Source organism: Taudactylus pleione, unplaced genomic scaffold, assembly GCF_031769625.1.
Source record: "Taudactylus pleione unplaced genomic scaffold, aTauple2 ptg000041l, whole genome shotgun sequence".
NCBI lineage: Eukaryota > Metazoa > Chordata > Amphibia > Anura > Myobatrachidae > Taudactylus > Taudactylus pleione.
The window spans coordinates 80358815-80430903 of record NW_028284443.1 but is presented as its reverse complement, the minus strand read 5'-3'; the positions used below and the strand labels follow the sequence as shown (position 1 = coordinate 80430903).

At 45.1% G+C, this 72089-nt stretch overlaps 2 protein-coding genes across 2 annotated transcripts in view; one reads left to right on the top strand and one right to left on the bottom strand.

Annotated features, from left to right (window-relative positions):
• Positions 1–749, bottom strand: part of LOC148538288 (uncharacterized) — a 5480-nt gene extending 4731 nt beyond the window's left edge. Inside the window, 2 exon segments of the mRNA XM_088457594.1 lie at positions 194–325; positions 612–749. Coding sequence (XP_088313720.1) covers positions 194–325; positions 612–749 — 270 coding nt within the window.
• A 25819-nt stretch (positions 750–26568) lies between these two features.
• On the top strand, positions 26569–70217 carry KDELR1 (KDEL endoplasmic reticulum protein retention receptor 1). The gene is made up of 5 exons (XM_088459560.1): positions 26569–26897; positions 41944–42044; positions 47038–47196; positions 56930–57182; positions 69412–70217. Exons 1-5 carry the CDS (start codon positions 26807–26809, stop codon positions 69444–69446), a joined length of 639 nt encoding a protein of 212 aa, XP_088315686.1. The 5' UTR covers positions 26569–26806; the 3' UTR covers positions 69447–70217.
• Positions 70218–72089: the final 1872 nt, after the last annotated feature.

The window sequence follows — 72089 nt, the reverse complement described above, 5'->3', positions numbered from 1 at the left end:
CTGAAATTACCAATTCAGCAGCAGGAGTGGGGGGAAGGGGAGGGGGTTCAGAGTCCGCAGGGACTGGGGGGGGCTGGTGGTAAAATGGGCGCACTGCTGGTAGAGGTAGCGTGATGTGAGGGGGGGGCGTGTGCGGGTGAAAGGGAAGCAACGGGTGTGCTATTGGCCGGTGTGTAACCGGAAAACCACTGACCCGGTGGCGCGTGGCTTGCTTGCCAGGGGTACGTGAAATGGCCTTGGGGTTGTTGTATGGACGAGAAAGCTTGCTGCCAATAAGGTGTTTGTCCAAACATTGCGGCCTGCGGAGGGTTGACTTGCAATGGGGCTGAAAATGGTGTGAAATTGGGGCTGTGCATAAAATTCAGCTGGGAGCCTGACGACCAAGTTGACTGCACCGCAGCAGGGGAGGATACTACTGCAGGCAGGTATGAGGTGACTTGCGGGTATGTTGACAAGTGGAAATATTGCTGCCATGGAATGTTTGCCGGACAAACCTGGAAACCAGGAAAACCTGCCGGGAATGTGCTAGCGGCCATGGACCTATGCGTCCCTAAAGCTAACGGCTGGGCTTGTAAATTAACTGTTGCAAGTGAGCTATGTGAGCTCACTACCTGCATAAAACCTGTCTGGCAAGCAGGTGGCGCTGTTGCTCCATCTAAGATGGAGCCTGCAGCTTGAGCCCCAAGGCTCATTCCTAAAATGGTGGCAGCTGCATTAACCCCTGCAGCACTAGCACCAGGAGTTGCCATGTAAGCCCTACTGTGGGGGGTTAATGCGGCCTCCGCACGGAGGCCTGCAGGCTCTAAAGTAGCTAATCCCCTGGGGATGTATAATGACGGGACCAGGGATGCCCAGTCCCTGGCGCTCCCGTCTGCAAGCCCCTCCTGCCCCGCACTAATCACACTGGATGCGGGGAGGTCGGGCAGAGTCTGCTGAGAGGGGGAAGCGGACGGCGTGGGAGTGGAAGCCGCGCGCTGCGAGGGGGCACTGCAGTTAGGTTCCCCAGGGCCGGGGGAACTTTCCCCCGCACTGGGGGGGCGGGAAGCGGAGGACGCCGGCGAGCTGGCCGCGTCCTCGCGGCATTGTGCAGACGCCGCCGGCTGTAAGCACCCGCTCACACTGGCCGGGCGGTAGCCCGCGGATGCCAGCGGGCGGGCCGCGTCCGCAAGGCGCTGCGGTGGGGGAGCAGATCTTTTTGGACGGGGCATGCTGGCTGTAGTATGGAAGGGACCCAAGTAAGGTAAGCTTATCCTTGGGGTGGGGGGGGTGTTGGACGACCTGAGCAGCGCAAATGGCGGGGAAGCAACCAGGGGAGGGTGGGGGGGTTGTCGCTGGGCAGGTTAAACAGTGCTGTATAATACCAATGCTAAGCTAAATAAAAAGAAATAAAAATACAGTTAAACTTTTATAAAAGAAAACTTAAAATGAGAGAAAAGGGTATGAAAAAAGAAAAAAGGGGGGGGGGAAGAAGGTTTGAAATGAAACAATGAAAGAAATAAAAGATGATTAGGTATAGAGAGAGTGGGGATATTAAGAAATAAAACCAGATATTTAAGAAAGACAATACAGATTATTTAATACAAAGGAAAGATTCCTGAGGTAATGTATATCTAACACATATGGTACTCAGCCTGACTTCCAAACTGCAAAGAGGCTGGACCTTATTCAAATCCTTCCTTAAATAGATATTGACAGGTATACGCCCTAAAACCCATTCATAGGCTAAAGTCCAATGTCCGTCACCACCAAACACAAACAACTAATCTACCTAGCAACAGGTTCCCAATCTTTATATCCCATTACAAAAAATTAGGACACTTATATGCTTCGTGCCTATACAGCCCTCAGCTAATTGTAACAACAGAAGAACCAAGTGTCATGATGTGAATGAGCTTTGCTGGCTGGACGAATAGCTAAGTGACAGACAGGAAAATTGTTCAATAAGCAAAACATTAATGAAATGAGAAAAAGTTCTTAGGAGTAATCTATTCCTAAAAAGAAAAAAGTGATAGTAATTTTTGATTACACTGCATATACTGTATACTGGACAGCACGAATGGTGTAATAGTCAGCACTATTCCCTCTGAGGTCTTAGGTTTGACTCCCAGCACGCTCTTACCTGTGTGAAGTTTGTACACTCTCCCCGTGCTTGTGTAGGTTTCCTGCATGTGCTCCGGTTTCCTCCCACACTCCAAATATATACTGGTAGGTAAATTGGCTCCCAAAAAATTAACCCTAATGTGTATACGTGTACATGTGGTCAAGAAAAAAGAATGTAAGCTCCACTGGGACAGGGACTGATGTGAATTGCTAAATATTCTCTGTAAAGCGCTGAAGAATGTAAATGTTTATTAATAACTGGATAATAAATAACTATTATCAAGAGTGAAATTGAAGGTTATTAAATGTGAACATCGATATGGAGCAAAAATACGGGAATAGACTTTAGAATGTATACATGGTTGTTATGTTGAAACAGCATGTCGACATGTTCATAATGTAGACAATTAGCATGTCAACGTGCTCAGAATGTCGACACTCTGTTTATCATGTGTGTCTGCTCCTAACCATAAGCCTAATGCTTACCCTAACCATAATCCTAATGCTTACCCTAACCATAAGATTAGTTCTTACCCGAACCCAGTGGTTCCCAAACTTTTTTGAATCACGGCTCCCTAGACTACCAGCATTGTTTTCATTGTAACCCTAAGCCAAAAGTTTGTTATGAAAAAATGTAGTAAAGTGAAGTCATTTGTGCTTACCTGTCATCCTTAGGTTCAGTTATGTGGAGGTGGACAGGTTTGCACTTCTCTTTGTCCACATATTTACATTACATTGTCAATAAATAATTTGATTTAGTGCTGGAAAACCAACCTGAGCCACCCCTGCAAGATGCCATGGCACACAATTTGGAAACCACTGCCCTAACCATAAGCCAAATGCTAACCCTAACTATAAGCTTAGTGCTTACCCTAATGCTTACTCTAACCATAAGCCTAATGCTTACCCTAACCATAAGCCTAATGCTTACCCTAACCATAAGCCAAATGCTTACCCTAACTATAAGCCTAGTGCTTACCCTAATGCTTACTCTAACCATAAGCCTAATGCTTACCCTAACCATAAGCCTAATGCTTACCCTAACCATAAGCCTAATGCTTACCCTAACCATAAGCCTAGTGCTTACCCTAATGCTTACTCTAACCATAAGCCTAATGCTTACCCTAACCATAAGCCTAATGCTTACCCTAACCATAAGCCTAATGCTTACCCTAACCGTAAGCCTAGTGCTTACCCTAATGCTTACCCTAACCATTAGCCTAATGCTTACCCTAACTATAAGCCTAGTGCTTACCCTAATGCTTACTCTAACCATAAGCCTAATGCTTACCCTAACCATAAGCCTAATGCTTACCCTAACCATATGCCTAATGCTTACCCTAATGCTTACTGTAACCATAAGCCTAATGCTTACCTTAACCATAAGCCTAATGCTTACCCTAACCATAAGGCTAATGCTTACCCTGACCATAAGCCTAATTCTTGCCCTGACCGTAAGCCTAGTGCTTACCCTAACCATAAGCCTAATGCTTACCCTAACCATAAGCCTAGTGCTTACCCTAATGCTTACTCTAACCATAAGCCTAATGCTTACCCTAACCATAAGCCTAGTGCTTACCCTAATGCTTACTCTAACCATAAGCCTAATGCTTACCCTAACCATAAGCCTAATGCTTACCCTAACCATAAGCCTAATGCTTACCCTAACCATAAGCCTAGTGCTTACCCTAACCATAAGCCTAAAGCTTACCCTAACCATAAGCCTAGTGCTTACCCTAATGCTTGCTCTAACCATAAGCCTAATTCTTACCCTAACCATAAGCCTAGTGCTTACCCTAATGCTTACTCTAACCATAAGCCTAATGCTTACCCTAACCATAAGCCTAATGCTTACCCTAACCATATGCCTAATGTTTACCCTAATGCTTACTCTAACCATAAGCCTAATGCTTACCCTAACCATAAGCCTAATGCTTACCCTAACCATAAGGCTAATGCTTACCCTGACCATAAGCCTAATTCTTGCCCTGACCGTAAGCCTAGTGCTTACCCTAACCATAAGCCTAATGCTTACCCTAACCATAAGCCTAGTGCTTACCCTAATGCTTACTCTAACCATAAGCATAATGCTTACCCTAACCATAAGCCTAATGCTTACCCTAACCGTAAGCCTAGTGCTTACCCTAATGCTTACCCTAACCATAAGCCTAATGCTTACCCTAATGCTTACTCTAACCATAAGCCTAATGCTTACCCTAACCATAAGCCTAATGCTTACCCTAACCATATGCCTAATGCTTACCCTAATGCTTACTGTAACCATAAGCCTAATGCTTACCCTAACCATAAGCCTAATGCTTACCCTAACCATAAGGCTAATGCTTACCCTGACCATAAGCCTAATTCTTGCCAAGACCGTAAGCCTAGTGCTTACCCTAACCATAAGCCTAATGCTTACCCTAACCATAAGCCTAGTGCTTACCCTAATGCTTACTCTAACCATAAGCATAATGCTTACCCTAACCATAAGCCTAGTGCTTACCCTAATGCTTACTCTAACCATAAGCCTAATGCTTACCCTAACCATAAGCCTAATGCTTACCCTAACCATAAGCCTAATGCTTACCCTAACCATAAGCCTAGAGCTTACCCTAACCATAAGCCTAAAGCTTACCCTAACCATAAGCCTAGTGCTTACCCTAATGCTTACTCTAACCATAAGCCTAATGCTTACCCTAATCATAAGCCTAGTGCTTACCCTAATGCTTACTCTAACCATAAGCCTAATGCTTACCCTAACCATAAGCCTAATGCTTACCCTAACCATAAGCCTAATGCTTACCCTAACCATAAGCCTAGTGCTTACCCTAATGCTTACTCTAACCATAAGCCTAATGCTTACCCTAACCATAAGCCTAATGCTTACCCTAACCATAAGCCTAATGCTTACCCTAACCGTAATCCTAGTGCTTACCCTAATGCTTACCCTAACCATAAGCCTAATGCTTACCCTAACCATAAGCCTAGTGCTTACCCTAATGCTTACTCTAACCATAAGCCTAATGCTTACCCTAACCATAAGCCTAATGCTTACCCTAACCATAAGCCTAGTGCTTACCCTAATGCTTATTCTAACCATAAGCCTAATGCTTACCCTAACCATAAGCCTAGTGCTTACCCTAATGCTTACTCTAACCATAAGCCTAATGCTTACCCTAACCATAAGCCTAATGCTTACCCTAACCATAAGCCTAATGCTTACCCTAACCATAAGCCTAGTGCTTACCCTAATGCTTACTCTAACCATAAGCCTAAAGCTTACCCTAACCATAAGCCTAATGCTTACCCTAACCATAAGCCTAATGCTTACCCTAACCATAAGCCTAATGCTTACCCTAACCGTAGGCCTAGTGCTTACCCTAATGCTTACCCTAACCATAAGCCTAATGCTTACCCTAACCATAAGCCTAGTGCTTACCCTAATGCTTACTCTAACCATAAGCCTAATGCTTACCCTAACCATAAGCCAAATGCTTACCCTAACCATAAGCCTAGTGCTTACCCTAATGCTTACTATAACCATAAGCCTAATGCTTAACCTAACCATAAGCCTAATGCTTACCCTAACCATAAGGCTAATGCTTACCCTGACCATAAGCCTAATGCTTACCCGGACCATAAGCTTAATGCTTGCCCTGACCGTAAGCCTAGTGCTTACCCTAACCATAAGCCTAATGCTTACCCTAACCATAAGCCTAGTGCTTACCCTAATGCTTACTCTAACCATAAGCCTAATGCTTACCCTAACCATAAGCCTAATGCTTACCCTAACCAAAAGCCTAGTGCTTACCCTAATGCTTACTGTAACCATAAGCCTAATGCTTACCCTAACCATAAGCCTAATGCTTACCCTAACCATAAGTCTAGTGCTTACCCTGATGCTTACCCTAACCATAAGCCTAGTGCTTACCCTAATGCTTACCCTAACCATAAGCCTAATGCTTACCCTAACCATAAGCCTAATGCTTACCCTAACCATAAGCCTAGTGCTTACCCTAACCATAAGCCTAATGCTTACCCTAACCATAAGCCTAGTGCTTACCCTAACCATAAGCCTAGTGCTTACCCTACCATAAGCCTAATGCTTACCCTAACCATAAGCCTAATGCTTACCCTAACCATAAGCCTAGTGCTTACCCTAACCATAAGCCTAAAGCTTACCCTAACCATAAGCCTAGTGCTTACCCTAATGCTTACTCTAACCATAAGCCTAATGCTTACCCTAACCATAAGCCTAGTGCTTACCCTAATGCTTACTCTAACCATAAGCCTAATGCTTACCCTAACCATAAGCCTAATGCTTACCCTAACCATAAGCCTAATGCTTACCCTAACCATAAGCCTAGTGCTTACCCTAATGCTTACTCTAACCATAAGCCTAATGCTTACCCTAACCATAAGCCTAATGCTTACCCTAACCATAAGCCTAATGCTTACCCTAACCGTAAGCCTAGTGCTTACCCTAATGCTTACCCTAACCAGAAGCCTAATGCTTACCCTAACCATAAGCCTAGTGCTTACCCTAATGCTTACTCTAACCATAAGCCTAATGCTTACCCTAACCATAAGCCTAATGCTTACCCTAACCATATGCCTAATGCTTACCCTAATGCTTACTGTAACCATAAGCCTAATGCTTACCCTAACCATAAGCCTAATGCTTACCCTAACCATAAGGCTAATGCTTACCCTGACCATAAGCCTAATTCTTGCCCTGACCGTAAGCCTAGTGCTTACCCTAACCATTAGCCTAATGCTTACCCTAACCATAAGCCTAGTGCTTACCCTAATGCTTACTCTAACCATAAGCCTAATGCTTACCCTAACCATAAGCCTAATGCTTACCCTAATGCTTACTCTAACCATAAGCCTAATGCTTACCCTAACCATAAGCCTAATGCTTACCCTAACCATAAGCCTAATGCTTACCCTAACCATAAGCCTAGTGCTTACCCTAATGCTTACTCTAACCATAAGCCTAATGCTTACCCTAACCATAAGCCTAATGCTTACCCTAACCATAAGCCTAATGCTTACCCTAACCGTAAGCCTAGTGCTTACCCTAATGCTTACCCTAACCATAAGCCTAATGCTTACCCTAACCATAAGCCTAGTGCTTACCCTAATGCTTACTCTAACCATAAGCCTAATGCTTACCCTAACCATAAGCCTAATGCTTACCCTAACCATAAGCCTAGTGCTTACCCTAATGCTTACTCTAACCATAAGCCTAATGCTTACCCTAACCATAAGCCTAGTGCTTAACCTAATGCTTACTCTAACCATAAGCCTAATGCTTACCCTAACCATAAGCCTAATGCTTACCCTAACCATAAGCCTAATGCTTACCCTAACCATAAGCCTAGTGCTTACCCTAATGCTTACTCTAACCATAAGCCTAATGCTTACCCTAACCATAAGCCTAATGCTTACCCTAACCATAAGCCTAATGCTTACCCTAACCATAAGCCTAATGCTTACCCTAACCGTAAGCCTAGTGCTTACCCTAATGCTTACCCTAACCATAAGCCTAATGCTTACCCTAACCGTAAGCCTAGTGCTTACCCTAATGCTTACTCTAACCATAAGCCTAATGCTTACCCTAACCATAAGCCAAATGCTTACCCTAACCATAAGCCTAGTGCTTACCCTAATGCTTACTCTAACCATAAGCCTAATGCTTAACCTAACCATAAGCCTAATGCTTACCCTAACCATAAGGCTAATGCTTACCCTGACCATAAGCCTAATGCTTGCCCTGACCGTAAGCCTAGTGCTTACCCTAACCATAAGCCTAATGCTTACCCTAACCATAAGCCTAGTGCTTACCCTAATGCTTACTCTAACCATAAGCCTAATGCTTACCCTAACCATAAGCCTAATGCTTACCCTAACCAAAAGCCTAGTGCTTACCCTAATGCTTACTGTAACCATAAGCCTAATGCTTACCCTAACCATAAGGCTAATGCTTACCCTGACCATAAGCCTAATTCTTGCCCTGACCGTAAGCCTAGTGCTTACCCTAACCATTAGCCTAATGCTTACCCTAACCATAAGCCTAGTGCTTACCCTAATGCTTACTCTAACCATAAGCCTAATGCTTACCCTAACCATAAGCCTAATGCTTACCCTAATGCTTACTCTAACCATAAGCCTAATGCTTACCCTAACCATAAGCCTAATGCTTACCCTAACCATAAGCCTAATGCTTACCCTAACCATAAGCCTAGTGCTTACCCTAATGCTTACTCTAACCATAAGCCTAATGCTTACCCTAACCATAAGCCTAATGCTTACCCTAACCATAAGCCTAATGCTTACCCTAACCGTAAGCCTAGTGCTTACCCTAATGCTTACCCTAACCATAAGCCTAATGCTTACCCTAACCATAAGCCTAGTGCTTACCCTAATGCTTACTCTAACCATAAGCCTAATGCTTACCCTAACCATAAGCCTAATGCTTACCCTAACCATAAGCCTAGTGCTTACCCTAATGCTTACTCTAACCATAAGCCTAATGCTTACCCTAACCATAAGCCTAGTGCTTAACCTAATGCTTACTCTAACCATAAGCCTAATGCTTACCCTAACCATAAGCCTAATGCTTACCCTAACCATAAGCCTAATGCTTACCCTAACCATAAGCCTAGTGCTTACCCTAATGCTTACTCTAACCATAAGCCTAATGCTTACCCTAACCATAAGCCTAATGCTTACCCTAACCATAAGCCTAATGCTTACCCTAACCATAAGCCTAATGCTTACCCTAACCGTAAGCCTAGTGCTTACCCTAATGCTTACCCTAACCATAAGCCTAATGCTTACCCTAACCGTAAGCCTAGTGCTTACCCTAATGCTTACTCTAACCATAAGCCTAATGCTTACCCTAACCATAAGCCAAATGCTTACCCTAACCATAAGCCTAGTGCTTACCCTAATGCTTACTCTAACCATAAGCCTAATGCTTAACCTAACCATAAGCCTAATGCTTACCCTAACCATAAGGCTAATGCTTACCCTGACCATAAGCCTAATGCTTGCCCTGACCGTAAGCCTAGTGCTTACCCTAACCATAAGCCTAATGCTTACCCTAACCATAAGCCTAGTGCTTACCCTAATGCTTACTCTAACCATAAGCCTAATGCTTACCCTAACCATAAGCCTAATGCTTACCCTAACCAAAAGCCTAGTGCTTACCCTAATGCTTACTGTAACCATAAGCCTAATGCTTACCCTAACCATAAGCCTAATGCTTACCCTAACCATAAGCCTAGTGCTTACCCTGATGCTTACCCTAACCATAAGCCTAGTGCTTACCCTAATGCTTACCCTAACCATAAGCCTAATGCTTACCCTAACCATAAGCCTAATGCTTACCCTAACCATAAGCCTAGTGCTTACCCTAACCATAAGCCTAATGCTTACCCTAACCATAAGCCTAGTGCTTACCCTAACCATAAGCCTAATACTTACCCTAACCATAATCCTAATGCTTACCCTAACCATAAGCCTAATGCTTACCCTAACCATAAGCCTAATGCTTACCCTAATGCTTACCCTAACCATAAGCCTAATGCTTACCCTAACCATAAGCCTAATGCTTACCCTAACCATAAGCCTAGTGCTTACCCTAATGCTTACCCTAACCATAAGCCTAATGCTTATTCTAACTATAAACCTAATGCTTACCCTAACCATAAGCCTAATGCTTACCATAACCATAAGACTAATGCTTACCCTAACCATAAGCCTAGTGCTTACCCTAATGCTTACCCTAACCATAAGCCTAATGCTTACCCTAACCATAAGCCTAATGCTTACCCTAACCATAAGCCTAATGCTTACCCTAACCATAAGCCTAATGCTTAACCTAACCATAAGCCTAATGCTTAACCTAACCATAAGCCTAATGCTTACCCTAACCATAAACCTAATGCTTACCCTAACCATAAGCCTAATGCTTACCCTAATGCTTACCCTAACCATAAGCCTAATGCTTACCCTAATGCTTACCCTAACCATAAGCCTAATGCTTACCCTAACCATAAGCCTAATGCTTACCCTAACCATAAGCCTAATGCTTACCCTAACCATAAGCCTAATGCTTAACCTAACCATAAGCCTAATGCTTAACCTAACCATAAGCCTAATGCTTACCCTAACCATAAACCTAATGCTTACCCTAACCATAAGCCTAATGCTTACCCTAACCATAAGCCTAATGCTTACCCTAACCATAAGCCTAGTGCTTACCCTAACCATAAGCCTAATGCTTACCCTAACTATAAACCTAATGCTTACCCTAACCATAAGCCTAATGCTTACCCTAATGCAGTTTTGGCTAACCTTGACACTCCAGCTGTTGTGGAACTATATATCCCAGCATGCCCTGCCACAGTTTTAGCATGCCCTAATAGCAAAACTGTAGCAGTGCATGCTGGGTTATGTAGTTCCATAACAGCTGGAGTGTCAAGGTTAGCCAACACTGCCCTAATGCTTACCCTAACCACAAGCCTAATGCTTACTCTAACTATAAACCTAATGCTTACCCTAACCATAAGCCTAATACTTACCCTAACCATAATCCTAATGCTTACCCTAACCATAAGCCTAATGCTTACTCTAACTATAAACCTAATGCTTACCCTAACCATAAGCCTAATGCTTACCCTAACCGTAAGCCTAGTGCTTACCCTAATGCTTACTCTAACCATAAGCCTAATGCTTACCCTAACCATAAGGCTAATGCTTACCCTAACCACAAGCCTAGTTCTTACTCTAATGCTTACACTAACCATAAGCCTAGTGCTTACCCTAATGCTTACCCTAACCATAAGCCTAATGCTTACCCTAACTATAAACCTAATGCTTACCCTAACCATAAGCCTAATGCTTACCCTAACCATAAGCCTAATGCTTACTCTAACTATAAGCCTAATGCTTACCCTAACCATAAGCCTAATGCTTACCCTAACTATAAACCTAATGCTTACCCTAACCATAAGCCTAATGCTTACCCTAACTATAAACCTAATGCTTACCCTAACCATAAGCCTAATGCTTACCCTAACCATAAGCCTAATACTTACCCTAACTATAAAGCTAATGCTTACTCTAACCATAAGCCTAATGCTTACCCTAACTATAAACCTAATGCTTACCCTAACCATAAGCCTAATGCTTACCCTAACCATAAGCCTAATGCTTACCCTAACTATAAACGTAATGCACCCTAACCATAAGCCTAATGCTTACTCTAACCATAAGCCTAATGCTTACCCTAACTATAAACCTAATGCTTACCCTAATGCTTACTCTAACTATAAACCTAATGCTTACCCTAACCATAAGCCTAATGCTTACCCTAACTATAAACCTAATTCTTACCCTAACTATAAACCTAATGCTTACCCTACCTATAAACCTAATGCTTACCCTAACCATAAGCCTAATGCTTACTCTAACCATAAGCCTAATGCTTACTCTAACCATAAGCCTAATGCTTACTCTAACCATAAGCCTAATGCTTACCCTAACCATGGGCCTGATTCAGACCCACTCGCGAGCGGCTGTCCGCTCGCAAGTGGGTCGATGTTATGGACTGAGCATGCGCACGACGGAGGGAGCTCCGTCGTGCGCATGCGCCAGACGCGACGAGCGAAGGAAAGTCCTTCGCTCGTTGTGTCTGATCAAAGGGGGCGTGCTGTCGATGTTGATTGACAGCACGCCCCCTTTGGTGGGTGTGCCGGGGGCGTGCCTCCCTGACGGGGGCGTTCCCACGGGAACGCCTCCCGTCAGAAGCCGGCCCACTGACATCACTAGTGATGTCAGTGGGAGTGATTTTGGCTCTGATAGAGCCAAAATCACTCCGGAGCTTGCGGTTGAAAACCTCAACCGCAGGCTCCGGCTCGCAATTTCGATGGTCGCGATGGTCACGACCATCGCGGCCATCACAATGCACGCTCGTATAGCCTGTGGGTGGTGACCCACAGCTATACGAGCGTCCAGGAGGACGCTCCATTTTCATGGAGCCCGGCCCTCATTCAGAGCGTGCGCTCTGCTCAGAGCGTACGGCTCTGAATGAGGGCCCATAAGCCTAGTGCTTACCCTAACCATAAGCCTAGTGCTTACCCTAACCATAAGCCTAGTGCTTACTCTAACTATATACCTAATGCTTACTCTAACTATAAGCCTAATGCTTACTCAAACTATAAACCTAATGCAAATGCCAACATTTTGACAATGTCAACATTTCAGATGTTGTCATTCGGTCCATGTTCACATTATCCAGGTGTCAACATTTATCATAATAACCATTTCGACATCATAACTGTCGGCTTCATGACTGCATCCCTTATTAAACAATACATGCGAATTAAGAAGTTGTTTATTCCATCACAATATTTAGATCACACTACTATGGAAAGACTCAGTCTAAACGATTATACAGTATATGACATTTTGAAAATCATAAAAACATACACCTCAAAGTTAATACAAATTATTTGTCTTTTCTTCTTAATCTTGAATCTTTTCATTTTATTATTTCCCCTTTTATGAGAGGAATTTACACTGTAGTTTATAATTTTCATGAAATTAATAAAATATGAATTCAAATGTGTAATTATTTCCTTAGTGATGTTATTGGGAATCTATGATTTGCAAACTTTAATTACAAAGTGCCATCTAGCAACAGCTTCCAGGATGAAGGCTACCATTAAATGGGCCTTATAAAGCACTTTCAAAGTCTCCAAATTGGGCAAATAGTATATTTCCAGGCCCACGTGTGCAGAGGCGGGCTGGGCCGCGGGGCAGGTGCCATGTGCCCCCCGGCCGCTGTATCGCACTACACATCCCAGCATGCCCTGCTACAATTTTTCTATCAGGTCATGCTGAAATGTGTTAGGCATGCTGGGATATGTAGTTCACCAGCAGCTAAAGGGTAGCTTATTATTGCCAAATGCCCACCCCTGGTAGGAGGACCCCACATGGGAGCCTTTGTCAACAGGCAACTCCCATATAGGCAGAGCCATGGAAAGTTCACCCCTGGCTGCACCCTGAATCAGAAAGGAAGTGGAGAGAAAAATAAGCAGGGGAAGAGCTGAAGGAAAGAAGGAGAAGAACCCAGTTAAAGGAAAAGAAAGTGGAGAGAGAGAAAAGCAGAGGAAAAAAAGACATCAAGGTAAGTGTATGTTTAGTACTGTATTTATACTCTTCTTTTTCTGTTGAAAACAAAATATGGTGGGAGGGAGTTCCTGTATGTAATCTCTCTCTCTCTCTCTTTCTTCACTGACATTTGGGGGATATGTACAAGGGGGTTGGGTATGTAATACCGCCGGACGGAAGCCCGGCGCTTGAAATCCCGACCCTGGAAGGCTGGCAGATGAAGATCCAGACAGGGGAGGTAAGTAGGCTATCCCTACCCCTCCCCCCCCCCCAACCCTCCCTTAGTGGTGCCGAACCCTAACCTCCCACCCTAGTGCCTATCCCTAGCCTCCCCCCAGGGATGCCTAAACCTAACCCCCCTCCACGCACTTTAAACCTATCCCTCCTGGGGGAGAGCCAAACCCTAACCTCCCCCTGGTGGGCCTAACCCTTCCAGGGGGGTGCCTAGCCCTAAGTCCCCCGAGAGTCCCTAAACCTAACCCTCTCCTCCCCGCGGCTAACAGCTCCTGACGCCCGTCTTACCTATGTTCGGTATGCCGGGCGTAGGGATTTCGGCATGGAGCTGATAGGCGTCAGGCTTTCAGTGTTGGCGGTCGTTTTTTCGACCGTCGGCTTCCTGACAACATCCCGTACAAGGTGCTAAGTGTCAAATGCACTTTAACCAGCGCTATTTTACACTTACATTGAACATCTGTATGTATGTTAGTAGATAACGTAGAGATAATCACTTTTCTCTGATATCTACAAACATCTAATGATTTTGTGTCACCGTACTATTGTATGGCGAAGGAAATCATACAGATGTTGCTAGAAACAATAAGCGCACTTTTGTGGCTTACTGTCTTTCATATATCAGCAGGCTTACCCGCTGGCATGTATACTGTGCAGTGGCAGTGTCTGTACCGGTACATCTGCGTAATGTTTGCGAGATCTCACGTATGGGCATTGGTGCTAGCCAGGAGGCAGGATGCAGTGTATCAGCCTAATAGTGATGTGCTACGGGACTTGCAGGGATCGCCACATGAGGAAGTTTTCTCTCCCCTACTCTGGCAGCCGGGTTGTTAATACATCTCAGAGATATTGCTTCCTGCTTTGCCTCAATATTAGGCGAAGCAGAAAGAGAAAGCGGACAATAAGTGCCGCAATGATACATCTCCCCCTCTGAGCTAAACTACGTTTTAGCCGGCACACTGCTAGCTAAAGGTCACCTACCTCTGTACTAAAATCAGTAATATACTAACATAAGGCCTGATTCAGAGAACTATGCAATGCCGATGTTCCACGGAACTGAGCAATTATCGGCAGGCGGCTCATGTGCTGCGTTCGCATTGCGCAGGCGTCAAGGTGCCAATGTAACACAAATGAGGATTCCTTTGCAAAGTGATTGTCAGGAAGTGACCATTTGGGGGTGTTAACATGGTGTTAGCGGGGAGTGGTTGTACAAATGCAGGCGTCTCAAGGTCATTCTCAGGGCGTGTATCTGACGTCAGCTGTGATCCATAATGTACAAAAACATGGCGCTGCGTGACTACTGAAGGGTCTGTGTAGGCATAGGTCTACTCTTCAGCCAGATGTTCCTTCTTCCTGTGTATAGGCTATGTATGTGTACGCAATTGCGAATGAGTTGTGGTAGCTCCGGTGGGTGTCACTTTTCATTTATGGGCGGCAGCTTCACTTGCTGATATCTGCAGTGTTGCGTAGAAAATCACACTTGCAGTAGCATTATCAATACTTCTCTGAACCAGGCCCATTGTGCTGTTAATGAATTGCTGCCTATATACAGTAATTCAACTATGCACGTACGTGCATACCTGTTTTGCTGATAAGATTACTTAAAATCTAAATTTCTTATGGTAGAGGTTTACACCATTGTGATACATTTTACAAAAAAAATTAAATAGTTTGCACCTGTACATAATCTTTAGCATTATGTGAATTTTTGTAAAAAAAAATCTTTATACATATTTTTATTATTTGAAATATAAAATTTATAAAAATAAAGTACCTTTGAAATAATTAACATCAGGCCTATTTTTTTTATTAATGAATATTTATTATACCAAAAACCTCCAATTAAAGATGTGCCGATACTTATGGGCCAGTGCTCTGGACTTTCCCCCCAGGCTAAAAGTTGCCAGCCAGCCAGCCCCTGCATGTGTGACAGTTTGGGTGGAAGAATGGTCTATGGCAGAGGTTCCCAAACTTAGGGCCTGATGCGCTCGCGAGCGGGTTCGATGTTAGGCCACTGCGCATGCACACGCTGGAGCCGGCTCCGACGTGCGCATGCGTAAGACCTAGCGCTCTGTCGCTCTGGGTCTCGCACCAAAAGGGGGCGGCTGTCGACTTTGGGCCTGATTCAGAGCGGGTCCCTCTGATAGAGCACTTGCTCTGAATTAGTGCCGGTCTTTTTTTTTTTTTTTTTTAGAACAGCTTCCTGGCCGCTCGCATAGCTGTGGGTGACCACCCACAGCTATAGCGAGCAGCCATGATGGTGGTCGCGATGGTCAAGACCATCGCGACCATCGGGCTTGCGACGAGACCCTTGTGGTAGGGTCTCGTTGCCGCAAGCCCCAGAGTCATGTCAGTGGGGCCGGCCCCAAACGATAGGAACGCCTCCGTCTGGGCAGCCACCCCCCCGGCCCGCCCACCAAAGGGGGCGTGCTGTCACTCAACATCGACAGCACGCCCCCTTTGGTGCAAGACCCGGAGCGACGGATTGCCCGTCGCTATCCGGGTCTCGCGCATGCGCATGACAGAGCCGGCTCCTTCGTGCGCATGCGCTCTAGGCCACCATCAACCCGGTCTGAATCAGGCCCTTTGATCGACAGCTCGCAACATTTTCGAGGCGTGGCATGGGGGTGGCTTCACAAACGGAGGCGTTCCCATGCGAACGCCAGCTGTTTGTGGGCGGCCCCACTGACATCACCAGTGATGTCAGTGGGAGAGCTTCTGGCTCTATTAGAGCCAGCAGCTCTCTGGGGCTTGCGGCCACGAGACCCTACCACAAGGGTCTCGTCGCAAGCCTGATGGTCGCGATGGTCTTGACCATCGCGACCATCATCCTGGCCGCTCGCAATAGCTGTGGGTGGTCACCCACAGCTATGCGCTCGGCCACGAGGCCGCACCAAAAAAAAAAAAACGCCCTGATTCAGAGTGAGCGCTCTTTCAGAGCGTCCGGCTCTGAATCAGGGCCTTAGTCCTCAATGCACCCTAACAGTCCAGGTTTTAAGGATGTTCATGTTTGACCCCAGGTGACTTAATTAGCACCTCAGTCAATCTGATTTAGTCACTTGTGTTCAACCGTGGATATCTCTAAAACCAGAAATGTTGGGGTGCCTTGAGGACCGTGTTTGGAACCCTCTGGTCTATGGCCCTGATTCAGACCCGGACGCAAGTGGCCGATCGTACGTTTGGCGTACGTGCCGAAATATGTAAATTTAAGCGCTCGCACGTAATTTCGAACGCAGCTAAACTTCCACCCCAAAGTCTACCGACCCCTCCTCTAGCTAACGAGCGAGCCATATAGCGAGCGTACATCCCCAATGTGGCTTGCAGGGAACGCACGCACAAGTACAAACCGGATGTGGGCCTGTCAGATTCCGATTACCTGCTCGTTCATTCTGCCTACCTCCTTCAATCGTATCATGCCAATCAATATATCAATCAGCTTAATTGCTCTTCACATGTGTTCGTTTTTGTTTTTTTTGAATTGCAATAAACTTTACTCTTGTCCGTGTTTGTGTTTACCCGCAGAATACGTACGGTTTAAACAATAGCTTTCTTTTGCCAAAATACATGTTTGAGCCAATTATCCATTTGTTTTCCGTGTTTTTACAAACGCATATTTTACTGGCTTCATTTCTTTATTTAAATTAGCTTATGCATGTCACTGCATCAAGCCTATCATAACTCACAATAGATTTTTGGGCCTGTCGAACACATGACTCATACACTAACTAATAGAATGGTTCCTGTTAATTTCCCAACTACATTAGCCAATCAAAATTATTTTCTGGTCTTTATTAAAACTGTTTTATTAAAAATACAACATTGCCATCATGAGAGCCTCTGCATTCACCAAGCGAGAGCTTCTGGTTTTAACAGAGGTGATGGACAGGCGTATCACCAGCCAGCCTCCCCCCATCAGCAATCGGGAAAAGCGTGCCGCCTATACGGAGGTTCGCGGCCGCCTGCGTTCCTTCGGCTCACGCCGACAGATCGGCCAGCTGGAGCGCAGGTGGTCCGACCTTCAACGGCGGACGCCCCGCTTGTTGGCATGCTTTCGCATGCGTATAGCGGAAAGTAAGTGGTTTCGGGGCCAGCCGTCATTCATAACGGTATGTTTCCCTTTTATCCTTTTTTGTTGATGAAAATGTGTTGATCTAATCCTTTGTCTGTGCCTTTTCCTTTTTTTTGTTTAAAAAAGTTTGGTTATATATCTGTTTGTATTTACATTTCACAGCTGATTTCCCCATACACATATCCCACATGTCAAAACAGGCAGTGTTGGTTTTTACCCACAAAGCATAGTTAAATAATGTGCAAATTGTCACATTACAGGATTAACCATTAAGCAAATTTTACGTGGGTGAACCTGCTTACACTTGCTTGTAATGTACAAAAACATTTTTGGAATTCCAAAAACAAAAAATTTATTCACCACATAAAAAAAAACACAAAGTGTTGGTTCACAAACAATACACACAGTGATAACAAAATGTAAAAACCAGCAAACACCATAATAAAAAATAAACTAAAAATCAAGAACTGGTTGACGAATGAGCATGCCAACATGATTCCACAAATGTTGCGTTTCCAAATTGGGTCCAGAATATATATCCAATGTGTCCCCATGAAGTCATTTTTTGGGAGCAGGAAGTAGTCATCGTTTCAGTCCAAAAGATTATGAAATAAAACACAAGATGGGAAATAAAAAAACGATTAATTTGATGGTCAAAAAAATTCCTTTCGACATTGTGTCAAATAACTTCTTTTGTGCCAATAATTACCTAAAGAATCTGGCCACCACATCATCGCGTATGGCCCCCCCACATACTGACCTCCGACCAACCTCGGGGGGGCCATCCTCAGGCAAGGCATCCTCTGGCTGCATTAGGACACCACTCCTTATGGCGATGTTGTGAAATATCCCACACAGGACCACAATTTTCGAAACCATATCCGGCAAATACATGAGTTCGCCACCAGAGCGGTGGAGGCATCTGAATCGGCCTTTTAAAAGGCCGATACAGCGCTCCACCACTTGCTGGTGGCTGTAAGTGCGGAATTAAAATTACTTTGTGGCCCTGGTGTGGGAGCCAAATAAGGAGTGAGCAGCCAGGCCGTGCAAGGGTAGCCACTGTCTCCTGTGAAAAAGAAGTGACAACATCAGGAACACTGTGTATCAAGCTTAGCATTGGTATGTACTAAAGGTCTCCACTTACCCAGAAGCCACGCATCACCAGCTTGTAGGTTGTCTAATTTTTGCCATATCCCTGATTGCCGGATGACGAATGAGTCATGTGCACTCTCAGGTAATTTTGCATTCAGGGACAGGATCTGGAGGGAGGCATCACATACCACCATTACATTCAGTGAGTGATAGTGTTTGCGGTCCTAAAAATGGCCTCCAGCCGTGCTAGAGGCTGAAGTGGTATGTGAGTACCATCCACAACCCCTATGATGTGTGGGAAGCCAGCTATTTGGTAAAAATTGGCCTTGGCCACACTAAGGGCACCCATATCCAAAGGCATTTTAATAAAATGATGGAGGTGCTTGAAAAGGGCCTCCATCACTGCCCTCAGGATCCTTGAAAAGGAGGATTGGGATATTCCCGCAACTATTCCCACCGTGGTTTGAAAGGATCCTGAGGCACAGAAATGTAACACCGCCATAAATTGCGTAAGTGGTGGTATTGCTGTAGGACTGTCATTTTGCCGCTCAAGATCACTCTCTATTAATGAGAGAGTGTCTATGATGATTTGGGGCGGAAGACGGTAGCGCCTTAACACCTCATCATCGGGCATTCCAAAAAGGGTGACACATTTTCTATATATCTGGGGCCTTGCATGCCTACGATGCCTACATCTGGGATGAGATTGAGGTTGGTCGGCTTCCGGGAGCATGGCCACAACAATCCGACCAAGATCAACCTGAAATGGCAAGAATTGAAGTTAAGATTTGTTTCCCCCAAAAAAGATCGAAAAATACTTATCTTTACGATACAATCCAATGATGCTTACATGCCGGCTTATTGTCATGATTTCCCAAACCTAAAAATCAAAACACCAGAACAAGGAGAACATTTTTGGTGTCCATTTAGGATTCTTAATGTTGTAAAAGACAAAACATAAAAGGGGATAAACACACATTTCTCCGAAGAGCAAACCGACATTGCGCAGACTTCCACAATTTGGGGCCCAAACAACAACCAAGATTGTGAACGGAAAATATCACCCAATTTAATTAGAGAAAATAAGCAGACAAAAATGCGCTAATTAGTTCGCAATTTAACTAGAGAAAATAAGCAGACAAAAATGCGCTAATTAGTTCGCAATTTAACTAGAGAAAATAAGCAGACAAAAATGCGCTAATTAGTTCAGACATTTAGGAGACACAAAAACAAAGAAAAAAACAGTAATGCCCACAAAAGATGCGTAAAAAAAGACATGAACATTTAACAAACAAGTTAAAATCCAAACTTATCAATACAGGATATAGAAGTCACCGAACAAAAAGGTCGTTGGGGCAGAGCCAAAAGACACCTACAAAAGGAGTAAAATTTAAAATTTTTGGAACCAAAAACAAAAAAAAGGATAGCCAAATTTAACAAAAGGAAGACGGTAAAAAACTTACCAAAAAAATACACCACAACTAAAAGAACCACACCAAAAAAAGCGAACGGAAAGATAAACACAAAAAAAACGCACTGCAAAAATCTCCAAACACCGCCAAATACAATTCCCGCCAACAATCCACTCCGACCAACGTAACCTCCAACAAACAACACCCGCCACCTAGACTCGAGTCGGCCAAAGCCATAAATAGTGTTTCTTTTCCCGCTCGAATTAAGGAGGGATCATAGGAACGCACAATCAATGATGCGGACGAATAATGACGTATGTATAAATACGTCACGACCAAAAATAAACGGTCTGGTGCATTTCTTGTTTTGGTATGAGAAATGGCTACAGACCAGCCAAACAATGGCCAAGAGGCGGCCGGTAAGTTTTTCTGGCATTTCCAATCAAGGATTATTTTGAGGCAGAATATAGTGAAAGTTGGCCAGCTAAAATTTCTCAATTTTATTGAAAATAGGTGTTGAGGATGACATGGAAGAGGCTGCTGGGCCCAGTATTCCGGGCAAAGCAGGGAAAAAGAAAAGGCAGCCTCAATTCACAAGAAAGGAGATGGAGGTTTTGGTTCAGAAGTGTGTGGACATCCTGCCACAGGCAGACAGGAATATGGGTGCAAGCCAGAAGTGGAGAATGTGGGAGGAGATAGCCAGTGCTGTCAATAGGGTGGGTGATTATGTCCGTCTAGCCCGGGATGTCAAACGGCGGTAAGTAAAAACATGACCACCCAAAAAAAACAGGGTGAAATAATGCAGGAATAATGGCTACTTTTTCACCCACAGATGGCAAGACTTCAAATATCGCCTGAAGCAAAAAATGGCTGACAGGGCTAGGCATGCAAGGGGGACAGGTGGGGGTCCCACCCCTGTGTCATTGGAGTTTAATGATTTGGAAGAGCTGGCACAGGGGTGTGTGCAGGATGTGGAGGTGTTTGGCGTGTCCAACATGGATACGGACATGCCAGACTTTGCGGCTTTTCATGTTGTCCCAGGTAAATGTTGTGATGTAACCAACACTGAAATGTTAATGTGACAATATGCAGATTGTAATGTTCCTCTTTTCTCTTTTTTCTCACAGAGACACAGGCGGATGAGTCTGCTCCAGAGGGGAGCCTTGGCCGCAGAATTTCTGCTGGCTCTGCAGGGGAGGAACCAGTACATCCGGCTGAGGACCCTGCTGAAGCCAGTCCTGGGCAATCCCCCTCGCAGGCAGTGGCACTCCTCACAGAACTCAATTTTAAATCGGATTCCCATACGGAGATTCTGCAGAGGATGGACGCCAGTCTGCTACGGGTGGCTGAGGCCCTGGAGCAAAATGCTGCGGCCAACGTGACCATTGGTCAGGCCCTGGCTGAAAATACCAGGGCCAACATCCGAATCGCCAATGCCCTGGAGCAGCTCGTTCGCCAGCACATGATGGAGCCCACCTCCCTTCCTGCCGGAACATCAGGATCCTCCACCTCTGGCACAACAACAGCCATTCCTCCAAATGTGCCTAGCCCTGTGCCTAGTCCAGAGGCCACAACATCTGCCTCTGGACAGGCCAGCCAGGGGACATCCCGGAGCCGGTCTGGCGCCCACCCTACCCCAGCCAAACGGGGAAAGAAACGATGACAGCACTGGCTACTTTGCCCACACTCCTTCTGTGCTTGCCCCATATTCCTTTCTGGCCAAAACTTCCCTCTCCTTTCTTGTGAATTGTTTTTTTTATTTTTGTCTTTTTTGAACCAAAAATATCATTTGAAAAGAAAAAATTTACCAAAGATTAGTGGGTAACAATGACCCCAAAAATGTACGTGACAATGCACATGATTTGTTTTAAAATGTGTTTTGAAAATAAAAAACCTACAAATTGTTCTCAACTGTATTGTGACATTAATTGAAAATTGGTTTCTAGATAATCCTGTCCCACAAGGAAAAAATGAAATCTGAGTTTTGGAGTTCCAAAAAATCAAGGGTTAAAACAAAATGTTACTTTAAGGAACACTTTGGCAAAAAAAACCCAAAAACTCCAGCCCAATGCAAAAGGTTACAATACACACAAACATGATTACAATACTGTTACAATATCCAAAAACACTAACAAAATTGTAAAATACATTCCTACAAAAAAACGCTAATTGTGTAATCCTGAAATTAGCAGCCGAGATTTTCAGCTCTGTACGGTTTTGTGCTATTCCACAGGAAAAAAAAACATTACAAGCTGGTTTTCAATACAAAGTTGATTGTTTATCTGACAAGCCGTGATAAATCGATGAAACATCGAGGAGGCCCGATCCAAAGGACAAGGCCATCGCCATTGTGGTCGAGTAATCCAGACCCCAAGCTGTGCGAGCAGTTTGAACGGAAAGAGGATCAGCCAGTGACGTATGAGTTGGTACGAACACATTGGACGTTCGCATGAGCTAATTTATGTACGCCCCAAAAACGCCTCGCAACGCCTGCGTTTTTCCATCTCCACCCCCGTCAACGCCCAAAAACGGCCTGTTCTGTCAATCACATTTGACATGTCACTTCCTATTCGCAATTTGCCGAACGAGTGAAAAAAGCTCGCAATCTGCCGTACGCACATGCGCAGTGTTACACCGACGCATGTGCGGTTTCTCAACATCGGAACGCAACGAGCGTACTGCTGTTAACGAGCGGCTCTGAATGAGGGCCTATGGGAATTGGACTTGTTTCGAAGTCTCATGCAACTTGATATGTGACTGCAGATAGCAATTGTTTGCATTCTGTGTATGAGTCGTGGGTTGCATATGCATCTTTCCAAAAGTACATGATTCATGATCCTTTACTAAAACGTCATTCCTGCAATATGAGCTGTGCAGGGAATTATCAATAATAACCCTTTTACACCAGAGCTAAAACCCGGGTTATTAAAGGGTTAACTCGGGCAGCTCCTTGGTGTAAAAGGGGACAGAGTTGGATTCCCGGGTCAAGTGACCCAGCAATCCAACCCAGGTAATTTGCAGGGTTTAACACGGGAATGACCCGTGAAACCCTGAAGTGTAAACAGCGCAATCCGGGTCACGATGATATGGAGCACGCCGCATGCTGGCTTCAGTGGCACTTGGAGATGGCGTCCACTTCCACGCAGGAAGAGCAGAGTCACGGCAGACCTGGCTTCGGTGTGGGAATATCCTGGGTTGGCGCCGGCTAAATTCTGGGTCTGATCCGGTTTGGAACCCTGGGCCTGATTCAGACCCTATTGCAATATGCGTTCACATGCAGCCAAAGTATGCAAATCCCGCGATCGTACGGCAAGGCATTAGCACGCCCACTATGTCTTGGCATGCGATCACAGTGTGCATTTAGACGCCCACCAGCCTGTCTTAAGACGCCCACTTTCTCTTAGTGATACACGTCATCTCTAGGAAGTGTATGCAACAATCGGTAACATCGAGGATCCATACGCAGCACTTGTGGCTGACCATACCCTACCGCAAGCACTGCGAGTGCTTCAGTGTGTAATTCAGCCATGTCACGTGTATTATGATGCTGTGTCTTAATTATGCACGCCTCTAAATGGCGTTGAGACGCTTAGACACGCCTGCGTTTGCACCACCACACCCCCGTTTCCATCGACCATCCCCATTCACCACCCACAAACGGCTCATCCTGTCACTCATTCTAGCGAGGTGACTATGCGCTGCGAGCGAACGCTTCCCGATCGCATGGACTAGTTTGCGTACTGCGACTTATACACGTGTACATTGCAAACATCGGCAGGCTATGTGCGAACGCAGCCTAGCGGTTCTGAATCAGATCCCCTGTTCCAACCTCCGGGTCAGACCATGAATTTAGGTATAAAAGCAGTATTATTCAACTCTCAGCCTTGAAGTTTATGTAACTCACTAAAGGCCTATTCAGCAATGATTTTTTTTACATAAAAAATGCGGAAACTATCATTTCCGCATTTTTTATTTAACTCCACTATTCAGCAATAGGATAATGGAGAAGATAACGCAATTATCTTATCTATTGATTCCCATCTCGCTGAGTACCGCACTGTAGGGATCAGCCATTGCTCTCTACAGTGCTTTAACACTTAATGCTATTCAGCAAAGCATAAAGTGTTAAATTACTCAAAATATATTGACTTTATATAACACTATCTCAGAATGGCGTTATATGAAGAAAATACATTACATTTCCCTAAAACTGCACGGACAGAGGGAAATTTTCCCATAAGTCCGTGCAGCATCTTGTAGCTCTGCCCAGTCTCCGTCCAGGTGACCGCCGACAGGTAAGAACTCTGCTCTAAATTGATTGACATGTGTACACAGACTTTATATTAACCTGTATACATTTATGTGCTATTATATTTAAAATGTATATATACATTTTAAATATAAAAGCGCATAAATACAGGGGAGTAGCGTGTAGCAAGGGTGCCCGAAGCATGTGCGTGCTATGGCGCCCCCCCATCCCCCCCCTCAAGTGTTCCAGTGAGGAGACTGGTCCATATGGGATTAAAGAGAAGCAAAAATAAATAATGGGGGCAGCCCCCTGTAGTGGTGCCCTATGCAATGCCCCCTGTGGTGGTGCCCATATGCAATGCCCCCTGTTGTGGTGCCCATATTCAGTGCCCCTGTAGTGGTGCCCATATGCATTGCCCCCTGTAGTTGTGCCCCTTAAAGTAGTGCCCCTGTAGTTCTGCCCCTTAAAGTAGTGCCCCCCCATGCTGTGCTCCCAGTAGTTGTGCCCATATGCAGTGCCCCCTATAGTGGTGCCCATATGCAGTGCCCCCTGTAGTGGTGCCCATATGCAGTGCCCCCTGTAGTTCTGTCCACCCCCTGTAGTTCTGTTCCCCCTCCCCTGTAGTTCTGCCCCTGCAGTTCTGTTCCCCCTCCCCTGTAGTTCTGTTTTACCCCCACTGTAGTTCTGCCCCTGTAGTTCTGCTTTACCCCCACTGTAGTTCTGCCCCTGTAGTTCTGTTTCCCACCTCTGTAGTTGTTTCCCCTCCCCTGTGGTTCTGTTCCCCCCCCCCCCAGCACTTACCTCATCCATTGCGGCCGTCTGGGGTGTCATTGCCGCTGCCTCCCTGACTGGATCTAACTAGATCCAGTAGGCGCAGCCGCGCAGGTGATGTCATGGCGTCACCCGTGCACTGCATCATTGGGAACGCTGGCCTCTGAATGGATCGGAGGCTTCCTTAGCCTCCAATACCTTCAGAGACCAGCGTTCACTGGGCAATTCTGGCACCCGGCAGACTGTCAGCTTAGACAGCTGCCGGGTACACAGCGCGCGGCGCCAACGGACAAATTCGGCGCTTGGAGCTTGCCTCCACTGGAACCGCCCTCCCTACGCCCCTGCATAAATATACATGTCAGAGCCGTAACTAGACTTTTTGGTGCCCTGTGCCAGAAAGAGCATTGGCGCCCCCCTCATTTTTCAAAGGGTCATAATGCACCCAAAAAAGGGGAATGGCCTCATGGAGAAGGGCCAGGGAAGAGTTAGGGGAAGCCAGGAGATGCTGGGGATGAAATAAGAGGAAGCTACAAGTGAGAATGATAATAAACAGAAATTTGACAGGCCCAAACAGTGCCCCTTGACCTGTGGTGCCCTGTGCGATGGCACCGGCCGCACTACCCTAGCTACGGCCCTGATACATGTATACAGACTAATATAAAGCCTGCATACACTTCAATCAATTTGGACAAGCTGTATTTGGACTTACTGTACCCCTCCACGGTCACCTCAAAGCAGGGACGGAGACTGTTCCCGAGCGCATGACTGAGCATGCGCAGAAGCAATTGCTTTTGGAAACCGATAACAATGCCTGCTGTAACATCGCAGGGAGAAAGTGTTACCGCAACCGCTGTCCATGCAGAAAATATTGCTGAATAGCAGCCATAAATTTTAATTGATAAAAAAAATCGTGACGATATCACCCGATATTATCCTGGGCAACATTGTCACTGTTGCTGAATAGGCCCCATAGAAACTATAGTGGTCTTATATTTATAACATCCATACAAGCCTCACAAAAATACTGTATTTTTTTTTTATATACTTTATGCAGGAGATTTAGGATCTTTATTTACAATACAGTATACTCTCTTTAGTGCCGGCCCCGGGTGTGTTAGTAGCACCCTATGCAGGCCCGTATCAGGGCGTCAGTGTACCCTGTGTTGCACTGCCGCCCCTTCCCTCCCCCTGAGCTACCTTAATACTTTAAACGCCAGCAGCTGAGTGGAGGGCAGGTTTCTCATGAAGCTCTATTCTCAATCTCCAGCGAAGCCGGCCAGGGTGCGGCGGTGGCTGATGGATACCACCTTCTATGCAGCCGCACTGCTTGAGTGGCCATAGAGCCGGCCTTGACCCTCTTGTATTCGATGCAAACGTCTGTCTGCAGCTTCCAGCTAATACAATGCAGCTCCCTTTAAGACACCTGATTAGCCGATTGCAATGCAGACAGACACCACTGCAATTGTGCATGATATGTTTGCATGACATGCCAGAAGCAGGCTCACACATGGCTCCTGGTTCCTGTAGGGGCAGCAGCAGCCGCCGGGCTCATCAGCAGCGCAGCCTCCCCTCCCTCCGGAATCCTCCCTCCTCCTCCCCCCGCACTCCGGGCCTAGCACACAACCCCGGTAACTTCCTACAGGGAAATCACATACTAATATCACAGATAGGGAAAGCAGCAGGGCCTCTCCCACCATGAACATCTTCAGGTTCCTGGGAGACATCTCCCATCTGTTCGCAATCAACATTCTGCTACTGAAGATCTGGAAATCCAGGTCCTGTGCCGGTAAGATCCGGGGAGCACAAAGCCAAGCAATACAAAGTAACAACCACCCCGTCATTTATCCAAGTGGTCTGTGTAATGTAGTAGCCACTATGAATGTATCATTGCAGAGCTGGTGACTGCAGGGTGGGGGTATACAGATCACAGTGCAATGTAGCTGCTTCATTCTGTACAATGGGACCTCCCTATAGATGGGCATTCAGCACATAATTTTATTTTCCCTGATTGGTATTCCATGTATCATTGTTCTGCAGCTGCTAATAAAGTATCAGTGTGATTATTATAGAAGTACTTTATAAGGACTTGCAAAACAGGTTTTCTTTTTCTTTTGCAAAAATAGGTTTTGGTATATTTGCCAGTATAGATCATAGAAGATTAAATAAATTAATTGGGAGGGTAAATTGGTCCACAGGTGGCCTGGTGACGTGGAAGTTCGTGTCGTGTGTGTAAAGTAATGTTAAATGCATGACAATGGTGAGGCCTATATACAGTATATCTGTGTATTAACCCCTGTGTGCTAAACTCTAACACACCCTGTATGGTTGTCAGGACTGTAATAGATTTGTACTATGCATGCTTACACTGATCACAGAAACAGAGTTTTATTTAGTGTCAGGGCTGTAATATTAGATGTTTTTATCTCTATATCATTTCACTTTGTAGACAAACAGGGTTCTCTCTTCCTTGTTTAGATCTGCCTATGTTTATTGTAAATGTGCTGTAGAAACCGTAAAATAGTAATTTACTAACATTTTGGGGCAGATGCAGGGTTGATTGCAAGTCGACCATAATTGCTCCCGCATTACGTGCACAGAAATAGATGAACATATTTGTATGTCGAGTTGAACGCATCTCTGCGGCCAGGCTGCCACCATCCGTATGCTTGGTTTCATAGACCTCATCATAAACGGTGCGCTCTTGCACCAATCCAATCCCTGGTGCCAAAGATCCCTCTGAAGTGGACATAATTATACTCCATAATTACACTCTGCTGACCACCCGTACACATTATTATTACCAGTTATTTATATAGCGCACACATATTCTATTTCTGGCAGCACAGACGGTGTAATGGTTAGCGTTACTGCCTCACAGCACTGAGGTCGTTGGTTCGATACCCACTACGGCCCTAACTGTGTGGAGTTTGTATATTCTCCCTGTGCTTGCGTGGGTTTCCTCCGGGTACTCCGGTTTCCTCCCACACTCCAAAAATATACTGGTAGGTTAATTGGCTCCTAACAAAATTACCCCTAGTATGTATGTGTGTGTGATAGGGAATATAGAGTGTAAGCACCACTGGGGCAGGGACTGATGTGAATGGCCGAATATTCTCTGTAAAGCGCTGCGGAATATGTGTGCGCTATATAAATAACTGGTAATAAATAAATAAATAAATATTCCGCAGCACTTTAAAGAGAGTATTTGTCCATTCACATCAGTCCCTGCCCCAGTGGAGCTTACAATCTATATTCCTTATCACATGTGCATACACACACACGCTAGGGTTAATCTTTGTTGGGAGCTGATTAACCTACCAGTATATTTTTGGAGTGCGGGAGGAAACCTGAGTACACCAGCACAAGGAGAATATACAAACTCCACACAGTTAGGGCCGTGGTTGGAATCAAACCCACGACCTCAGTGCTGTGAGGCAGTAACGCTAACCACTACACCATCTGTGCTGCCCCACCGTCTGTACACATGCAGCAGAGGCCATTGGGAAGGGGGCAGACACGCCCTCGACCCGGCTGCCTGGACCCGCGGCCAGAAGCAGATGACCATTCAGTGTGTATATATATCTGTATAGTGTGTACCCAGCATTAGCCTACCTGCGAATGCCCAGTTACATCTCGGCAGCCGCAAGGGTAGATGCGCTCAGGTCTGGAAAATGCGCAGTGCACAAACACGCAAGATACATTCACATAAGCAGCTTGCCTTCAACACTGCATCAGCCTATTTTTCTTGCTCAATATTGTGAAGTTGAGAGGACATGCGTGCCAAAATATTTCATAATCTGTTTCCAGGAAGACTTCTTGGTGCCTCATTTTCTCACCTGGTCTGATCTGCACATGTGTGATTGCTTGTCTTCCTCCAGGGGACACAGTATTTATTTTTGTGACAATTAAGGGTGAAGTCACGTTTGTAGTTTCCAATTACAACATGACAACTAAAAAGAAAGTGTTTTTCAAAATCCTACTTACAGGCCTATTTATTAATGATCGCATATACATTGCAATCTGGGCATGATATTACCACCCATGATCCCTGCGGTGTGCCCGTAGTGCTGCGGGGGCTACTGTGCGTGTGCAGCTCCGCTGACTGCACGTGCGCGGCCTCCGTTGCTGGGAGAGTTCCGGGGGAACCCTCTACCAACTAATTATGCGAAGTGTAGCCCATAGGCTACAGCGGCTAATGCCATCTTCGAGGGCCAATCTTCGGCATGCTTCACATTCTTGAAATTGGTCCATTTGGCAGCATCGCATCCCCCATAGAAACCTATGGGGGATGCAGCTGCCAGCGTGAATGGAGGGATCACCGCAGGTGTCTGAGATATCTGCTGCAGTCCCTCTGTCATTCATCTGGGGGATACTTAATATGTGCAGTTAACCCACGAAAATGGGTGTTTTGGGGGATATATACAATGATGACTGGGCCCCTAAGTGGCTAACTGTATGTAGCGAGAAATTCCCCTGGCATACAGAAGCACTGGAAAAAAGATGTTTTAAAAGAGAGTGTGGGATCGTATTATTATTATTATTATTATTATTGGACGTGACCACTCGTGTAGAATATTATTCTTAATAAATTGATGTAGTAAATCCATAAGGTCAATTTTGACAATAAAACTCCCTAACTAGTACCTAGTGCTATACACACTCTTTATTGCAGTACCTAAACCTGCCCATATGTGAATAGTGTTTTGCAGTATTTAAACCCACTGACGACAGCTGGTGATGCATTGGTGGAAGTGGGCATGCATGTGTGTCTACGTACAATGCCTTCACCTCTAAGGAAGAATGCTTTTTATATTTCAGCAGATATAGTTATATACCTAATATCTATTGAGAAAAAAATATTCACAATGGTGGTCATGACCTTTTAAGCGTTGAAGTAGCCAGTTAAGTATTAATAACTTACCTATTTCATGTAGTCATAGTGGGCAATTCAATTTCGCATGATATGTGGTGCCGCAAAGATCACTCGGAATTATGACATCCCAGCATCTCCGTTTCCTGCTCACCTCTATGGGGGCAACAGAAAACTGTGATGTTGGTGAAAACGTTTGTAATGCTGGGTACACACATGCCAATGTGTACCCGGGTGTGTAGGGCCGAAATATCGTACCACAGGTACACATTTAGCAATGTAATGAAGAACGGAACATTCCCTCTTTCTGTCTTTCATTACTGGCAAGGGCACCGCATGCAATATCGTCCGGTTGGCCGTGCAGCACGGCTGACCAGACGATATCGCATGCAATCGCGGGAGCATGCATATAGTCTGTACACACTATACGATCCGCATGATCTATCACTCCGATCCACGTTGGAACGATAGATCGTTCAATGGATCGCATAGTGTGTACCCGGCTTAAGACTGGCAATTTGCACAGCATTGAATTGCCTCCATTCTTTCAGTGACCTAGATCAGTGGGTATCAACCTCAACCCTCAAGTTGTCCCGACTGGTCATGTTTTGAGAATTTCTGTATGTGGAAGCAGGTGAGATAATTACTGACACAGGAAAATAGATTAACCCACCTGTGCATGATTAACAAAATCCTCAAAATGTGACGTGTTATGGTGCGTACACACTCGGTGTGATATTACTGAGCGATTGCATGATTACGACATCATAATCGTGGACTCGCTCAGTAATCGTGCACTATAATGATGGAAACGACCAGCGATGTGCACTCCTGCTGGTCGTTTCTGACATTGGGCCTGATTCAGAGCCGGACGCAATTAGCGCTCGCTCGTCCAGAAAATAGGGGTGGCTATTCAAATGAACTGTTCGCTCTTTGCGGTCTGTTCACGCCACTAGGTCTGAACGAGTGAACAAAACTTGCGGTCGTTTTTTGGAAAAATACGCCTCCTGGCCGCTCGCATCCTACGTCATGTCCGCTATTTATTAGATTAATCGAGTACATCGACCAGCGTATGAACTGCTCGCTATTCTTGTGGTTGGTTTTTGCTACCACAATCTTGTGAGCAGTTCTGGCTATAAAATAACCCAGTGACGTGGTCAGTGACGCTGCTGTTTTAATTATGCACACCCATAAAACGCCCGTTTTGACCTTTAAGCACGCCTGCGTTCGGATCTCCACTCCCCGTTTTCAAGCACCTTCCCCTGTTACCACCCACATACGCCTCTTTCTGTCACTCAAATTTTCAGGCATTCGCTATTTTGCGAGCACATGAATTTCGACCGCACTGACTGGTTTGCGCATGCGTATAACGATCCGTACGCATGCACAGTTGGGCAAACATCGCTCGGGGCGATCGAGCGGCTCTGAATCAGGCCCATTGTCCATCGCCTGAACATGCAGCACAATCTGTTGATAACGACACATTGGCCATGTTCAGCGATGAGGGAGGGAGCCTACACTGAACAACTGATCATTCAGCGTAGGCACTACAGGGGATCAAGAACGACTGTAAGATTACGATGTCGTAATCGCACTGTCTTTACTGATTGCCCAGTGTGTACGCAGACACCGGCATTGATGTGGGACTCCGGAGAGGTAAGTAAGGGTGCGTGGTGCAGGCCCCACACACACTGCACCCATTATATATGCAGTATGCCCCTGTATGGATAGGGTCTGCTCAGTAAAACAAATGAATAGGAGGACCAGGTGCAGGCTGCTGGTCATGTTAATGCTATTTGAATTTGAGGGCCTGACAGAGGTGAATTTAATGCAGATGTACGTAGTTCAGCGTATATTTTTGCAAGTGTTACGCAGAGGCACTGTTGCAATTAAGATGCTTGGTATCAGAGATTTTGTGGAGAGGTTGAGGGCATTCCTGGGCAGTGACTGAGAAGTGGCTAGTAATGCAGGCAAAAATGGTCCAGTTAATTGGCATATTACGGTAGTGTTGCAGGCGCGTCATCGATAGTGGCTGCATACACAGGCCATAGTCAGACAGAGAAACTGCACCTAACATAGGGTTGGTAAAAGTTTAAATGGTGTGACCGATGGTGGCGTCTAAGGACACACCAATCGATATTACTGCATTCAGAGCATGGATGTACATAAGGGAAGGTGTTTGCAGCAGCAATAGCATGAAGTCTCAGACTGGCGACCGTTAATAGATGCTGTTGCATGTGCTTGAGCCCGCCTGTGAATCAAGCTCTAAGGGCCTCATTTATCAACGAGTTTTATCACTCACAAGTGATAAAACTACTTGCGTGGATAAATGGTGCTCCAGCCAATCGGCTCCCAACTGTCATTTTTCAAACCGATGACAGTTGGAGGTGATTGGCTGGAGCACCATTATCTTACACAACGAGTTTTATAAAACTCATTGATAAATGAAGTGTGTATTTCTCTGTGTTCCACAGCCTCTGCGTGTCCCCATAATGGGTCATGCTGAGTGACATCCTATCTGATCACATTATATTAAAGGGTCTCCAAACAAACCATGCTCTTAAGAGTAACCTCCAAGAACAGTGCGGGTGCTCGTTGCATATGTTACAACGTTTGGTATATTTGTTTTCGTATCTCAATAAAAATATAAATGAAGCAAGAAAATAGTATAATATCTAATATAACAACCTACAACACCTGATCCAGCAGACTGGCTGTGCTGTGTTGGTTCTGCAGCTGTGACTCTGATAAGAGTTTTCCCAGAAGTATTTCCTCTCCTGTCATTTATGGACAGTCTTGGAAAGCTGTAATTTAACATTATTCACAGATGAAAGCTTTTGAGTAGTGGCTGCTGATTGTATCTTCCTGATTTACAAAGTTCGTGAATATAAGGGCAGTAGGGAGCTGTCTGCTCTTACAAGAGTATATTGTTGTCAGAAGTGATTCTGAAGGAGCTGCAAAATGCTACAATATGTCTTTTTAGCTGATAAATAGAGTCCAGTGCTGCTTAATAACTCTGATTTCTGGTACTTGATTTTGAAAGCATTAATTAGTAAATGGCAGTGAAGAAGGAAATGGAGGTAAGCTACACTTTCATAGCCGTCTGCATTTATGGTTTCATCCTTAGCTGATGCAGTCTATAATTTTAATGGCTGGCATCACTGTGATCAAAGGGAATTTGTTCATTTACTTTGTGGTCTTTTTATTTTACTAGTAGAGTGGGCATGTACAGTACTGTGCAAACGTTTTAGGCAGGTGTGGATAAAAAATGCTGCAAAGTAAAGCTGCCCATATATCTGCGACGGATTGTCGCAATGAAGCAATGCGATGGGAAATGCCGGCGATGTTCAGCGGTACGTCACAGGATTGCTGAATTTTTACATGTTTCTGCGATGCCAGGTAGCAGTATTGTGGGATTGCGGCAATCCATCGCTGATGTATGGGGCCCCTAAGTATGCTTTCAAAAATAGAAGCGTTAATAGTTTATTTTTTAGCAATTAACAAAATGCATAATTTTCATATGTAGGTTGAAATAGAAGCCACTGTGTAGGAGGCTTAAAACTGGCTGAGCAAAAAACAATCCCTGCTACAAAGCTGTGGTTGTGGAAGACAGTTTCATGTCATAGTTCATACACCATGGCAAGACTGACACAGCAACAGGACACAAGGTAGTTATACTGCATCAGCAAGGTCTCTCCCAGGCAATGATTTCAAAGCAGACTTAAGGTCTCAAGATGTGCTGTTCTAGCTCTTTTGAAGAAGCACAAAGAAAAGGGCAACGTTGAGGATGCAGTGGTCGGCCAAGGATTTCTCTTCTGTTCATTAACTTAGCATTTTGTTAATTGATAAAAATCCCACACCTGCCTAAATCTTTTGCACAGTATTGTATGTCATCCTTATGCTGACATAGTGTCAACAGCTAGAATGTCGACATATAAAATTAATGCTGCATGCACACGGTCAGATTTTGTTAAAGATCTGAACAGTAACTATTGTAAAAATCGTTCATATCTTTCACATGTTGGGCATGCATCGACCAATGATGTGCGTTCCCGCATGTCCGATAACAATATCTGACATTGACTGTGTTTGCAGTAAGATTTGGACGATTTCATTAATTTTAATACTGTCAGAAATCGTTCATCATTCACAAAATCGTTGATGTTATCGTTCAACGCAATCAATGATCTGACAAATCTGACCGTGTGTATGCACCATAAGCACCGATCTGTACCACCAATGACTTGAAAGATATATTTTAGTGAAGTCATCCTGCCACATCTCTGAACAGGCAAAGTTGACAATATCGTGCAAGTTGGCCTGCATGTACGGATGATCATAGATATCGTTATCGTTCATGCGGGAACATGCATTGTTGGCCGTTCACTGCATAAAAAGTAACGATATGAACAATATATCGTTGAATGATATCGTTATCGTTCATAGATATTGTACCGTGTGTACGCACCTTTAGGGTTAGGCTGTGATTAGAGTTAGCTTGACATTGAAAACCCCGTTTCCAACATTTTACTGTCGACTTTCAAATTGTCAACAAAATATACCAGACCCATAGAGTGATATGTACAAGAACTCCCAGCACATTACCAATATATGTCTGATACAATGCATCTTACTGGCAGCTGCGCCTCTGTGCGTACACTCTGTGGAACGCATGTGCTTTGCAAGTTTTTAGGGTTTTCACACATGCGCAGTAGCAGAACATCGATCACCTCCATGAACATTGCCATTGCGTGTGACTCAGAACAATGCCAGGTGTGTCACCTATTTGAGGCCCAGCTGACACTGATAGTGGGAGCACGTGCAGGGCACTGATTATACGCTGGTCACATGATTTATTCACAGATCCCATTCTGAATTTCCATAAGGCACAACAAGGATAGTCTGGGGAACAGATACACATCCTTAAACTACTTTTAAATTATATTGAGTATTATTTTATTTCTGTAACATTTTTCATCTTTAAGGTTCACTGTTTGGTTTCGTATGTCCTTCACCTAATATCTCTTTGTTTACGTTCTCACCTGTTCTTCCTCTAATCAATTTTCTGCGTTCACTGTGTCTGTTTATGTTTTATTTCCAATTCATAAAGTAAGTGTGGACCTCTCCGGCTTCAAAATAAATTCATATAGCAAATAGGAGTTTTCATGTTTTTCTATTGATTAGTAATAATTTATGCACACAAGGCCAGTAACCCAGGAAATATTTTTCTCTGCCACAAAAACATGCTGCAGATTTAAAGGATAATAACACCACCAAAAACTAAACGTTCAGTTGGATTAAATAAATAAAACAAATGCAAAATATTACCTACTGGTGTCTGATCTGTTGTGTCCCCCAGCATCTGTAATGGTCCTGAGAGACCGTCTACTGTTAAAGTCAAATAAATAAATTAAGTAAAGCATTTTTCATCCATTTCTGTATGTCTCATATTATGTTTTATTATTTTAATTATTACATTCAGTTGCGTAATCACTCTCTACGAGTGTACGCATTGTGTTATGTTTAATATGTTCAGTTGTGCAATCACGCTCTACGAGTGTATGCATCGTATTATAGGTAAAAAATTCATCATTTCTTATTGTGTATAAGGTTTAACCACTCAACTGGCGACGTCGCTTGGGATGTGACCACAGCCATAAGTGCTTCAGCTGGCAAGGTCGCATCACATGCAACTGAGCTGTCCTGCTGTGTGCCCCGGCTTTAGAAGAGGAAATCTGTGCTGCAAAAGTCCAGAACGGATCTCCTCTGACTCTCCTGCCCCCCCTGCAGTGACGCAGAGGTCTATGACCGCCAACGTCACTGCTGGAATCGCACCCTAGAATACTGTGCGAATGGCATTTTGGAGAACGTGAACAAGGTTCGTGGATGGGAACTTAGTTCTCCTCCAATCACTATTTGGGCGATCTTTGCAAGGGACTTTTTACAGAGTGGGGGGGGGGGGGGGGGGCATTGGTGGGTGATTTACAAAACGGGAACTTTCTACTTCAGGGTCCATAGGGGGTCCACAGGGTTGACCTAGGGGTATAGCTGGATCTGGATCCACGGGCACCACGCAGTTAAAGCTTTTGCTGCTCCCAGGATGCACTGGTTCCATCCTCCTCTATACCCCGCCCCAGCCACAGGCACCCCAGTTTTAGTTGGTGCCTGGCCGGAGTCAGGTCACCTTGGCGCAGGGGGGCTGCTTAGCAGCCCCTAAGCTTTTTTTTTTAGAATTTTTTTAATTACATTTTTTATTGACTCTTCAGAGAGGCAGCATCATACTGTCCATTGGACGTCCAAGCTGCCGCTCCTACACCCCGCTGGCGCCCCAACGCCAGTAAAGATCTGGGGATCGCGGCTGGACCCCAGAGGCTGTATTAGCACGGGCTCTGGGCTCTCCCACGACTGCTGCCGGGGATAAGGTAAGACGCGGGTCACTGCTTGCAGTGACCAGCGTGTCTTTGCAGTCGCATGCCTCCGGTCTCTGGGGACGGACCGGAGGCGCTAGCAGTGGCCGCGGGCACCCCCTCTCCGGAGGCATACCCCATGGGACCACTAGACCACCAGGGTCTTATGTGCCAGCGGGAGCCAGCATCCCTGGGGTTAATTGCTAGCCAGAGAGGCAGCCTTCCCTGTTTAGTGGTTCCTCCTCTCCGCTTAGGTCTGGCGACGCTGAGCTACTTCCTCCTGCGCCCATTCCTCCTCTGAGGTCTCTGGCGGCCATCTTCTCTCCAGTGCCAGTGCAGATCTCTCAGGCAGTGTGCGGTCGGTCCCCCTGTGTACCTCTCCCCTGCTAAAGGACAGCGTACATGGCACTATAGCCCTCCCAGACACTGAATCTGGGCGGTTGATTGTAGTGACAAGGTGCAGTGAGTATTAACTTTCTGCATTGTATGTGACTTTTGCTAGTGCTGACTGTGCTTTATTTGTACTTACTGTCAGTCTATGACTATCCCTTTCCTTCTCCTACAGCCCTGACAGGTGTGTGTGGGAAGGACTTTTCTTTGATCTCACTTATATAAATTCATGTATCTGTGTATATATTTTATCATGTCTGATGGGGAAGTTGAGCGCTCTATGACTCCCACTCTGCTCTCCTGCAGACGCTGCACTGCAGGGGCAAATATGGAGGATTTATTACAGGATGGGCTGTGTGTGAGGTGCCGTCAGTTACCAGGTCCCTCTAACCCCCAACTTTGGGACAGGATCCTCCTTGGGCGGTGTTTTCTCAGGTGCTGGCTTCCATCGCGGACCGTCGAATGGTCCTGACTGCTCTCCCCCATAGGGGGTACCCCAAACAGCCATCCCCCCTTCTCCGGGTATACCCAAATTATTGCAGTCTCCCCCTCGGCATCAGACTGTTAATCCATATACGGGGTTCCCTATGTATATTCAGTCTCCTCCCATGACGCAGCAGTCCGTCAATCCTTTCCATGGTCTCCCCCATGGGTCGGTCCAGAGTTTGGCGACCTCATCTTCAGCCTTTCAAACTATGGCCCTCATTCAGAGCCGTACGCTCTGAGCAGAGCGCACGCTCTGAATGAGGGCCGCCCTCCATAAAAATGGAGCGTCCTCCTGGACGCTCGTATAGCTGTGGGTCACCACCCACAGCCTATACGAGCGTGCAGTTTGATGGCCGCGATGGTCGTGACCATCGCGACCATCGAAACTGCGAGCCGGAGCCTGTGGTTGAGGTTTTCAACCGCAAGCCCCGAAGTGATTTTGGCTCTATCAGAGCCAAAATCACTCCCACTGACATCACTAGTGATGTCAGTAGGCCGGCTTCTGACGGGAGGCGTTCCCGTGGGAACGCCCCCGTCAGGGAGGCACGCCCCCGGCACGCCCACCAAAGGGGGCGTGCTGTCAATCAACATCGACAGCACGCCCCCTTTGATCAGACACAACGAGCGAAGGACTTTCCTTCGCTCGTCGCGTCTGGCGCATGCGCACGACGGAGCTCCCTCCGTCGTGCGCATGCTCAGTGCAGAACATCGACCCACTTGCGAGCGGACAGCCGCTCGCGAGTGGGTCTGAATCAGGGCCTATGTTGCGTAGTGACAAGCCAGAGAAGGCGTCAAAACGCACAGTTATGTCATCCCAGTCTGCGCAGCTATCAGACTAAGATGCGTCCTCGGATGAGGGGGAATTGCCTGAGGACTCTGATTCGGATTCCTCTGCCCGGGAAGTGGAGATGAAGTCTTCCATTAATGTGCGGGTAGTGCGGTCCATTCTTGATATAGAGGATGACACCCCGGCCCCTAAGTCCAAGTATCCAAATTTTAAGCAGGCAAAGGTGACTTTGGCTGTTTATCCTCTCTCTGACCAGTTGACTGATCATATGGTGGAGGCTTGGCAGTCGCCTAGTAAGAGGTTCCAGCCGCAGAAACGTTTAGCATCTAGTTATCAGTTTCCTGCAAGTCATTGCAAAAAGTGGGAAACCCTGCCTGCGGTGGATTCTCATGTCACTCGCTTAATCAAGAGTGCTACCTTGCCTATGCCGTCCATTTCATTCCTAAAGGATCCCACGGACAGGAAAGTGGTGACTTGTTTAAAATCCATTTATTCTCTCTCTGGGGTGGTGGCCGCTCTGTCCATGGCCATCTCTTGGGTGGCTAAAGCCATTGAGAGCTGGGCCAATGTACTGGAAGATACTTTTCCTGAGGAAGCTCCGGAGGTTCAGAGAGCTTTAGTTGTACAGATGAGGGATGCCGCTTCCTATATTGGAGAAGCGTCTTTGGATGCCATTCTTCTGACTTCCAGAGTTTCGGCGGCAGCGGACTCTGCTCGCCGGTCTTTGTGGCTTCGTTCTTGGAGAGCGGATGCGGATTCCAGGAAGGGCCTGGAGGCCTTACCCTTTAATGGGGAGATTTTGTTTGGTCCTGACCTAGACAAAATTGTTGATAACTTGGCAAAGTCTAAGTCGGCGTTTCTGCCATCAGCAGCTGCGCCTTCTAAGGCTAGGACCTCAGTCTTTCGGTCCTTTCATACTCAGGGTTAGCCCAAGGGTCAGTCCTTCCTGAGGCAGTCGTCAACCAAGGCTGCCCCTAAACCAAAAAAGCAGGCCTGGAGCACTAGACACCCTGCTTCTAAGCCAGAGGATAAGCCTTCAGCCTGATGGGACGGGCCTCTCTGGAGGATCCAAGAGTGGGAGGCCGACTTCTTCAATTCGCCCAGTGCTGGTGTAATACCACCACGGATGCTTGGGTATGAGAAGTGGTCTCTCAGGGGTACGCCCTGTCCTTCCGTCAGAGACCCCCCCCCCCCTCCCCAACAGTTCTTCTGCACGAGTCTTTCTGAGGACAAGACCAAGGCCTTGCAGATTCAGGAAGCCATAGAGTCCTTGCTGAAAGTAGGGGTGGTTGTTCCCATTCCTGAAATTGTTGAACAAGTTCCTCAGAGTGCCCACTTTCAGGATGGAAACTTTGCATTACATCATTCTGGCTATGGAACCGGGGGATTATATGGTCTCCCTGGACATCCAGGACGCCTACCTCCCATGTTCCTATATCGCCTTCCCACCAGCGGTATCTGAGGTTTGCTATACGTCAGCTTCACTTCCAGTTTCAGGCTCTGCCCTTTGGCCTTTCCACAGCTCCAAGGGTGTACACCAAAATTATGGCTGTCATGGCTGCCCATCTGCGCAGCCAGGGTATACGGCTTCTGCCGTATCTGGACGACCTCCTATTGCTGGTAGGCTCTCCGGAGATACTTTTGCAACATCTGCACCTGACGATCGCTTGTCTGCAAGTGCACAGGTGGCTGATAAACTGGAAGAAGTCCTCCTTCATTCCATCAGAGAGTATGGTTCATTTGGGAGTCCTTCTGGACTCTCATCAGCAAAGGATCTTTCTGACTCCAGACAAGATTTCCTCCCTACAACTACGAGTGAGCAGTTGTCTGATGAGTTCCCAGGTGTCGGTTCACTTGGCAATGAGAGTTCTGGGGTCCATGGTTTCGACATTCGACATGGTGGAGTATGCCCAGTTTCATTCCCGGCCCCTTCAGCGGCTGATTCTATCCAAATGGAACGGGTTACCACACTGGATCAGGACTCAGATGCTGCTGTTGTCTCCGGAGGTGCGCCTGTTGGTGGCTTCAGAAATCTCATCTCCCCTTCGGTCGCCCCTTTTGGATCCCGGACTGGGTTCTGCTCACGACAGATGCCACTCTCTCCGGGGTTGGGGGGCAGTGTTGGGTCCACTTTCACTTCAGGGCCGTTGGACGGCAGAAGAAGCGGTTCTTCCCATCAATATTCTGGATCTTCGGGCCATGTACAGGGCCTTCCAGTTGTCCGGTCACGCTCTTCAAGGAAGGGCAGTGCGAGTTCAGTCCGACAATGCCATTACGGTGGCGTACATCAACCGTCAAGGGGGGGACTCAGTCTGCACCAGGAGGGAGGGTTAGGGTTAGGCACCAAGAGGAGGGTTAGGGTAAAGATTAGGGCTAAAAAACAAACCATGTGTCGACCATTTGCATGTCGACCATGACTGTTGACCTAATGACCATGTCGACCTTCATACCTGTCGACCTTGTTACCAGTCAACCTTTAGTGTGTCGACCTTCTGACCCTGTTGACCTTCAGTCCCTGTCCACATACTGCCTGTCGACCTTCATACCTGTCGACCTTTAGCGTGTCGAACTTCAGTCCCTGTCGACCTACTGCCTGTTGACCTTCTTACTAGTTGACCTTTAGCGTGTCAACCTTCAGACCCTGTCTATCTTCCATTGTCTACCCAAACATTGTTTATCTAGACAATGTAGACCTAATGACCGGATACCATTCCCACCTGAGGCAGTGCCTACACGCCCTAACAAACTAATCTGTAAGCATAATCAGATGGCCACAGCCTGGGGATACGCAAACATAGATACCACCAACAGACAAAACAAACTCACCTACAGTATGACCTATGGAGGGAGATTCAACTAGCTGCTGGGTTTACCTCGCGCGTTAAGACACAGTGGACTTTTCCTTGCATTTTCAGGAACTGCGAGGAAAAGTCAGTGATAAAAGGCGCCCTGATGGGGTAAAACGTGTAGGGAAAGGTTAGCGCGTGTTAACCCAGAGTTTACCGTGCAGGGAAAAAGGAAGTTTTTATTGAATAGCTCTGGGCTTGAAATCCGTAGCTTAACACCGCAGCTAATTGGATTCCCCCCCATAGAATGTATATTGTTTTTTTTTTTTTCTGGTGTAAAATTAAGGGAAATGTATTACAGAATGAGGGAACTGTGTACAAAAATTATAAGATCCAGGAATGCAGTCACTAAACATTTGGGGCACAGCTCACAGTTCTCTATAGATAAATCCATTATACTCCATTGTTGTGTCTACCAGTTTGTTGCATCACACCTAGAAAGCATTTGTGTACAGTCATACCTGGGTACACCACAGTGGAAGCGATATGTTGTAAATGTTAGTTATAGAATGCGTTTTATGGTGCTAGACACATGCATTGAATAATGATAGATGTACAGGGAGCCATTAAACATGCAAGCAATATTCAGTAGGCAGCAGGAAAGCTGTCGAATAGGAGGCTCCAGGGATATTTAACGCTAAAGCTGCTTTGATAAAGAGGATCGGACCAACCTCAGTAGTAAAGTAGAAGGTTTTTTCAAGGAGTCCTAATTGAAATTTATTTTGACGAACAGGTTGTTGTATTTTATTTGAGATAATAAAGAAAAGTTCTTGAACATGAAAGCGGAATTAGAGCTTTTTTCCTGTGTCTACTTGAAATCCACAAAGCACATAAAGGCTTTCATCCTGACAACGACATAAAATATAACCTGGATATGTCGAAGAATTACTGTGTAAGATGTGGAAAGTAGGAAATCTATAATTATTTTTTTTAAGCTAAAACCACCAAAATCTTCATAGTTAGAGCACCGATTTGATGTTATTATATGAGATCTAATATGTGTAACGCTACAGTATAAATCACCACAACTCCATTCTCACTTTTAGGTATCTCTGGGAAGAGTCAGATCCTCTTTGCAGTTGTATTCACCTCTCGGTACCTAGACCTGTTCACAAACTTTATCTCCATCTACAATACCTCCATGAAGGTAATACACAATCATTTTATGTAATCCACTATATTTATTCTAATGGGTGTGATATGTATGGCCGGCGGTTCAATTCCCAACAGCGGCTGCCCAACAAAGGAGGAAATCCTGATCGTCCTAAAGGTAAGTATTTATTAACGTAACCCCCTAACCCTAAGCCTCTTTAGGGGTGCCTAACCCTAACCTCCCCCAGGGGGTGCCTAACCATAACCCTCCCTCCCCCTAGCCTAACCCTAACCCTCCCGGGGGTGCCTAACCATAACCCTCCCTCCCCCTAGCCTAACCCTCCTGGGGGGTGCCTAACCCTAAGTCCCCCCCAGGAGCCCTAAACCTCCCCCCACCACAGCTGTCCACTGCGGCGCCCGGCATCCGCTCGATCGGGATGCCGGGCGCCGGTCTCCCGACGTCAGGCAAATTACAGGTGTCTACATTTAGATGAACACCCAAGTGCAAAAAAAAGAGACAATGGTAATAATTCAAAAACTCCAAAACAGTCAAAATGGACAAAAGTTCACACAGTGATAAAATATAACAATAAAATCCACCAAATATAAAGTAAAAATTCAAGGCGTACCAGATGGTGTTGGTGTACTGATGATACACCTATATGCACGTATAAGGAAGTCCACACCTCCTGGGAGCAGGAATCTGCAATCCTTCGGAACCCGCACAGAGTCTTAATCAATCCATATACACCTCCTAATGGTACCGCCTTGTAGAATAACACCAACGCATTTCAACTCCAAGAATTGAGTCTTTTTCAAGGTGTAATTATCCTGGTGTGCTGTAATCCTTTAAGTACCCTCCCCCTGTACTTGATTGGTTGATTGTTACAAGATGTTTCTGATTCCTGAGTTCATCGGTCCCAGCTTCAGCTGCACCTAGCTCCTGTCTGCTTGCAAACCTGAGCAGTTCTCACACTGATATCCTCCAGCATGTTACCAGCCTCCTATATAGCAAGTGGAACTGGTAGAGATTTCTTTATACATTTTTGGATATTGGTCCGAACTTTTGTCCATTTTGACTGTTTTGGACTTTTTGAATTATTACCATTGTCTCTTTTTTTTGCGCTTGGGTGTTCTTTCTCTTTTCTTGTTCACTGTTTGACGGTATTATAGGGATTACCTTATTACACCTATCAGCAGCATCAGTGTGAAGCGCAGGTTACTATATTTTCTTTTGCGTCTACATTTAGATGCCTGTCATTCGTCCCTAGTCGGGATAAAGCAATCTGGAATCCGGCGGTCGGCATTTAGACCTTCAGGTTCCAGACTACATCCCATTCTAACGTGCACAAGTTCAATTCAGAATAGAAAATGCTATTTCTACTGCTGCACAGATGGGTTCTCCTAGTGACACATTACTGTAAAGGGCATGCCGAGCAATGGTAATGGCCCAGAGACTGCTACTGAGCCATTTGGTAAAAGAATGGGCACAAAATGAGGGCAAGCCGAATACCAGACTGTGACAAAATGGCTGTCCCAGACTTTAGACCCATTGCACACATTACACCAGACTGGCCATACAGTACTGTATATTCAAAACTGCGCTTTTTAAGTTTACAGTTGTCAATGTCAGGCCTAAAGGAGAGTCCCCCTTCCTTCCTCATACTACTAAATATATTGTAATGTTAATGTATGGAAAAGACTAGGCAGATTCTTATGGGCAGGTTGGGAAGAGAACCAGGAGGTGGTCTTGGTTATAACTTATATGTTCATATTGACTTGCGCTAATCCCTCTTAATATGAGAAGACTGGGAGATGTCAGGTAGTTGATAAAGGGGGACAAATCATTTAGCTATATAAGCACTGACATTTGATCTTATGCGGCTCCCATTTATAGAAGAAATTAGATGATTTCTGTGTTCGTTAGCCACGTAGATCATAAAATGTGAATCTCGTTACATAGAAACACAGAATTAGACGGCAGAGCAGAACCACTTGGTCCATCTAGTCTGCCCCTTTTCATTTATCCTTTTGGCAACACACATTGTTAGAAATTGAGAGAACCATGATGGCTGCATGCTCGGCCGTTTCATGGGCTCTGGAGTCCACCTAAATGCTGGGTATGTTGTTTTAAAATAAACATTCTACAGTATTATTGATCACTGCTTTTAGCTATTAACAATTGAGTCATTACATTGGGTCACATACAAATGTATACTCGTACCCCTATCCCTTTTGCGCCATATGGCGTGATTTGCGCGCTGTGTACGTTTTCCTCAATTTTGCTACTTAGGAGCCTGATGAGAGATGTATGCAGTCCCGATGGTTTACATACATCCCCAATGTTTATGGATCCGTGTGTGTGCAGAAGTCGCACTGCGTATGGGCAGATCCAGGGCTGCAAGGACGCTCGCGGTGCCCCAAACGCCGCAGCATGATGCTGGTTTTTGGGGATGGCGACAGGGCGGAAACAGGCAGCGTTACAGAAACCGGGGACGTGTTGGCCTGTTTTCTGGAATGCTCAAGCCAGTGGCTGTGGCCTTAGAAGCAACTTCATTGGCATCAGCAGCGTGATTTTCTCGGTCATCCTGTGTTACCTACATGGCTGAGGTTCATGCATATGATCCGATGGAAGCAGCAGTGTATCAGAGGAGCCAGCAGGCGGTGTCTATTCACACAAGATGCCTCCTGCAGAAACGGCATATAGCAGGGGTCTTCAACCTTTGGCCCTCAAGCTGCTGTAGAACTACACATCCCAGTATGCCTTGCCACCGTTTTTATATAATAGCATGCTAAAACTGTGGCCATGCATCCTGGGATCTGTAGTTCCACAGCAGCTGGAGGGCGAAAGGTTGAAGAACCCTGGCATATAGCAATAATATTTTATCACACAGCTGCTGCTGAATCGGGCTCTTTGTTTACAAATGGTGTGGCACAGGTCACTCCTATTGGACCTGTCTTTTGCCTGTTTAACCTACAGATGTGTCCTTATACATCTTTGCTGCAGTCACGCCAAAAAGTCGCACTTGTCGCGCCTGGTTCCATGAGACTCTGCTAGCGCCAGGCGTCTTTTTTCCCCCGAAAATGCATCTACGTCGCAGTGTGATGCAAATTGGACGCACCAGGAGACTGTGCTGATTAATTTGATATGTGACACTTGTATATCTGAGTGCGAGTGAATCTCTGTATACAAAGTGCTACAATGTAGCGGACGCAGCTTTTTTCGTTCCAAGTTCCATTGTGGTTCATATAGAGATTCAGGTGCACACAGATATACAAGTGTCACATATCAAATTAATCAGCACAGTCTGCTGGTGCATTCTAGTTACATCACATTGCAACTTAGACGCACTTTCAGCAAAAACGAACATGCCAGATGCTAGCAGAGTAGCGCTGGGTCTGGAGGCTCGCACATACCAGGCAAGTCGCGCTGTATAGTGTATTAGTGTCACATTTCAAATGAATCAGTGCAGTTTCCTGGTGCCTCTTAGCTTGGTGCAATCAGAGTCTCATGGGACCTGGTAACTCGGGCAGGTGTCTTGTGCTGCATTGTGTATTGAGGCTAGGTGTATGAGAACACATCTGAGGCTTGCTTATAGTGTTCTACGTACTTCAGATTAGTTTTTTGGCGCAGCTAAGTAGCAAAGTCTGTGGCGTGCTAATGAGGGCTATTTGGCACAATTTGCGGGTAGGTGTATGTGGATATCTGTAAGACAGTGGGCATAAGAGAGGAGATTAAACAGGAATTCACAATTCTGTTTCATTCTCTGGGGTTGATTCAATTCCAAGCAAATGATGAAAAGTGCCTCTGGACAGTTGGGCGAGGGCACTGTAATAGAGTTTACTCTCTCTCACCCATCTGTGTCTAAGTTTGGGTTAGTAAGGGGCATATTTACTAAATTGGTTGCCCATATCAACCAATCATATTCTAACTATTATCTTCTAGAAGGTGCTAGATAAGTAAGTATAATCAGATTGGTTTCTGTGGGCAACATCTCCACTTCTATAAACTCACACTTTAGTAAATATACCCCTGTGTGCGCAATCTAATTTGTTTAGGAATTCATCCATATGGGATTTCCTTTTGAAGTTTCAAATTAATAACATGACTGAACCCACCGATCATAGTAACACAAGTGGACTCTTTCATTTCTTGTTATTACTTTGTAATATTTAGCCTGAGTATTATACCTTTTATTTCCCCTTTAATGCTAACACTTTTATCTTTGTTCAGTTACTACTGTGTAGGGAGGCCAATCCTGGGATTGGGATCTGCAGAATCCCGGGATATTGGCCTAAAATTGGCAGCATTTGAATCCTGATCGCATGCACTTTTTAGTTATTTTTTTTATGCCGGGCAGCACTGAGCAGCTGCAGCACTCACTCAGACGTGCCCCCGGCTGTGTGCAGCATGTGGTGACGCCAAAGGAATCCCCTGATTGGGCGTTTTTCGATCCCGGAATTGAAAAAAACGAACAGGGATTGGCCTCCCTACTACTGCGTGCCATTATTCTTAAACTCTCAGAAATATACTGGAACTAAAATGATTTTAGAAGGCTCTATCCTGGTGGCATCCGTGTTTCTTATGTCCATAATAAGTGTCTCTGTAAGCCTCGTGAGACACAGCAAACTTTGTCATACTAAAATGGGGTGAAAATATATTCTAATTGTAATTCATTGTATTGGTTATTGTATTTACATATACATTTGTGATTATTTTATTGTTGTTTTAAATTTAAGTTTAACTGGTAAATAAATCGCCATTCTTTATAATAATGCTAATTACACTTACAGACAGGCAGCTGCTCATCATGCTTATTAATTGACAATTATTCAGTATTGATTTTTTGTAATCATGTATCTGCTGTGCCACAAGTTTCTCAAAATATGGAAATGCAATTCGGTGTTTCACCTGTCAATGGCTTCTCTGTTAAACAATATAGACAGCTTGCTTTTCTCTAAACTTAATATGGCATGTAGTACTTTGCTGTGCATATAACTGAAAGCGTATGTTATAATACAAACGTGTATATCCTCTGCATTCTCAGCTTGTGTATGTTGCAAGTTCTTATGCAACAGTGTGGATGATCTACAGCAAATTCAAAGCTACTTATGATGGGAACCATGACACGTTCCGCGTGGAGTTTCTTATTGTCCCTACAGCTATTTTGGCTTTTCTTGTCAACCATGATTTCACTCCTCTAGAGGTAAGAAAAGAAGCAGCGGAACACGCAGGTCCTGAGGTCTTTATAGCAGAAAAGCTGTTGGAATGCAATTGGTTAATATTTTGTGTGTGTCTGCAGTGAGGCTATTCTTTTATAACACAAGTATATTTTAATGTGTGTGTGGCTACATAACGTGCCAGAAATACCTCAAGGTCAGCTACACGTTTTAAAAAAAATATCTTAATATAATGGTGGTGTTGTGTGATCTTTCGTAAATTATTTTTTTTTTATTTTGTTATTTAGGTTAATTTACCGAATCAAAAATATGAGATATGGTAAGAACTTACCCTTGTTATCTCTATTTCTACGAAGTCCATAGGGTTCCACAGGATACCTTGGGGTATAGGTGTGACGTCAGTCATCGGGCACCAAAGAGTTAAGCTTTCAGCCTCCCAGGATGCACTAGGTCCCCCTCCTATACCCCGCCCCCGAGCCAAGGCATCTCAGTTAGTTACCAAGCCATAGGCCGGAGGAGGAGAAGGAAGAGAGAGAACAAAGATCTGCACATACAAGAATCACATTCTCACCAGAGGGAGACGGAAAACCGGTGACCAGAGCAAAGCCCATCTGCAGCACAGGTGCGACAGGGCGGGAGTCCTGTGGAACCCTATGGACTTCGTAGAAATAGAGATAACAAGGGTAAGTTCTTACCATATCTCATATTTTCTACTTCAGGGTCCATAGGGTATCCACAGGATACCTTGGGGATGTCCCAAAGCAGTATCCTTTAAGGGTGGGGACGCTCCTGTGCAGAAAGGAGAATCCGCCGCCCGAAGGAAGCATCCTGAGAGGCGAAGGTGTCAAACCTGTAATACCTCACGAAGGTATGGACAGAGGACCACGTAGCAGCCTTGCAGATCTGGACTGCAGAGGCACCACGTCGAGGTGCCCACGAAGGACCCACAGACCTAGTGGAATGAGCCTTCACAGAAGGAGGAACCGGCAGGCCTTCATGAAGATAAGCTTCAGAAATAGCCATACGGATCCAGGCTGCCAAAGTTTGCTTTGAAGCAGGCCAACCCTTTTTACGGAAGCCATAGAGAACAAACAAAGCGTCCGACTTCCTAAACGAAGAAGTGCGGTCAACATAAGTCCTTAACGCCCGCACAACATCCAAAGAGGCCTCACCCACGGAAAGACCCGGTGAGTTAAAGGCCGGAACAACGATTTCCCCGTTAACATGAAACTGGGAAACAGCTTTGGGAAGAAACTCGGGCCGAGTGCGGTGCACTGCCCTGTTCCCATGAAAAACCAAGAAAGGGGGTCTACAAGAAAGAGCCCCTAACTCAGAAACACGTCTGGCCGAAGCAATAGCCAGAAGGAAAACAGTCTTAGCTGTTAGCCATTTAAGATCCACTGAGCCCACTGGTTCAAACGGCGGTCCTTGGAGAGCCCTCAGGACCACAGCCAAATCCCAAGGCGCCACAGGTGGAACAAAGGGCGGCTGAATGCGGACAACACCTTGCATAAAGGTGCGCACATCCGGGATTGTAGCAAACCTACGGTGAAACCAGACAGGGCCGAAACCTGTACCTTCAAAGAAGCAAGTCGAAGCCCATGATCTAGTCCCGCTTGTAGGAAGGCGAGAATCCGAGACAGACGAAACTCCCGCGGTGCATAACCTCTCGGTCGACACCACTGGAAGAACGTATGCCACACGCGATGGTATATCCTCGCGGAAGACGGTTTCCGAGCTCGCAACATGGTACGCACCACAGAGCTGGAAAACCCCCGGGACCTCAGCATGGCCGTCTCAACAGCCACGCCGTCAAAGACAGCCGAGTCAGGTCCGGGTGAAGACAAGGATCCTGAGACAGAAGGTCCGGTCGTAGCGGCAACCGCAGAGGACTGACCACGGACAGACCCTGAAGGTCTGAGAACCAGTGCCGTCTGGGCCACGCGGGAGCTATCAACAGGAGCGTCCCTCCTTCCTGTTTGAATTTCTGGATTACCCGTGGAAGAAGGGAGACCGGAGGGAACAGGTATGCGAACCGGAACGTCCACTGGACGGACAGAGCATCCACCAGAGACGCCCCTTCGTCTCTTGTGCGAGACCCGTACACCGGTAACTTGTTGTTGTGCCGGGACGCCATGAGGTCAATCTTTGGAAGACCCCACCTGTCCACCAGCAGTTGAAAAACGTCCGGGTGCAGGGACCATTCCCCCGGATGAACGTCCTGGCGACTTAGAAAGTCCGCCTCCCAATTTAGCACTCCCGGGATGAAGACCGCTGATATGGCTGGAAGATTGCGCTCCGCCCAAACCAGGATCCGAGAGACCTCTACGAGAGCTGCCCGACTGCGGGTTCCTCCTTGCCTGTTTATGCAGGCCACGGTGGTAGCGTTGTCCGACTGGACCTGTACCGGGTGACCCTGGAGAAACCGATGTGCCTGCTGGAGAGCATTGAAGACCGCACGGATTTCCAAGATATTTATGGGAAGCTCCGCTTCTGTCGGCGTCCACCTGCCCTGGAACAAGTGTGGACCCAAAACCGCTCCCCAGCCCCGAAGACTGTCGTCCGTTGTCAACAGGACCCAATTTGGAACCCAGAACGGACGTCCCTTGTTGAGGTGGGTCGTCTGTAACCACCAAGCAAGGGACAGGCGAACTTCCGGGGTGAGCACAATCGTCTGGGACTTCAGAGACTGAGGCAGCCCGTTCCACTTGGACAGGATCAGGTGCTGCAGAGGTCTGGAGTGAAACTGGGCGTATTCCACCATGTCGAACACCGACACCATGGAGCCCAGTAACCTCATCGCCGAGTGTAGGGACACCCGGCGGCTGTGCAGACAACTGCGCACCCTTGACTGTAAAGCAGAGATCTTGTCCTCCGTCACGAAGATCCTTTGCTGTCCCGAGTCCAATAAGGCTCCAAGATGCAGAATCCTCCGAGACGGGATTAGAGTGGACTTCTGCCAGTTGATTAGCCAGCCGTGCCGTTGCAGCAGTGCAATGGTCAGGTCCAAGTGGCGTAACAGGAGCTCTGGAGATCCTGCCACCAATAACAGGTCGTCCAAGTACGGCAACATGCGGACTCCCTGCAGCCGCAGAGAAGCCGCCATGACCACCATCACCTTGGTGAAAACCCGTGGTGCTGTCGCCAGGCCAAAAGGTAACGCCCGAAACTGGAAGTGGTCGCTTCGGATTGCAAACCTGAGGAACTGTTGATGGCGCAAAAGAATAGGGACATGCAGGTAAGCGTCCTGTATGTCCAATGACACCATGTAGTCCCCAGGTTCCAGCGCCAGAATGATGGACCATAGGGTCTCCATCCGAAACTTCGGTACCCGCAAAGACCTGTTGAGTGCTTTGAGGTTGAGAATCGGATGATACGACCCATTGGGTTTCTGTACCAAAAAAAGATTTGAATAGAAACCCTGGCCCCTCTGGGAGAATGGAACAGGCACTATAACTCCAGCATGGAGCATAGTGTGCAATACCTTCCGCAGCTCCGTAGCCTTGTTCCGGTCTGATGGTAGACCCGTGGTGAAGAATCGAGCCGGGGGTCTGTGCCGGAAGGAGAGGGCGTACCCGTGGGAGACCACCTCCAGAACCCAAGTGTCTGTCGTAGTGGTCGACCAACACTGGGCGAACTGCAGCAGGCGGCTTCCCACCCTGGGATCCCCCAAAGGGAGGCCCGGACCGTCAGGCCGCAGGCTTGTCATCTGGCTTGGGGGCCGGACGTCTGGTACTCCATGTCTGCTTCCAGGGCTTGACCGATTTCTTAGGGCCAGCCTGTCGAGGAAACGACTGTGGTTTGGGCCTGCCCTGGGCCCTAGATGACCGAAAGGACGATGGTCCAGAACCAGAAGGAGCAGCGGCCGACGGGAGACAAGCCGATTTGGCTGCCGCCAGCGTGGCCACAATCTTATCCAGATCCGTACCGAAGAGAACTTCTCCGGTAAACGGCAACGCCTCCAGACCCTTTTTGGAATCTGCGTCCGCCTTCCAGGATCGCAGCCACAAGGTGCGACGAGCAGCTACCGCTGCTGAAGAAATCCTAGACACCAGAGTACTAATGTCTAGGGCCGCCTCGTTGATGTAGGTGGCCGAATCACGGAGATTGCCAATCAACTCTGCCTGTTCGGCCGGACAGTCGGAATCAAAAGAAGCCTCTAATGAATCCGCCCAGCGCTCCATCGCTCTGGCAACCCAGCAAATGGCCATAGCCGGCCGTGCTGCCCCCCCCCCCCGCAAGGGAATAAGCGGACTTCAGGCAGATCTCCACCTTGCGGTCCGTAGCATCCTTAAGGGAGGACATGGATGGCATCGACAATGTGGCACTACGGACAAGACGGGTCACGTGAGAATCCACCTGTGGAGGGGATTCCCACTTTGCAAATTAATTATCCGCGAACGGATAAGCCACCGCCAGACGTCTCTGCGGCTGGTATCTTTTGCCAGGCTGTTTCCACGCCTCCTCTAAATGGTCCACCAACTGACCCGAAAGAGGAAAGACTGTGGCATCGCCCTTCACATCTTTGAAAAAGGCATACTTAGATTTAGCCGCTGGGGGAACTTCGTCCTCAATCACCAAGGCTGTGCGGACCGCCCGAATAAGTCCAGGAATATATACTTTGGACTTAGCATCAGCGTCCTTAGCATGGAGAGGTTCCTGATCGCAAGGATCCAGAATCTCCCCATCATCAGACGTCCCCTCGTCATCCTCATAAGGAGCCGACAGAGACGCCACCGGCCGTTTATGCGGCCGCATCACAGACTCCCCTTGCAATACATCCGACAAGTGCTGTACAGAACTCGTCAGGGAGTTAACCCACGCTGGCTCCTGAGAAACCGAGAGCGGGGAAATAGGGAGACTGTGGGGTACCATCAATTGTCGTGGGAAACCCTGCATGGGTGACGACACCACTGACTGCTGGGACAAACCCATCGTGTAAACGTGGGCTGCGGAGCTAGCTGGCCCACTAAGGCTGTAAGCGCTTGAGCGAAACAAGCCCAGGGCGGCTCCTGTACTGATGCAGTAACCGTAAGAGGCCGCGCCATAGACAAACACTGCCGGCAGAGGCCCTCCGCGCTACCCTCCCCCTCCGCTAACGGTACTTTACACGTGGTACACTGTAGCCGGAGGGGAAAATCACTTTCAGACATGATGGCACCACGTATGTGACCCCTCTCACCAATTATATATTTAAGAGGCGAGAGACCACCCTGCAGCACCGCACCACAAGGGCTTAGCAGAAAAAACAGGGACAGTATAAAGCTGACAGTTTAGAAAAAAAGTTACAGGCAGCAGCGCTAGCACAGTCACATACAATGCAGAGAAATAACAATTCGTGCACTAACAGCACTGATCACTCAACTACACAGACACAGGGCCTGGTAGGACACAGCGCTGCATACACAGACCTGACCACAGCAGAGGAGAGGTATGTGGGGGGACCCAGACCACGATGCTTCCAATGCAGGCTTCCAGCAGCGTTCACCATGCTTCAGAAAAGATGGCCACCGAGGAGCAGAGAGAAGGCTGGCCTTGGGGAGGAGCGCTGACACAGGGCCAGTCAGCACAGTGCAGAGAGGGCTGTGTGCAGCGGGGGAGGCGCCGGCTGTGAGACGGGGAAGGCGCGCTCCCCTGGCATGCATTTAACCCCTGGGACGCCGCAGCGCTACCGCTCTGCTGCGGTCCGCTGTCCCAGGGGGTAGTGGAAGCGCAGGTTGGTCGCCTGGCTCCACGCTGCAGCCAGTCCCCAGGGAGCCCCCTACCTGGGGACTTAGGACCATGTGATCAGCGGGGACCCCCGCGGGACCCCGCTGCTTACCTCTGTCCCCCTTGAATCCGGCCATGGTCCGGAACATCTGGGGTCACCGCTAGCTGTGACCCCAGATGTCCACCAGCATCCCCGGATCAGTATCGGCGTTGTGGTACCGGCGGGGTGTAGGGAAGACAGCATGGACGTCAGGACTGACTGTCCATGCTGTTCATCCAGATGTGCAGCCACAGCTGCATGAAGAAAAAGCTTCAGGGGCTCTTCTAAGCCCCCCTCTAGCAGGTGCCTCCGACTACGGCCGGGCACCAAACGAAACTGGGATGCCTTGGCTCGGGGGCGGGGTATAGGAGGGGGACCTAGTGCATCCTGGGAGGCTGAAAGCTTAACTCTTTGGTGCCCGATGACTGACGTCACACCTATACCCCAAGGTATCCTGTGGATACCCTATGGACCCTGAAGTAGAAAAAGAAAATTCAAAACAATTGAGAATTTGTTTTACCAAAAATGACAAATGTCTCATATGTCAGTGTGCTTTTACACTGAAGTGCCAAAAGTCATGGGATAGATGCCTAGTATCGTGTAGGAATGCCTCTAACCCGCCCGAGTGCAGCTACTCGACGTGGCATTGATTCTGCAAGTGGACAGAAGACCTCTGGAGAGATGTTGACCCATGCCATCTTTACAGCTTCCCACAGCTCCCTGACACAGTATTTGTAGGTGTAGGATCTTGGGTGCGAATGGACCTCTCCACCATGTCCCATAAATGCTCGATTGGGTTTATGTCAGGCGAACGTGGTGACCACGCCATTCGTCTGAACTTTCCAGAATGCTCCTTGAACCAATTCTGGACAACTTGGGACCGATGACACGATGCATTATCCTTCTGGAATATTCCATCGCTGTGGGGGTATATGAAGTCCATGAAGGAAGGCAAATGGTCATCAAGCCATACAAAGTATCTGTTATTGGTCAATGACGTGTTCAGGCGGAAAAGAAGACCCAACCCATACCAAGTGAGCACGCCACGCACTATTATGAAACCACCACTAGCCTGCACGGTACCTTGTTGATAACTGGGGTCCATGGCCTCATGGAGTCTGCGCCACACCCGAACCCTACAATCAGGCCAAAACAACTGGAACCGTGATTCTTCGGACCACACCACATGTTGCCAGTCTTCAAGGATGCAAATAGCGACATCATGAGCCTAGGTAAGGAAGTTAAAGAATGCTGCACTGACCTGCTGTATATGCGTCTTGTACTTCCGGTATTGGATTTGATTTGAGCCAGTGTCGCTTGTCTGTTACCATGGACAATTCTGGCCAGACGCCGCTGGTTATGATCATTAAGCATCCATTGTCCACGCTGGGTGGTAACGCCTTCCATGAGCTATTACTGGTACACACGTGACACCTTAGATCGAGGATTGTTGAATGCCCGCATGAATTCGTAAATGGAATGTCCCATCTGTCGGGCACCCACTATGATGCCTCGATCGAACTCCGATAAAATAAAACTTTGCCTTGCCAGAAGCAGCCTAGCTGATGTTCAAACTGACTCACGAGATATCATATTACAACTGATGCAGGTCTGGGCATTTCCAAGATGTCACAGTATGGTGATGCTACCTACCCGTACATACTGCTATCCCATGACTTTAGTTCAGTATAACATGTATGTTTAATTTGGACAACCCTTTTAAATTAACATCTATACCAGAGATATCTATTGTTGAGAACAGGTGGTTAAATCAAATTGACTGAGGTACAAATGAAGTCACCTGTGCTAACCATGGATATCTGTAAAACCTGAACTGTTGGGGAGCCTTGAGGACCGCGTTTGGGAATCTCTGCTCTATAACATGTGCAGTGGAGTGTCTCTGTATTACATTAGTGGCCAGTGCCATCAGCTGCAGATCGCTACTTATGAAGGCTACAGAGTAAAGGGGATACGTTGAATATGCTGGCGGACAGGATCCCAGGCATCGAAATACAGACGCTGGAATCCCGACGCCCGGCATAATGCTGATGACGATATCCCATAGAGGGTCGGCATGCCGACCCCCAACATCCCGAAGGTAAGAGGAGACTGGTAAGTATGATACTTAGCCCGTGGATGGGAGGAGTTAGGTTTAGGCACCCCTGGCGGAGATTAGGGTTAGGTTACGGGGAGGGGGGCTAGGGTTAGGCACCGTCAGGGGGAGGTTAGGGTTAGGCACTCCCCGGGGAAGGTTAGGTTTAGGGTGTGGGAAGGGGAGTTAGGGATAGGCACCACCAAGGGAGAGTCTATGGTACATACCGCCCCTATCAAGATTTCACTTCATCAAGCTTCTGGCATCGGGATTTGAACCGGCAGCTTTTCAGCCGCCGGCAAATCATATCAAACCCGATTTAAGTCAGGGTAAAATTAAGCACTGCATTTTATGTCCATGTTTTTTAGGTGTAGTTGGCATTCTAAACCAATCCAGTCAATTTAAACAGAACATTCCAATCCAATCTGTTAAGTCCAGTAACAACTGGTTCACTTAATAGGTACCTTTTATTTACTTGCTACATGACGGGAGCTGAACATCAAGAGGATGATGAGGGCTGTCTAAAAGTGAACCATTGCTTTAATGCAGCAAGTCCCAACCCATAGCCCTCAACACCCTAAATTTCCAGGTTTTAAGGCTATCCATACTGACCTTAGTTGGTTAAAGTAAAATATATTCTAAAAACCTGAACCGTTAAGGGGAGCAAAGAACCGGTATTGGGAACTGCTGGTTTAATATTTAAAGGGCAAAACGTAGAGGGCATTTTCAGCCTTGTGTTTTCTCTCTCATGTCACACAAGGAAAGTGCTCAGATAGTCAGACTGGTATCGGAGTCATTGATCCTAGTGTCTATACTGTACTCTTGTGTTCTGAGTGCAGAAAGTAACCTTTAATTACCTTAGTGGTTCTCAACATTGAAGTCAATGGTAGGAATAGCTCATTGGCTGAGAGGTGGAAGGCTCACCTCTGTCAGCCAATGAGTTCTATAGTGAAATTCCGCCGCTGAGCCATCATTTGGGTAGTACCGTCCTTAAGAGGACCGTACTAATGTTCGTTGGTCCGTGTTTTTTTGTTTTGCCAAGCCCGTGGATGCCTACATGGAAAGAAGAGAACGTGATTCACAGGATGAGGTGAGTATGGAAGTTTTTTTTTTTTACAGGTACACGTAGATTATCAACTTGGAGAAGTGGACGTGAATGGCTACAGGAATACTAGGTGAGTATGAGTGATTGTGTGTGTGCATGTATGTGTTAATAAACTTGTACTTTCAAGGTGTGTGTAATGTCCTTTTAGATTTATTTTGCAGTAGAACTACAGGTAGCAGTGGGCCTGTAATTCCCCGCATGCTGGTACTTGTGGTTCTCCAAGTACCAGCATGTGGGGGAGGCTTGCTGGGACCTGTAGTTCTACTGCATGTAGTTCTATGTGCACCGCACATTTTAAACGGTTTGTTCGAAAACTGCAATATTATTTAAAATATCATACTGTGTGTAGGGGCCTTTAGACAATAAACAGTCCCTTACCAATTTCTGCATTACTATCGCAACTTGCTATGTGCTTGACCTCATACATATATGTAATGGATTTGCAACAGAATCAAAAATATAAAAAATATCACATCCATTATATTTTAAGGTATTCTGTCTCGCGTGAATACATAATAAGGCATTGGCTGAGAATACATACGTAGAGGTAGAAAAAACAAAACGTTAAGTAAGCCACATGGACATTATATATATATATATATATATATATATATATATATATATATATATGAATGAGAGCTGCTTATTTATCCCCTCTTAAGAGGTAGACATTGAAAAATGTCCCATTAATTTCACTTTTACCACCAAGAGTCCTGTTTTCTAATATATATTTCATTACACTAAATATTGTGTTGTGTTGTTTAGCACGATATTGAAGTCATTGATTATTCCTGCCTGTAATTTATTTTACAGATTTTGTGGACATTTTCCATTTACCTCGAGTCTGTTGCAATTTTGCCACAACTGTTTATGGTCAGCAAGACTGGGGAAGCGGAGACCATTACCAGCCACTACCTCTTTGCTTTGGGAATCTATCGTACCCTCTATCTTTTCAACTGGATCTGGCGCTATCAGTTTGAGGGGTTCTTTGATCTTATTGCAATTGTAGCTGGGCTCGTACAGACCATCCTGTATTGTGATTTCTTTTATCTATATATTACTAAAGGTAAGATAATAAGAAATGGTATGAAAATAAGGAATTTACTGTTGACATTTGACCTGGCAGTTTTGCACACAGGTATATACAGGGGCATATTAATGCCCGAGGGGGACCGTGTGCAGCAGGCCGCCTCCTCTGAGCAGCCGACCCCCCTCAGCCGCACAACTTACCTTGTGCGCCGGGAAGCCACCCCTCCTCCTCTTCCGCAATGCCATCTCCCAGGGGCCCATGTGCACCGTACACCCATTATAAATATGCCTATGGGTACTTTCAGTGCCGAAATTTGTTTTTACACTAAAAAACTGTTTTAAATATATTTTTGAGAGTTTTTACATTGTTGATTCTCTTTGGAAGCTATTTACTTTAAAATATTTTGTTTTTCAATATTTTCTATGGTGCTCATCTTTCTGTACATAGTGTTAGTTGCACTCTAATGCTGCCCATCCACTAGGCGATTAAACCTAGCGATGGAGCGATAACGACGGTCATTATCGCTCCATCGCTTGGTAATCGCCTGCAAATCGGGCAGTAAAAGGTTAAAAATGACCAGCGATGCGCGCACCCGCTGGTCGTTTTTAACATCAATCATCACCCGAACATGACGGTCAACCTGATGACCGCCGTCTGGTTGCTGTGTTCGGGGATGATTGATCTGCATACACTGAGCGTTCAGTGCATGCAGTTCACCCCGCGGGAGACGACGGCGTCGTAATTGTGCCGTCGTCCCCCGCATCGCCTAGTGGATGGGCAGCTTAACCCTAATTATTTTGGTTAATTGTAGCTTGTGATGGGAGCTACAGTATGTGCTAGTCATAGTTAGCACTCTGTATAGTCTTGGAGCAAATTTTAGGGTTTGTGACTACCTTCCTCTTTGCATGTAGAGTGTAGACCAGTGTTTCCCAACCTCAGTCCTCAAGGCACACTAACAGCCCAGGTTTTAGTGATATCCAGACTTGAGCACAGATGGATAAATCAAAATAACTGAGGTACTAATTAAGACACCTGTGCTCAAGTATGGCTATCCTCAAAACCTGGACTGTTAGTGTGCCTTGAGGACCGTATTTGGGAACCCCTGGTGTAGACTGTCATATTATTTGGTCTCCCTCCTGGCTTAGGCCTCATTCAGATGAGCATTTTGGCAGAATTGGCTCACATGTGTCTGTTGGCAATCGGCCGTCTGCTAGGTTATGCAAATGGACTACAAATTCCTTCCCTTGTGTAGATCCATGTGACTGAATGCGCATGTACTCATATGCCCACTTTCAGCATCCGTGCCCACTGTAATACTGATTGGTGCGTTTTTATATTTCACCATCGGTCAAACCGTTGAAACTTGCAACAGCCAAGTAATAAAGACAGGTGCAGTTTCTTCATCGAGTATGGTCTGTGGGTTTTCGAGCATCTGGACATGCAGCTGCTTGCATTGACACACCTGCGTGCCCACCTGAATTGGCCAGGAGGCTCATGAAAATCGGGTGGCGCTCCAGGAAAGATGGCCAAATCTCCATTTGCATTGCACAGCAGGGGCAGGGCCACAATGACTCATTCACATTACCACGCCTCCAGACCCACCCTTCTTACCTGAGCCCCACTGCCCAGACACGCCCACCTTCTACAGAGCCCCACCCCCAACAGTGCCGACTTGGCTGCCTCCTCTCCCAATTAATTGATAGTTTTTACTGTCATTACTATCCAGCTCCCAGTTAACACCAAGGAACAGCCATTTATTTCCCCCTCCTTCCGAATATCATCTGAATCAATTGTAAAAGCAAAATTGTGTGTACACTATGTGCTATAGGGGTTTCAGAACTTTTTGAGCTTGCCCAGTTGCTAAAGATTGCTCAACTGCGTGAACATTGGCATTGTGTGCGGATTGCCTGCGACTCAGAATCAGGCCCACTGTGTTCTTTAATGCCGCTTGTTAAAACAGTGTCTGGATCAGCTGGGTTATTCCATTTGAAAAGCAGCTTCAGAGAATACTGACAAAATGATCATCTGGACAAGCCCTAAACCTCAAATATCATCAGACTTGCCCTTAGTACTATGCAAAGCATTTAGGTTGTTACATTGTGGGAGGAATATAACACACCCATAATACAAACTTTGGGAGGAGATATATGAACATAGATACAATGATCGCGGTTTATCTCACCTTTTGGGAGCTTGCCTAAATTTAGGGTCATTCCACATCAAATCAACACAATATTAAAAAAAAATAGTTACCTTACAATCTCTAATTTCAATTAAATATTGTATTATAAATACTGCCATGGGTGTAAAGAAACAACCCCCGCCACCCCCCCACCCCACCCCCCCGCAAAAAAATAAATCTTAGGCTGATAAGCAAACTTGTTTTGAAGTTATATGCTCTTTTAAAGCTGACATTTTTTAACGAACAATTGGCTATTAACATTTTTTTATATTCATTTGGAGCTCACCTAATTGAGCTAAAGCAGTGGTCAGGGAACAGGGGTAAATTAGCCCACATGGGGTAAAAATTAAATTCCTGGGGGCAATGGACGGACAGCCGGGCATGCATATGAATCATTCTATAATATAGCATGACTCATATGCATGCCCGGCTGTGCCGCAGGGAGGCTCTAAGCTGGACGCCCGCTGAGATGTCATTACCAGCGGGCGCCCGGCTCCTTCCCTGTAGCGACGCGTTAGCTGGAGGCTGGAGTTCTCTTCTGAACTCCAGCTTCCGGCTCTCTCCATGCGCACTATGGGAGAGACGTCATGACGTCTCTCCCATAGTTCCGAGGAGCAGCCGGGCGGTCAGGACGGCGGCGGATGCAGGAGCGGGAATAAGGTAAGTGGGTTTTTTTTTTGTACAAGTGGCACTACAGGGGCATTATATGGGGGCACTACTACAGGAGCATAACTATGGGGGCACTACTATATGATTTCCTTCCTTTCAAATCAAGGGGGTAACGTCGGCCTATCTAAATATATTTTGGGGTAAAAGGTAATAAAGTTCCCTGACCCCTGAGCTAAAGAGTTGGGCAAGGTCTCATTTTAGACCTCTTTTTATGGGATTTCATATGATATACTGTACAACACAGCAGTATGTGTCAATAAAAATTAAACCTTTTCAAAATCAAAATTTAGATTTTTCTCAAGTTTTTAAAATTTTTGAAAAAAAATCTCTAAAATTGTTCACACTGATGTTAATAAATCCAAAAAATTTTATTTTAGGACCATGATGGTATCATCTGCTACAAGAGGTTTCACTTTGGACTGTTTGTTAAAATAATGAAAATGAGAACTATCTAGACCTGTTTATTACTTTCAATTTACCTCTTTAAACAATCCCTTGCATACTGTATATATTATTTACAATGGCACAGTATGTTAATACTAAAATAATTAAAACTTTTGTGATAATTTTATGTATTTCACATATCCATCCAGAGCAGCAGCACCAAATGGTAATGATCTTAAAATATGTGAAAGACATATACCACAGTTTTCCCCACCAGCGGGACACTGCGACCCGCGGGTGAGGACGGCACCCGCAGGCTGTTTCAGCAGAGCGCCGTGCTGGAGGGCAGGGTGCTTTTTGCCCTTTAGAAACTGGCAGGGTGCAGCGCCCCGCTAAAACAGTCTAGCGGGGACGCTAGACATATGATCCCAAAATAAAACTTTGGCGATTTAGTCACATCAGTGTGTACAATTTTGTTAATTACTTTCAAAATGTTAAAAACTTGGCTTTTTGAGAAAATTTTGAAAATTTGTACATTTTATTGAAACATACTGCTGTGTTATCTTATATATAAAATTCATTGGTTTGTTTGTCTGGCTATGCATTCAGACACCCATTCACCGATTGGGATGAAACCAACGTGAGGTGGTCCGGTTGGATCCTGGCCAAGTTTTAGGGGGGTTAGGGTCCCTGTCGGACCTAATGTTGATGTATCCTGGGCAGAACTTTGACCCAGGGAGCCAGTTCTGAGCCTTCCACTGGGATGGATGTGGACGACATCACATAATAAAATTTAATAACTTAAACCCGGGCAAAGCGGGTACTTAAGCTAGTGTGTGTATAAAAAAAAAATATAAATATATATATATATATATATATATATATAATATTTTTTTTTATTTTTTTTTTATTCCATAGACAAAAAACCTTGGTTTCACATGTCCCATTGAGGCTGCTTAGACATGAACTGAAAATTCATTCAAATTGAATTTCTGCCACTTAAACTCCAAAAAGCAATGAAATTAAGATCATTAAGGCTGACGCCTTAATGAACGTGTTCCTTGTGTAATACAGATATGGTATGCCATGACGCCCTGTGGTTAACTGCAGATACAGCACTCTCACAGAGTGAGATTGCTGTCACTCACAAAATGGTGGAGCTGCTAATTCACGGAATTGTGTGCTCATTGGAATACACATATGCAGTCTATGCAACTGAGGTCTGAGCAGAATATAGAGCTGTGCAGATGTGATAAGAGTATGGTGGATGGGGGGAGTAGACAGGGCGTTGTGGAAGGCGTGCAGAGTGGAAGATTAAGCAGTACAGATGGGGGCGAGCCAAAGTGATGCAGATGCGTTGAAAACAGTGGTGCACATGGGGGGGAGACAGAGTGGCACAGTTTGGGGGAACATAGCAACATGAATGGGGAATACAGAGTAGCATGGATGTGGGAAGATAGAGCAGCACAGATGGGTAAAGACAGATTGGTGTACGGGGGACCCCTACATCATTTGTCCCCTGTATTTAGCACAACCAGAACTGGCTTTCCAAAGCCCGGTGCTGGTTGTTGTTTTTGGGGAGGGGGCCACGCCATTTATTTATTTTTTTTAAATTAAACACAGAAACACAGACGGGTCTCACTGACCCGTCCCTGCTTCTGTGTGTGTTTGTTTTAAACACAGATGCAGGTATTAACAGATATTCCAGATCCAAGCCTGCATCTGTGTGCTGCTATCTCCCCCAGGTCCTAACTCCTGCTACACCACCGCCCGCACTGTCGCCGCTAACGTCCGCTACCGTCCCCGGTTCCCGGCCGCAGCTAACGCCCGTAACCCCTACCCCCTCTCCCCCGCATCCCGGCCGCAGCAAACGTCTGCTTCCTTCCTTCTCCCCGGACCTACCACCTGCTAATGGCAGCCATCTTGCTGCACCCAAGTGAAGCCACAGTGAATACACCTGCTGAGGCTCCTACTGTGGCTGCGCAACAAGTTGAAAAGTCCTATCTATTCAATGGCTCATTCTTGAGGTAATAGTTTAAAAACTGTAACTTTCTAATTTACCTGAACCCCAAAAGGCTCTACCCTGGAACAATAGCTACCTAATAAAACAAACCCCAAGTCTAAATTCCCCCCTACCCTGAGTTATGCCTTCCCAAAAAAAACCCATAGACTACAGCAGAAAAGTGGTCCTAATTGAGAATGGCAGACAAATGTGACAGTTGGAACTTTAGATTACTCCCATGTCCTCATTTTTAATGTTTATGCCCTAAAATTTGGCATGCAACACCGAGCGCAATTCTACCCGCCTGTGCCAAATTTCAGCTTGATACCTCCAATAGCTTTTGAGGTGTAGCCCCTTAAACACCATGCCCCCCCCCCTCCGGAACTCTCTATGGGAGAATTGCAGTTTTTTGTGCACTTATAATAATTTATACAGATCCCATTATTTGAGGCTTTCATTCATAACCGATATTTACAAAGTACTAAAGCATTAGGATATGTTCTTACTTTCTTGTTTGTTGGGAAGGTGTTTTCTGCTTCAGGCATAGATCGTATTTATGTCCATTTGTTGCTAAACCTAAGCTGAACCTTGCAGAGCATTATTTTTCATGTTTATTTTTGGAATGCTCCTTTGATATTTGCTTTGTTTACTGTAAAGTCCTCCTCCTATGACTTCACATGGCCTGTTATAAGTCTGTTCAGCTGGCAGCCATTTTGTAACTCCCAGAGAGAAAGGAAATGATTTGTAGAACCATGTATTCTTTAAAAGATAATATTGCTATTTACAGGAAAACAAAACCTTACGATGTTGGATGGCTTATTTAAGTTCCAAAGGTTCCCTATGTCACCTCTTTAATTTTGTAGTTTGTAGGGCTGGGACTTGATTATTATTTTATGTCGTGGTTAACTATGCGACTGATTTTTTATCTTAACTGCTTAGTAAAATTCTAATTCAATCCAATTAAAAATGGTTTTATTAGGGGATTTCATTTTAAAATGCAGCAGGGTCTGCTAACCATTGTTAATTTCTTTCTGTTTTACCCAGTATAGCTGTTGGTTAAGGGAACATTCCAAATCTAGCATTTTGTACCCTCCCGTGCCTAAAATTGCATTTTGTGACTGACTTGGAACATTTTCAATAATATGACTACGAATGGCTGAATTGGATGTTGACTATACTTTTAGGTTTGATAAAGGTATATACTGTACAATTAAAGCAAACTGAAGTAAAACATTTAAAGTGAACCATTTTTATAGATGTTTTTTATTTATATCAGTCCTGGACACATTTCCTCAAAGTTCTGCAACCTGAAAACCTGCACTTTTCAACCACTTTGATTTTTGAGCTGCTTGATATTTTTTATGGAACTGCTTAAGCATTTTGTCAGGTAACCAATCATCATGTATAACAAAGGATAACCTGTCATTAGTTCAGGTAGAGCTGTAATCCCTGGGAACCTGTACTTGCAGTTCATAGCAATTATAGCTCTACTTGACAACAGTAATGATATGTTGGCCATTGTGAAGAGGTTTAGAGTACTGTAGTTATAACACATTGTTCTAACAGGGGCCAGAGAAGCACAATAGTGAAATCCTCTATGACTCAAGCATGGGAGTGGATATTGTCCCCAGGAAATGCATTGGCTGTCACAGCCATCTTCCATTAGGGAGTGTAAGGAGGAATCGCAGGCAAGGGGGTATGCTCCAGTTGCCAGGACATATTTTTATGGCAACCTGATAACCAGGATTTGTACAGCCTTAAAAGACTGATTTATTTGCAGATAATTACACTCCTAATTGTCCCATCCAGTACTTAATAATTGGGAACTTTTCATGTAATACTTTGATGGGATTATTATTTAAAGCAAATCAGTCATCATAAATAGATTCAAAGATCATGTTTATATATCCAGTTGCACAATTAAATATTTTCACTTAAATTAATTTTATTCCATTACTTTGAAATCTCACTTTCCTAGAATCTACTACACCTGCTTGCTATACAGACATGATTCATGCACTCTAGTATTTATATTGCATGGATGGGATGCGGTCAATATCCCTAGCGCTGGAATTCCGGCGGTCAGAATGCCGGCGCCAGGAATTCCGACACTAGTCAGAATACTGGCGTCGGTATCCAGGTCGCCGGGGTTCCGAAGGTAAGTACTGGGGTTACGGGAAGGGTTAGGCACTAAGGGAGGATGGTTAGGTTTAGGCACGGGAGGGGTTAGGATTAGGCATCGTGGAGGGAGGGTTAGAGTTAGGGGAGGGGGAGGGTTAGAATACCTACTGACAAGTGTCGGTATTCTAACCCTGTCGGGATGCCGGCATTGCGATTCTGACCGCTTGGATCCTGGACGCCTGTATCCCATATGTACTCTGCATGGATATATCTGTGTGTAAATTAGAGCTGTGCGGGTTCGGTTTTATTCGGTTCTTATCGCCAAATCATCGCAAGTTCGGATTTCTCGTATTGGCTATCCAAAGCACGTGACAGCCGGATAGCCAATATGATGCCGTTTTTGAGATCCAAACATATCCGAGTAAAACCGAACTGCACATCTCTAGTGTAAATATATTCAAATTTTATTATACTGTGTTGGTGCTACTAGGGTATCAGTCCATGAATAGTATTTGTAAAAGGTAAAGCAGAAATCCCAAACACTATTATCCACAAAAGCTCAACATTTAATTTAGTCCACAAACACAAAAATACAAATCAAATATAATTCAGGAGCATAAATACCTCAATAAAATTAATTTAAAATAATTCCTTTTGTGTAAATATTTTGCTGATCTTACAGAGTATTTCTTATATACTCCAAAGAATATTATAAGATTGTTATTTTTCAATAACAAGGAGCGCAAATAATTATAAGAAGAAATAATATTTTAATAAAAAATGTATACATATGAATCTAAAAATACTTTGTTTTTTGCCTTGCATGAACCCAATTGGGAGCAAACAATTTGCGTCCTTGTTTTATAATCAATAATTCAGTAGCCGAAAATATATATATATGCCCTTGTCTCCAAGATATATCACCAGGTATAGCACTTAACTCCACCTACTTTTTAACTTGGTGTCAGACACAAAATTCAGAACATCAGCCCACTGGGTATAGCGGTATCACAGAACAAATAAAGTCCTGGGAGGAGTGTTTCTCTCTCTCCTTAATCTTACCATCTTACCACTCCCTTGTTAGAGTGTATTTGGGCTATGTTCTCCCTGCTCTTTCTGGGCAAGCTGGTGATGTGAAGCAAAGTCCCCCAGGAGGGAGTGTGCTGAGTAGTCTAAATTCTCAGGTTGGCGCAAGGGTTTTACTAGCGGCTGCAGGCAGGCAGGATTTCCCTGTTCCTTCACACGTTTCAATATTATTGTAGATAAAGATATGGATTATAAAATGGGATGTATTCGATTCTAACATTGTATAATACCACAAAATACAAAGTATTTATAGATTCATATGTATACATTTTTTATTTTTTTAAATATTGATTCTTCTTATAATTCAACAAATCTGTATGGGTTGGGTACAGAATCCCTGCGGTAGGGATGTCGGTGGTTAGAATACAGACAGCGGCATGTTGACAATCAGAATCTCAATAGTATTAGGTAAGTATACTAATGCTCCCCCTAACCCTCCCCTCCGCAGTCTAACCCTAACCCCCTAGTGCCTAACCCTAAATTTAACTCTCCCCCTAAACCTAATACTTACCGTCAGAACTCTAGAGCAGGGCTTCCACCTGTTGTTGGGATTCTGGAGCCGGAATTCTGTCCGTCAGCATCCCAACCCCCCGGGATGCCGACTACATCCCATCTGTCCATGTGCCAATATATTAAAAATAAGGTGAAAGTACAAGACCACCTATTGCTTAGGCCCCACAGTGTATAAATCTATTTGTGGATGCTAGTTCAAGAGAATAGAGAAGTGTGGCTGCACCCCTATGCAGCAGCTCAGATCTAATATTGCACCGTAAATGGCGCAGATATGGGCATAATTACCATAGCTGTAAGGGGTACAGCTGCTATAGAGTCCAGAGTTGAGGAGGGCCCATCTTCCTTGTCAAAGTTACATGTGTTATATACAGTTTTCACCATTGGGTGGTATATAGGGGCCATTAAAGTTTTTCTATGGGGCCTTCAAATACCTAGTTACGCCCCTGGGCGCAGAGCATGTAAAGGTGTTTTACATTGCTAATCCATATGAAAATGTCTAAAGGTCTGTCTTATCTCCTCAATGTTTGTCATGGGAGAGAACTGGGATGGGGTAAGTATGGGAGTGGTGGGTGGGTGGTTAGCAGATAGAGCTGATGGGGCTGAGGCAGACTGAGGTGACTTGGTTCTCTTTGCTAGGCCATGTAATAATAGTGTGTCTCCTCTCTGAGATTATCAGTAGGAGTAGGGCACACCATCATCCTTTCCCTAATGGCTCCAATTTCCGAGGGGTCATGACTAAATAGGAGGCTGCTGGAGGGTAAGTATAATGGGACAGTGGGCAGAGACGGAGAAGGGGACAGAGGGCTGAGGAGGAGTAGGGATGGAGGTGGGACAAAGAACACGGTGAGAGATGGTGACGGGGAAGGGACTCGTTGTAGAACGGTTTAAAAACTACTAATTCATAATAATTTGAAAGATTAAAATCCTACAGCAACATGGACACATTGTGAAAGTTAAGGCACTGCAGTCCCAGCACAGCAAGATGATCTGAATTTTGCTCAAGGGCCTTAGCCATATGCAAGAAAACAAAGAAGGCACATCCAATACCACAGTCCACTGTGACAAAATAGTAAAAAAAAAAATTGAAAAATATATTCTGGCTGATTAGGTGTATAGCTATAAACCTTTCTCAGTCAGATTGTGTTGTTTACTCATTATTTCATGACTGATGCACTGTTTGTCTATGTGTTTTAGTCTATACCATGTGGTGTGTGGTTATTCATTCACCATATTTTTCTCGTCGTACTGAGCGGCACTTTTGCGGAGTACCCTGTTTTTGTTTTTTAATTTGCACTTAAATCTTGTGACACTTTTACCCAAATTGTTCTATAAGCATGGCAATCAAATAAATAATAATTATTACCAGTTATCACTAAAAATATAGTAAAATCACTGCACTTATGTACAACTGAGCAGCTCCGTAATAGTCGGACAAATATAAAATGATAAACAGAGCGCTATTAAACTTAAATGTGTATGTAAAAAAAGTTTAAATGTATATAAATAATGAAATGCAATGCCATAAAATAAATAAAAACAAGACTCAAAGTTTATAGTCTTTTGATAGAATATATGCGGTTCCGGTGTGCTAGTTTATGCAGGATTCCAATTCTCTGCCTGATGGAGATGGACATCTGTTGGAAGCTAGCTAACTGTCCCTAACTCCTACATTCCGATGTACAAACTTCTCTTGGCTGGTCTCCTTGCACTAGGGTGTACACTTCCGGTCCTGCGGTTCCGAACTTCCGGTTCCTGCTTGACGCTGACCAACGCGTTTCGTGCTGACGCACTTTTTCAAGGTAGCTGGTATTCGTATTAGGTACTCATTTTATACTTAAAAACTTCAAACAACTTTATTTAAATCCATGTTAAAAACGGAAGTACTATCCCGGATATGGTAAAAATTGGAGTCAACCTCGTGGTTTCTTTACTGGCAAAGCATTCTTAAAAAAGAAAGAAAAAAAATAAGAGAACTTGTTAAAAAAGTGTATGTTATAAAATGGTGTGTATTATTGTGTTGGTAGTATTAAGGGTTTATATTCATAATAATAAGAAATAGTGTTTAATAAAAAAAATTTTGTAAAAAAAGGTTTTAATTCAAGGCCTATATTTAAGCCATGAGGCTTCAAAGTTTTTAGATAAAATATCCATTTTGTTTAGTTTTTTATTAATTCCGCTGTTGGATTTCCTCCTCTCCAATTATTATATACTTGACTGTTCTATTATCTAGTGAAAAGAATGTCTTCTGTATCCCTTTATCTGACTGAATTAACCATTCAAAGCTAATTTGCATACTTAAAATTTTCCGTTCACTTTTTAGCAATTGTCGTAGGAAAACAGGTATTGTACTCACTGCTTCTACATACACTATTTTCCCAGATTATGAAAAATATAAATAAAGTGCATCTTTTCACTTATCCACGGCTTAGAAATAGTATTTTTCAAATAATTTGGTCAACCATTAGTTGATTATTATCATTTTATAAATCAGTATAACGGAATAATAATGGAACCATTACATCTCAAGTAGCTGAGGAGGGATTTGGTGAATGTCCCATTTCTGTATTTATTAGCACAGTTCCTTAGGTTGTATAATCCAACTCTACCCCTAATAACCTCATACTTAAAGGGCAGACTAGACGGGCCAAATGGTGGTTCTCTGCCGTCAAATTCTTTGTTTCTATGCAATACACTATGTAGACAAAAGTGATTGGACACCCCCATGCAAGCAAAATGCATACCATTTCACACAAGTTCCAAATGGCCACTAATGTGGTGATTTCGACAAGAACACTTAGTAGAGAGGTCCATGCACTTGCAGTACTACGGAAACAACAAATGTTTTTATCAGGACGACAATGCCACCTGTCATATTTCCAGGACGAACCTGGACTGGTATACAGAAATTTCGGTAACCCGGATTGACGGACCAGCTCAGAGTCCAGATCTTAACCCCATTGAGAACCTCTGGGACGAGTTGGAGCGATGGGTGCATTCTAGGACGACTTAACCTTCATCAGTGTCACAGTTGGACACTGTACTTAAGGCGGAATGGCAAAACATACAGCCTGCTGTCGTCCAGGAACTTATGGACAGATTGCCAAGAAGGGTGTCTGCAGTAAACACTGCATGTGGTGGACCTACAAAGTACTGCCATCAACAAGATTTTATTAATCTATTTTTGTCTACATAGTGTAAATGGTTACTCTCTATTTTCAACATTTATATTTTACATTTTTTTAGAGGTATTACTTTTAGAAGTTAACAGTAGTAGGTGTTTTAAGTTTAATCTCTTTTTTTTTTTCCAGTTCTAAAAGGGAAGAAGCTCAGCTTGCCAGCATAAAGGACATAAAGCAGACACTGTCCTCTTCTACAGTGTCTTTCAGTCTCCACTGAGAAGAGGGAGATTACGAAGAGAAAATGATGTAGATCACTTACAATACAAACTTCAGGGCGGTATGACCCAAAACCTGAACAGGAGCTGCTTTCCAATTTACACTACTCTTCAAGAGATGCAAAGGAAAAGAGACTTCCAAAAGAAGAGTATTACTATCGAGCTGACTTTTGATATTTTCTTACAGAGACTGTTCTACATTATGTCAGCTATTTATAGTTTGGGTCTTAAAAAACATACGACTAAAACACTTTCAATGTAGAATTCTTTTTTTTTTTTTTTTTCTAAATTTATTTTCTAATTAGTTTTTGTTTCCTATTTTGCATCTCTAGTTTTTTTCCAGGAAAAGTTAGGATTTGAAAAACAGAAATTTATATAACCAAAGTTTTTTTTTTTCACTTTTTCTTTGTAATAATTAAAGCTTTCATAGTCAGTGTAGTTGGCCCTGTTCTTTGATATGAGATTGAGAAGAATAGTTACTGTCTAAGCCTTTATTCGAATTACAGGTGTTTAAAAAAAAAATGGCGAAAAGGATAAATTAAATCTGTATATAGTTCTCTTGGCAGATATTGTGTATTTTTGGCAGAAATGTCGCAAAAAATGAAACTTTGAGAGATTTGACTTCGGTCTTTCTATGCAATCCTGATTTTTTTTTTTTTTATATTCATTAAAAGATATTGAATGTCACAAACCCTCTCTTATTTGTGCTCTGCAGGCGATCACTGCTCTAACCAGCAGGTGTTTGTTGAATCGGGATGCAATCGGGAAACCAGCTGTCTTAATCCCGACAGCCGGCTTCCCGACTGCTTTATCCCGGCGAGGGTTAAATTACAGGCGTCTATATCTAGACGCCTGTCATTTTACCCGACGCTGGGGGACCGGCGCCCGGCATCCCGATCGAAGGGATGCCGGGCTCCGCGAGCGGACAGCCGCCGGGGGGAGGAGGGTTAGGTTTAGGGCACCTGGGGGGGACTTGGGGTTAGGCACTCTCCCGGGAGGGTTAGGCTAGGGGGAGGGAGGGTTAGGCACCCCTGGGGGGGACTTAGGGTTAGGCACCCCTCCGGGGGACTTAGGTTTAGGCATCTGGGAAGGGGGGGGTTAGGCACTTAGAGGGGGGATTAGGTTTAGGCACTTGAGGGGGAGGTTAGGGTTAGGCACCCCTAAGGAGGGTTAGATTAGTTTTTACTACGGACGATTCTGGATTTCCAGCGCTGTCGGCCTGCCGCTGCCGAGATACCGATCCCGTTGAAACCTAAGGGTAAATTTACTACAGGATGATTTTCATCCATCTAAATGGATGTTGTGTTTCTGGGGCTAAATCACACATTTACTAACAGACACTTTTTGATTTGGTTTTTAAGTGTTAGTAAATGTGTGATTTAGCCCCAGAAACACAACATCTATTTGGACCGATTTATAATCAATTGAAATTTTTCTTTAGTAAATAAACTCCCTAGAGTTATTCTAAGAGTTAATTCATACCAAAACAGAGCAATTTGGATGTTGTAGGGTAAAATGTGTGCATAATTGTTAAACCTTTTTGGGGTGCTTTCAGAGATGTTAATGCTATTCTTTCAAATTAAAAAATAATAATAAAACAAAAAAAAATATGTTGCCGCTTTTAGGCAATTTCTGAGGCTTAATTAAAATAAATAAACATGGAAAAAAACAACTCTGAGTAAATGAGGGTAAAATGTCCCACAGTGGAACATTAGAAATTGTAACTCGTATAAAGAGTATTGGTATGGCTGTCTAAATTCCTCTACAGTAACTGCAGCAAAATAGGTAAAATGCAAAAACACTGCCGCATCAATCTTAGGGATGACCATCGATGATCAGCAACCATCAATGATTACCCACTGATGACCGATGGTTTTTTAACCACCAATGGTATCATCGATATTAACCCACCAATGGCCATTCCTAATCTATCTATATTATACAATGTGGCCATAGTTAAAGATTCCCTATTCAGATCTGCCTGTAGCTTTATCCAATAGGCAGAATCAGGTAAAATAAAAATTTAGCCTTAGTTATTTAGTTGTTGGTAATATTTAATGTATTTTACCTTGTATGGCACTGTATTTTCCCATATCTGCAGCCTGCAAACATGCTTTGAATTGTATATTTATAAAATTTGGTGGCTTAATGACTATTAGTTGCAGCTACAGACAGGGAAAATTTCATTCTTTAATTATGGCCACATTTTGTGTGTGTGTTCTATATATATATATATATATATATATATATATATATATATATATATTTATATATTTTGTATATACACAAAAGTCAAGATACCGCCACTCCACTGGTAAAAGTACAAAGTGCCCTCCTGCAGGTTAATAACCTCAAGCAAATGTAAGTGAAAATACAATGGCAGCACTTACGGGTCTTTTAAGAGAAGAATCACTCCGAAAGGCTGTGTCAATACTTGTCCACAAATATCAAATAATCAGATTTATCCTGCACAGTTCCTGATATACTGTCAATAGTGTACCACCAGCAATTTACCTGTGCAGGATTATTAGATATTTGTGAATATGATAGACAAAATATAGGTCACTACTGTTTCATATTGCTGAACGTGAT

Bases quoted from the DNA above. Each gene is read 5' to 3' on its own strand.
- KDELR1 (XM_088459560.1), top strand. From the start codon at position 26,807: ATGAACATCTTCAGGTTCCTGGGAGACATCTCCCATCTGTTCGCAATC. The intron at 26,898-41,943 runs GTAAGATCCGGG...TCTCACTTTTAG, and splicing joins GAAATCCAGGTCCTGTGCCG to GTATCTCTGGGAAGAGTCAG. The intron at 42,045-47,037 runs GTAATACACAAT...CTGCATTCTCAG, and splicing joins TCTACAATACCTCCATGAAG to CTTGTGTATGTTGCAAGTTC.